General features: G+C 27.8%; 1 protein-coding gene and 1 long non-coding RNA gene across 2 annotated transcripts; both read left to right on the forward strand.

Annotated features, from left to right (window-relative positions):
* The first annotated feature begins 1,147 nt into the window (after window positions 1-1,147).
* Window positions 1,148-45,824, forward strand: LOC100211840 (ADP-ribosyl cyclase/cyclic ADP-ribose hydrolase). Its single transcript, XM_065814106.1, has 8 exons — window positions 1,148-1,465; window positions 1,569-1,657; window positions 4,761-4,887; window positions 4,963-5,045; window positions 5,197-5,292; window positions 25,781-25,870; window positions 29,744-29,821; window positions 45,492-45,824. Exons 1-8 carry the CDS (start codon window positions 1,163-1,165, stop codon window positions 45,553-45,555), a joined length of 930 nt encoding a protein of 309 aa, XP_065670178.1. The 5' UTR covers window positions 1,148-1,162; the 3' UTR covers window positions 45,556-45,824.
* Window positions 45,825-46,677: 853 nt separating this feature from the next.
* On the forward strand, window positions 46,678-53,259 carry LOC136088419 (uncharacterized). The gene is made up of 2 exons (XR_010642167.1): window positions 46,678-46,872; window positions 53,010-53,259. It is a non-coding gene; the product is annotated as an uncharacterized LOC136088419 (long non-coding RNA).
* Window positions 53,260-72,089: the final 18,830 nt, after the last annotated feature.

Consider the following 72,089-nt stretch of genomic DNA (forward strand, 5'->3'; position numbering starts at 1 on the left):
AACTTCATATTAAATGAATGGATGATTAAATGGAGTATTACAAACGAGAATTGGAATATGATATACAACTAACAAAACTTTAGGCTTTCCTTATTTAGAAAAATGTTTTTTTAATTTTTTTAAAAATGTTTCAGTTGCCTTTTTAATCAAATGTCGTGTTCGAAGCAAGAAAAGAAGTTTTAACTAACATATGCTTTTAAAATTAAGTAGTTCTATTTAATTATCGAGTTTCAGTAAACATTTTTTCGGATAATTAAAGTAAGTAATGGTTAAAACTATGTTGTTTTTTTTTACTTTTTTTTAATGTTTATTAACCTTCCTAAGTCCAAGAAAGATATTACATTCGAGCAGACTACTATAATTGTGGTTATAACTCTCTCTAAAATCTATAACTCCAAAATACGAACCAAGATGAACGAGGCCGTTGCGCGGAGAAGCAAGTTGAGCTCGGTACTAACAGGAATGTGTTAAAGATGAACTTGGAACTACTTACTAATGAGGCAAGCGCTTTACCAATACACCTTTACAGTTATATCTGTATGCTAGATATACAGCTATATAAGTAGCGTATCCTTTAAATAACTTTTTTTATAATATTCTAATAAAAATCATTTCAGTGAACTTTTGCTGTATTTTGTCCAGTAAAACTCGTTTTTTTTTTATTGTCGACTATAGGCCTACTCCTGAGACAACTTGAAATTTCTTTGATGGTTGCGGCTTGATGAACTTTCATCTGTTTTATACTTCCATGCCAGGATGTTTACACCTTATTTCCTTATCGGTGCTGCAAAATTGGCCAGAGCGACATCGAATCTAGGACCGTTATTATGCCATATCTATTTAGTTTTTATTCATCATAATTATCAACGATAATAAAAAGGTGATAGTTAAAATAGTTTTCAAAAGTAAAGATTGTTAAGAATGTTATCATTAAAAAACGACCTGTAAAGAGATGAAACAAAAAACAAAACAATAAACTCAAAATATCCTGTAAATAGAATTTATTAAAAATTGTTTGCGTGATTTTTAAAAATATCAGTATACTCTGAATTTATTGAAATAATATTTATAACGGTGCGTAACTATAACGAGTAATTATTGTGACACGCGCTAGATAGGAAGTTTTAAACTTTTTTCACCTTTTAGTGATATAAATATAAACATGCAGCCGTTACAGAGCTTTGCGTTGTTGTTAACATTATCAATTGTATGCGGAATGAAACCTTATGACTTTAAAGGCACCACTCCTGGTATTAAAGAAATCATTTTGGGGCGCTGTGCTCAATTTCAGCAAATAAATCCTCTAAATCGTGTTCCAGAATTGTATATGGACGTCGATTGCATGAAAGTTTGGAAACTGTTTTCTAATAGCTTTGCTTTTAAAAGTACCTGTAATGGTGAACTTAAAGAAAAAGATTATGCACCATTCTTTAATTTAATGAGCAGAAAACCATTGGTTGATCGGGTAAGTTAATAAGCTTTTGTTCTTAAAACCGTTTTCAAAATTTTGTCAAAATTTATTTTTGTTTCTAGATTCAAATTAAAAGGGTTTTTTTAAATATTATTAGACTTTATTTTGGTCAAAAACTTACGAGATTGCACATCATTACACAACCGTTCAAAATAATCTTTACACACTAGAAGACACATTTCAAGGGTAATTTTTTAAATATATTATTAACAATAAAGACAAAATCCTAGCTGTCTTTAGCTTAAAATAAAAGAATTCCAAAAGAGTTTATTTTAAAAAACTTATTAAATTTACATTTATAATATGGAAAAAATTATATTTTTTTAACCATGAGCGAGAATAGGTTTTTTCAAACCGAGACGAGACCGAGACGAGAAGTTAGTACTTCTCGTGAGACCGAGAACGAGACGAGAAATTTAACAATTTTTGAAAACAAATTTATTAAAATCCAAGTAAAAAAAAAAATGTAAACATGGTTTTGACAAATAAACACAAATGACATTTGTCAAATGTAAACAACTTTTTCAAATATTAATTCAGGATTTTTTTGCCAAACTTTTCCAACAAGACAATGTTTTCTCTGATTAAAATGATTTGCTCAACTTTTTCTGGGTGTAAGTTGTGTCTGGATGATCGGACGACATTTCCACCTAAGCTAAAAACTCTCTCTGATTTAGTTTAACTTGCTGGAATAGCTAAAATTTGTCTAGCTAATGAAGAGAGCTCTGGCAATGTATTTGGATTCAATTTCCACCAATCAAGAATCGGAAAGTCTTTTTTGGCATCAGGGAGATATTCATACTGGCACATTTCGCTCAAAACAGGATTCAGTTCACATGTTGGCTCTTGTGTTTCAAGTCTGACGTTTAACTTGCGCTTCAATTTTGAATTAGGGGACAAATCTGCTGAAAGGACTCTGGCAACACGTTGGCACTCAACATTATCCTTAACCTGAGAGGCAAACCATTCTTTTGCTGTTTGAAATTTTTTAAAGAGCCTTAAGTGAAGTCCCTTCAAAGCAGGATTTAAGTAGTTTGCTGCAGCACTCAATAAGTTTCCAGTGTGACAAAGAGGAAATCTTTTCTCATTGCAGCTTTTCATGTTTTTTGCATACAAGACACCGTAGCCAATTTTTCCATCCGTCTCAATAAATTGATCAATTTTGTCATAGATTAAATAAAGAGAATCAGCGAGTGTTAAATGTTAGAATAGACTCAGCCGACCACGTTTCTGTAGCTTCTTTAAGTGGTGCCAAAATTTCTACTGCTCCCTCGATTGATTTCCACTGTAATGCACTGATGGTCTTTGAAGAAAAAATATCTTCATTTGCACATAAACTAATAATCGCACTCTTTAGATGTAAGACAGAAGCCATGCAATCCAGTACACTATTCCATCTTGTGTCAACAGATTGGCGTAACTGTCTAAAATTAATTCCTTGAGCGTCTGATTCTGATTTAAGCAACTCAGCTGCAACTGTTGACTGGTGAGTTAAAGAAGCCAAATCTTTGCATTTTTGCAACGCATCATCCATTCCAGCAGTCATTCCAAATGAACTCGAACTGCACATTGCAAAATATGATTGTTGCACAAGTATTGGTCAAGGCGCTTTGACAATTTGATTGCAAGTTTTATGTTTCTTATCAGGTCGTTCACGCAGTACATAGGCAAATCAGCAGTAAAATTTAGTTCTTCTAAGAAAGAATCCAGCTTTCCTTCAATTAAGATACCTGTGTGTCTGCCTGGGATCTGTTGGACATGGGGTGTCCAGTGATGTAGTCTCCAATTTTCGTCAATAGCATGAAAAGTCCAAGAGATGTAGCTGTCCTGAACTCTAGAAGTCCAAAGGTCAGAAGTAAATGTAGCACTTTTTAGATTTGGCGTAATCTCCGTTATTATGCTCTTCATTCCAGCTTGAACTTCTCTTGACCGAATTGAAAGCTTTCTTGAATATGTTGTTCTGTGATGAAGGCTCAGTATAGGGTTTGCAATGTCAAACAATTTCTTGAAACCTCTTCCTTCGACTGCTGAAAAGGATGCCAGATCAGTGCAAAAGTAATCCAGCATTGCAGAGTCAAACTGTTTTTGAATGGAATTGTCTTTGTCATATTTGGACTTAGTTTCAAGCATTTTGACCATGGTTCGTTGTTTCGTCTTAGGAGGAGGAAGAAGAGAGTCGTCAGTTTTTTCAGAATACTCAACATAATCTTGGCTGTGTTTTTATTCGAGGTGACGATGAAGTCCGCTTGTGTTTCCATCTTTTGTTTTCAAAGACTTTTTGCACGTCTTGCATTCAGCACCGTCACTTGTTTTTTAAAAGTATCTCCAGATTTTGTTTTTTCTTGGTGACATTTTTGATCGTTGAAATGAGACAAGAATATTTTTTTTCAATATGAACAATATGTGTCAAGTTGAATTCCACTGGTAAACTAATGAAATTAACTCGAAAGTGCACCACTTTATACAAAAAGTTTTTGTATTTAAAATCTAATTAAAAATAATTAATATCTAATTAAAATTTTTAATTAGATTTTTATAAAAAATTTAATTAAAAAACCTAATTAAGAATATAATTAAAAACTTAATTTGTTTTTGTCAAAAACAAATTAAATTTTTAATTAGATTTATTAACATCATGGAGTCAAAATATTAATTAATTAAAAAAAAAAACTATTAGGCATTTTGTAAATTTTAACAATTTTTAATTTGGAAAATAATATAATATTTAAGTCTCGTTCTACTTCTCGCGAGAATTTTCTATTTCTCGTTTCTCACGAGAAGTCCCATTTCTCACGAGAAACGAGAACGAGACGAGATCTCGCTCATGGTTATATTTTTTGATTTTTTTTTTATCAAAAAAATGTGCTTTTTACTCTTTTATATTTGCATTAGATAATAAAAAATTTATTTTATTACTGAATGATAAATAAAACAATCAAAACTTTATCTTTTTATAACTGACAGTGAGACAATGACGTAGAAAGATTCTTTTCAATAACACGCACTTAATAAACTAAATGAAAGTGCTTAATGGTTTATAAAAAGATTTTTCAACATCGATTAACTAAACCTCAATATTTTAGATTCCTAAAAAGATAAATAAAATTTTGAAATTTTCTAAAATCTAAAGTATGAGAAAGTAAACACTAAAAAATCTAAATTACTATGACGTATTATTCGTCAACTATATGAAGCTACACGTGACGTATTATTCGTCAACTGTATGAAGCAACACTTTTTTTTTGCAAATGCGTTTTATGATTTTGCTAAGTTTTTTTTTTTTTTTTAGTTACCTGGTAAACGGTCTAAAATGGTGTGGTTGTAAAAACTGTAAAGACGGGATCGACTTTAACAACTGCGATAATAACTGCTCGTTTAATACCTCAGGTCCGTTTTGGAGAACTGCATCGAGATTAGTAAGCATTTTACCTCTTTTTTATAGTTTTTTTGATAGCATTAATTTTTCTTATTTACTTATTTTAACTGTACAGCTTGCTGAAAATGCTAAAGGAACGGCTTATGTCATGGTAAATGGAACCACAAGTTCTGATAGTGTTGCATATAGCCAAACGAGGTGTGCAATATGATATTTATTTATTTGATAACTGTTTTGCATAACTATGGTTATCTATTTATAATATATTTTTATTTATATTATAATAAAATTATACTTATTATAAAATTTGATAAAAAATACATTAATTAGTATTTCTTGTTATTTCAAGCTTTTTTGGAAGCATAGAGTTACCAACTATGGGTAAAATGAAAAAAGTAAAGCAATTAGTAGTGGTTGTGGTTAATGACCTTGGTAAAACGCCAAAGTAAGATTTTTTTTTTTACAATTATTTGTTTATAAAATAAAAAAAGTAAATGAAATTAAAAATACCTTTACATAAAGTTAAAAAATTTCTACTCTACTTTTTGATTATTAAAAATTAAAATCATTTTTGAGGTAGGATGTGCCAGCTTTTCCGCTAACACCAATTACAATAAATAATTTAAGAATGAAAATCACTATTTACAACTTTTTTATGTCATTTGATGTCTATTTAAATATAAATAAATAATAAAAAAAAATGTATTCAAGAAGTTGAACCACTAATAACTAATCCCTTTAAAAAATAACTTGAAAATCAAGGCGGTTTTAAATAAGGTATAAAAAATGAAACTACATAAAAATTTTTGTTTTAGCTGAATACGACCCAGTGGGCGCAGTAATTTTTAAACGTCCTTTGAACGTTTTTATTAGGTTTAAAACTAATAAAATGTCCAAAGGACGTTTGAAAAAACGTACCGTGCTAACTTGGTAATTTGATATAACAAGTAAAGAATCAAAAAAATAAGAGGACTTTTAGAAACAACCTTTTAGAAATAGGTTTTATTTAAAAAGTGTTTTTCTTTCTTTAAACAATTATTTTGCTTAAAACTTTGATTTATATTGCAAGTGACTGTAATTTAGAATCAACATTTATTATTTTTTAAGTTCTTATTTTTTAAGATCACAGAGGTAGCAGCTACTTTTAGACTTAAGAAGTATTTTAGCAAAAAAAGGTAGATACGCTCAAACTTTTGGATGTGATAGAAGTAGGGATGGCTCTTTTACTTACTTCTTTTTTACTTACACCAGTAAATTAATTTTTATCAAAAAGTAAATTACATAAGTATTTTTAAACATTTAATGTAAATTTTTTTTTTTTTTTTTTTTTTTTGCTGTTTAAAAATATACATTCCGTAATTTACTAACAAAATATAAATATAGCAGGGGCGAGAAGAAGACTAATATTTATTATCACCAAGCCCCTTTATAAATTCCGTAAATATAAAGTTTAATTTTAAAATAAGAAACTTAAATTTATAAAATAAACAAATGTACAAAAGTAGTAAAATAATAAATAAAACATCTATTAATAAAAAAATAAAAAAAAAAAAAAAAAAAAAAGTGATAAACTAGCTAGAAGCGCTATAGGCTTAGCAAAAAACAAAAACAATAAAAATATATATATTAGGATATAAATAAATTTAACTCAGTCTTTTTCTAAAATTAATATACTTTTCATGTATTTGATAGATAAATCATAATGTAATTTCAGAAATAGTTTTGTGGTAAATCATTCTTTATTAATAGCTGTCTTGGTTTTGTCTTAAACTCATTAAGCATTGTTAGGGTTTTAAGTTCAGTTGAAAGTATTTTATTCCATGCCTTTGGTCCTTTTATTGAAATTGAAAAATCAGTTGCTGCATAATAACTTTTGGGCTGTATATATCTGTTATTTGAATATCTAGTTAGATATTTGTTTTTCTTTATTTTGAATAACGGGTTAAATATTTTTGGAATGATACTTTTATTAATTTTGAACATAAAAATTAGGATATGATAAATATTTATTTGGTAGATATTTAGTATATTTAAGTTAATAAATAAGGGTCGAGAGAGTGTATAGCGGCTTTTATTGGATATGATTCTAATAGCATGTTTTTGCATATTAAAGAGTTTTTTCAATTTATTTTTATTGGTACTACACCATGCAATGCTAGCGTAATTAAGATAGGAATGAATAAAGGAGAAATATAAGAGTTTTAAACAACTTAGATTTAAAAATGGTTTTGCCCGATATAGCATGCCGATGTTCCTTGATATTTTACCTTCAATATATTTTATCTGACATCTCCAAGTTACATTTTCGTCCAGGAGTACGCCTAGAAATTTTAATGATACCTCTCTTTTTATTTCATAATTGTTAATACAAAGATTTGGAAGTTTTAATGGAATTTTGTCTCTTTCATGATAGCGATGGAAAAAAGTATATTTTGTTTTTATTACATTTTGAGATAATTTGTTTGCTCTAAACCATTTAGAAAGATATTGAAGTTCTATGTTTACAGTTTTAAATAAGATTTTTATGTCATTGTGAGCATAAAATAGATTAGTATCATCTGCAAACAAGATTGAGTCTAATATATTACAAGATTTACTTAAGTCGTTGATATATATTAGAAATAAGAGCGGTCCTAATATAGAGCCTTGAGGTACTCCACAAGTTATATTCATATTGTTAGTTTTACTGCAATTATGAGAAATGTATTGCTGTCTATTTGACAGGTAGCTTTTAAACCATTTAAAGTTCGAGTGTTTAATACCATAGTTTTATAGTTTGGTTAATAAAATATTATGATTTACAGTGTCAAAAGCCTTACTGAGATCAATAAACACGCCTAAAGTATATTTATTTTCATCAAAAGATTTCAGAATATCGTGAACAAGATAGGCAATTGCCTGATCAGTGGAGTGACCGTTTTTGAATCCGAATTGTTTATTATAAAGGATGTTATTAATATCTAAGAAATGATACAATCTTTTATACATAATATGTTCTAGTATTTTTGAAAAACATGGTAGTATTGAAATAGGTCTGTAATTTGCGACACAAGTTGCATCTCCAGATTTTAGAACTGGTATCACCCTGGCCACTTTTAGTTTGTCAGGAAAGATACCTTGTTCTAAAGAAAGACTGAAAATGTGCAAAAGCGGAGTTTTTAAATAAAATATTGATTTAATTATTATATTGCTACTTACATCATCAACTCCATTACCTTTATTTGATTTTAGTAAATTTACAGCATCAAGTAGTTCTTGTTCAGATAACTTATTATTTTCCATGAGATCATTATTAGAGGTCAAATATGACTCGAAGCTAGTTTTGCTGTTTTTTACTTTGGAAGCCAAACTCGGGCCTGTATTAACAAACTCATGATTGAAAGAATTAGAAATTAACATTTCATTAGTAATTTCACAATTATTTATAATGAGTTTTTTGGGAAGTTCATTAGCGCTAATGTTTTTTTTTCCTATCACCTCTTTCATTATGCGCCACATTTTTTGTGCATCATTTTTGCAGTTATGTAATTAGTTGGTATAATACTGTTTTTTCGAATACTTTATAACTGTCTCAAAAAGACGTTTCTAATTTTTATATTTTGTCTCATTTTTATAAGTTCTTTTTTTTATAAATTTTTCGTACAAACGTTGTTTTTTTTGTGATGACTTTATTATTCCCGCCGTTATCCAGGGATTCTGATGGGATTTGGTTTTGATTAATTTACTAATAATTGGGAAAGCTTCATTATAGTAGTCTTGAAATATGCAATGAAAAATATTATAAGCTTCCTGAGCATTTTTAGCTTTTAAAATAGTTTCCCAGTTTGTTGTGGATAACAGATTCATAAAAGTCATAGTGGATGTATCATTAATTATTCGCTTTTTAATTTCTTTTTTTTCTGATATTTTATTGATGCTTTTTTGTGAAATTATAAAAACCGGAAAGTGGTCTGATATATCTGTGACAAAAATTCCAGTCTTAACTTTTATGTTTTTGAAATTGTTTATTATGATTTGATTGATCAGTGTAGCACTATTTTTTGTTATGCGAGTTGGTTTATTAATTGTTGGAATAAAACCATTTTGAAATATAATATTAGTAAGATTTCTGACGTTTTTACTATTTTCATAATCGAGAAAATCTAAATTGAGATCGCCTACACAATAAATTAGCTTGCCATAAGTATCTTTTTTTGTAATTAAACCTTTAAAGTGTTTGCTAAATGCTTTTATATTACCTGAAGGCGGTCTATACATGACGTGGAGAATAGACATTTCTCTAATTCGATTGCGCAACTAATTTCTCAGCTTGAAAAAGAGGCCAGTAAGGACAAAAATGTAAACAAATAGTGGCAAACAATTTAAAGGATAATTCTTAATAGATTACTTGTCTAATAAAAAATGAATGGATTTAATAGTGACTGCTTTAAAGATAAAAAAATTCAAAATCTAATATTAGACGATATAAATAGAGATCTGAAGATAGAATTAAATACAAAAAAAGATGTATCGTTAAAAGAAGATATGTGCTGGGGAAAATCTCTTGAGTTTCTCCCAGTGTTCACCAGACGTGAAATTGATAATCATATGAACAAATGCGGTAAATTAAAAGGAAAAACTATTAAAAAAACGTTAGAAAGAGGACTGAAATTTAAGCAAGAACGTTACATTTCTACAGACAGCTTATTTACAACACGAACACTCAAACACTTCATTGCAAAATGTACCTGTCGAGCAAGTATGAAAAAAATGATTCGTAAAATGCAAATATATATAAATCGCAAAAATAGTCAAGTTGATAAGGCTTCTTGCAGTTGCCCAGCTGGATTAAGTGGTTATTGCAATCACATTATGGCTTTACTGTTAGAGTTGGCAGATTACTCATTAAATTCTTTTAAAGTTGTTCCTTCTGAAATCGCTTGCACAAGTACTTTAAGAAAATGGGGAGTGCCTGGTGAGAAACAGAAAAAAATATATCCTGTAATGAAAAACGTACTTCATGCTAATTTTACAAAAAAAAGGGATTAACCCAACAGTATATGAGGCAAGACGTAACTTCAATTTTATAGATAACTTAAATGCTGTAATGAAGCTACAGAATAATTTAAAAAAAATTAACCCAAATATTGGCTATGCTCATATTATACCAAATAAAATTCTCATTGATTCAGAAATCACAAAATTTGGCATGCAGTGTTTAGGATCCCCACTTTCATATCAACTTTTACCAGTTGAACGAAATTTTATTGTTTTATCACACTTATGTCAAAATGTTGAATGCGAGTCTATTATAACTTCTAACCTTACCTTACCTAGTAAATTTTTAGATATACCTGATACATGGAATTATTCCCCAAAAGAAATGGAGTTTATGAAAAAAATAATTGTCTCACAAGAAGAAAGTATATCATTACAAAAAAAAACTGTAAAACAAAGGCAATGTGCACAATGGTTTAAGGAGAGAAAATATAGAATAACATCATCAAATGCACATAAGATTTATATTAGGAAAAGTAACTTTGAATTTTTGATAAAACAACTTACAGAAGACATTAAAAAATCCAACAATGTTAAAGAAATGCTAAATCACGGTAATATTAATGAAGACATTGCAAAAGAAAAATTTAAAAATGTAATGATTTATCGATTAAACCAAAATATCAAAATACTTGAGACTGGATTATTAGTTCAACCATGCATCCCTTGGCTTGGTGCAAGTCCAGATGGACTTGTTTTAATTGATTCAAAGCCATGTTTAATTGAAATTAAGTGTCCTTACACAAAAAGAAATCAAAATCCTAATGATTTAGTTAAAGAAGAAACATTTTATATTGGTTCATTACCTACAGGAGAATTATTTCTAAAGAAGGATCACTTATTTGGCTATTATACACAAGTCCAAATGGCCATGGGTTTATCTGGACTAACTCATTGTTTGTTCATAGTTTATGTTTATAAAGGAATTATTATTGTAAATGTTGATTTTGATGAATTTTATTTTTTAGATGTTATCGATAAGTTAAGCGATTTTTATAAAAAATATATTTTATCATTCTACGTTTCTCAGTAATAAATATTACATATCTTATATTTTTACTGTTTTATAAGAGGATCCATAAAGTTACACAATAAACAGCTTACAGTCCAGATTTGATTAATTGATCCATATAAAACAAGAGGTATTTCATTTCGTATTTATTTATTTTTCTTAATTCGTTGTATGGCACGTTCTACATGAATTCTTAAAGCTGCTATTGTTTGACTTTCTATAACCTCTTCATGTGATAGCTGATCTCTCCCATTTAAAAAGGCTGGAATATTCAGTGTTACACCTAAAGGCTTAAGCAGATCATTAATTAAAAAACCCCTATCAGCCATTATAGAATCACCACTCTCCCATAGCTCTTTTTGCAAAAGTCCTGATTGCTTAACTATTTCAATATCAGAAATAGAGCCAACAAATAGTTCACTAACAAATGTTACTGCACCAGAAGGAGCAATGCCAACTAATCCTTTATAGGTTACGTGATGCTTATAATGTGAAAACAGACTTCTTTGAATCGTTAGGCTGGAAGGTCTTTGACAAAGCAACTCAGTACAATCAATAATAACCTTCGTTTGAGGATATGTCTCTTTAAAGCATTTTGGCATATTATGTTTAAGTTGGTCTAAATTTGGCCAAATTGGTATAGCACCAAGTTTAAGATATATAAAATTTGACCATGTAATAAGGTATCTTGAAACAGTAGATTTTGGTGTTTTAAATAACCAGGAAGTAAAACTTAAAGAAAAACCAAGTCTTAGCCATGTTAAAAACATAAATAGTTGATCAACCGATTTCATTTTTGACTTACGACCAGGTTTGGATTCCGGTGTAGAATATGAAGGAGATGAAAATAATTCTTCAGGTAACTTTTCCTCAGAGTTATGCTCAGGATAATAATATTTCATGTTTTCACATTCATTTCCAGGATTTAAATATTCAAATAAAATGTCAAATTTTTCTTTTTTCATGCCAGTAAATGAGTTGAAATACTTATCATCTTTTTCAAAATTTTCAAAGCTAAAAATATTATTTTTCAACTGGTCGTTTATTATTTTTAAAGTTTTATATTCTTCAAGCAAGCTTCTGTAACTTTCATGACATACTTCTATTTTTTTTTCTATGATTGTTTTTTCGGATAATAAAAGTTTACAATTTTCACAATCTACGTTTTTGGTCGAATCGATTATTGTATGAGTTTCAGTATCAATATCAGTTGTAAACACTGGATATTTCGACTTTTTGCATGGAGATTTTCTAGGTAACTTATCTTGTGGTGTCTTGAATGAAAAAATGCTAGGAACTTCATTCCCTGATTTTAAAGTTTTTTTACCGCATCCTGAACTAACTTTTATTTCCTCAGGCCTAAAGTGAAATTCACACACTTTCGTGTGTTTCATAATTTCAAATTTATCAGCACCTCCTTTACGTCTATATTTAAATATTTCCTTACACCAAGCTCTGTAAACATCAAGTTTTTTTTCTTTGTTAGGGAAAGAAAATAGAGCAATGTTAGTCTTTTCCATATTGTTGTTATAAAACGAACTTCCGCACAATGGAATACAGCAATACATCCCTCTTCCACCTTTTTTCACTTCATTTGGTCTGAAAATGCTTGAGTTGGAATAAGACATCTTTTGGAGCGAAATTATGTTTTTAATTTTATCATTTCGAGAAAGAGTTTGAATCTGTTTACATTTTTGTCCTTACTGGCCTCTTTTTCAAGCTGAGAAATTAGTTGCGCAATCGAATTAGAGAAATGTCTATTACGTTTTTGCTGGCATCGTTTAAGACCTCAACGGTTAGTAACTCAAAATCCTTTGTTATTGAGCACATTTCTTTACGCAGATTAAAATCTAAAGAGTTATGTATGAAAATGCACACTCCATCTCCTATTTTTTCAGATCGTCTTATTTGATGAATAACTTTATAATTATTAAGTTGAAAGTTAGAGTTATTTTCGATTTCTTTATTCCTGCACCATGTTTCTGTTAGACATATAATTTGAAATTTTATTTTAACGCTAAACAAAAATTCTTTAAATTTATCAAAGTTTTTTTGTATACTCCTTATATTTAGATGCAGTGCATTAACATCAATGTTGCCAATGAGCGTTGAAATGTTCGAGCTGTAATAATAAGGGCTTATATTTTTTCTCTCCATCCCCATCCTTAAAAAAACTAATGTTTAATTCAGGGTTATTTTCGAAAAGTATATTTTTGTTTCTTAGGAAAAATTTAAGTTTATTTATGTCATTATTATTGCCATTATTATTGGATGTGTAATTTTTTGCATTAAAATTAGATAATAAATTAGTTTCCATTTTAAAATAAGAATTTAAACAATAAATTAACAAATAAAAAACATTTACTTTTCTTTGGGAGTCCATTCGCGAATGATTAGTTTATCGTACGATATAACCGCATATTTTCCGCCTTCTCGTTCTTTTTTCAGTTGTTCTCGAAGCTCGTTTCTTATAATTGTAGTTTCGGCGCAGTAGTCTTCGTTTATGTAAATATTTTTTCCTTTTAAATTTTTCGCCTGTTTTAAAATTTCTACTTTGTCTTTATAGTTTAGTAACTATTGGGCGAGTTTTGTGTGTGTTTCTAAATCCTGTCCTGGGAGCCCTCTCGATTTGTATACTTTTTAAACCAAGTGTATCTTCAAACATCTTTTGTACCTTAGATTCGCTTACACTCCAATTTTCGTTTTCGCTTTCTTTCAGGCCTTCTTTTCTGAGGTTGTTCCTTCGTGAACGATCTTCGATTTCTCTAAGCTTATTCTTTATTTTCATTTCGCTTTTGTCTTTAATTTTATTGCTTAACTCTTTTGTTTTTTTCTTTACAACTTCAAATTTATTCGAAATAATCTCATCGTTAGTTTGGATAGATTTCATAATATCACTGCAATCAGATACAAGTGATATAACTTTTTTATTCGTTTCATCTAAATCCATTGCAACGTTATTAATTTTATATGAGTTTTCGCTTACGACTTTTTCATTCATATCTAGCCGCTCAGTAAGAATTTTCATATTTGCTGCAGTTGTAGATGCGAATACTTTTTCGTGATCTTTCAAAAGCTTCCTCGTTTCTTCTAAAATATCTTTTTTTGTTTCTCTAGTAAATCTGAAATCATCTTAATATCCATTTTAATTTAATTTTTATTTTTTATTTTTGAAGCAATAAAAACACGTCTGTTCACCACGATGCGCAATTAAAATTTCCGCGTAAGTAATTAATGTTTTTGAAACGACTAACTTTATAATTTAAGTTTTTTTACTTTTAAAAGTAAGTTATGTAAAAGAAGATTACATCAAAAAGTAATTTACTTTTACATGTGAAAGTAAGTCACATGAAAAAGCTGTTTACTTTTGCATTCAAAATTTAATTACTTATGAAAATTACATTACATAATATAAAAGTTCCTCAAACTGTAACTTCATTTACCTATGAAAGTAACTAATTTAAAAAAAATTATATTAAAAAAAAACTTGCATACGAAAGTAAATTACATAAATTTATGTAATTTATAAAAGTAATATGCTACTAAATGTAAAACTTTTATAAAAGTAATATGCTACTAAATGTAAATAAAATTTTCAAATAAAATAATATATTTTAAATAGGAATTTTTATATTTTAAAAGTAAAAGCAAATCTTTATTAAAAACAAATTATATAAAATAAAATTTCAATTACATAAGCTTACATTTTATATAACTTGTAAAGTAATTTAAAAGTAAATTATATAAAGTAAGTATATTTACTTATATTCTACAATAACTTTGACAGGATCTTGTACAATAGTAATGCAAAAAAGTAGAGTCTTGGATTTAGACAAATCTGAAACATGGCAGTGAGAAGGTGTAGATATTCATTGGAGACTCAAAAAAGGTAGACTATTTGAAGGGTAGACTATTTGAAGGGTAAACTATTTGAAAGGCATAATTGGCATAACTGTTTGTTCTATTTACAGATTTTTTGCGTAAAAGTTTTTATTATTAAAAAACTAAGGAGGGAAAGTTTAAACGAGTCCTATATTATGATGGCTACAACGTCATGTTCCGCAGATTTAGGAGCTCCGAAATTTTTAAGAGGATGCTTTATTTTTGTAAGGTTTTTTCGCCACTTTAATAAGAAAAAAGGCCACCTGCTCAAAAGTGTCCCAAGACCTTGCAAGTCTTAATCCGGTATTGGTTTTAAGATCTACGGTATTTTATGGGCGTGAATAATTTAGAACAATTTATGTAAATATCTTTATCTGCGTGTAGTATCAGTAATCTAACTACAGCAAGGCCAGTGAAAGCAACACTTACTTTCCCTCAAGCAACTGGGCCCAAGGCCGCGAGGTTTAGGAACCTCAAGATGTATTTAAAGAGATTTTTGTTGTTATTTTTTTAAGTAAAAGCTATTGTTCCAGAGAAACAGATTTTGGGCACCTGGACCAGTATACCTACCTGGCCAAAAAAATTTTGCTAAGTTACTGCGTAATATACAAATAACCCGAGCAGTAGTAAAGCAATGATTTATATGTAGAATAAGAAATAAAACTTCTGGTGATGGGAGCCTGGAAAAAAAAACCCTTAAACATTTTCCATTCTTACCCCAAATGTGAAGGCAACAAATTTGTAACTTTTAATTTTATTTTCTTACACTAAATTTAAGTCGACAGGTTTAAAAATTCAAAATTCAAAGGTTATGATTATATTAAGTTTACACCAAAACCGAATAAGGTGCTTGTTCCTAAACATTCAAATATGATATAAATGAAAACATTCTTAAGTTTGGCACTTATGTTGGCAATATGTTTTATTTACCAAAAGTATACTTATTTACCAAAATCATTGGTTTTTCATAATTATATTAGTATTATATCTAAAAACTTACGCAAGTAGACATCATTACATTATTGGTTACCATCAAGTCTTTAAATGAGTTTAATATGGTTTTTAACAACACAATAAAAGACCTCATTTGTACGTAACTATTAACAATACTATTAGTTAAAGATACTGCTGATTAAGTAATTCTAATGGGTTTGGTGAAAAAGGAAACCGCCGCATTTTCAAATTATAAAACCTTTTTACATTGCTTTTGACGTGGTATAGTATCACGTCATTGCTTTTGACGTGGTATAATACCATTTATATTTTCATGGACAATATTTTTTAAACCATTTTATTTCTATGTTAGAAAAATAAAATTATTCAAAATTTCTGTTATTTATGCAATATTTCCCCTGTTTTAGAATGTTCTTTTAGAAAAAAGTTTCTCTTATTCTAAAACAACATACTAAAACATGTTTCAGCTACATATATATTTATTTTTTTGGTATACTCTCAAAAAATACAAAACTATAATTGTCAACTAAAATAAAATTATGCAAATAAACTTAACTCAAACTTTGGTAAAGCACATGATAATCAATTTTTGATGTTAAGTTTTTAATGACTTTATTATGTACGGATATTTAGGGGCTTGGCTGTAAGACTATTTTCGTCTTCTTCTCGCCCCGCCATTTGTATACTTTGCAAAAGAAAAGTAATTATTTGTATCAGCAAATTTAGAAAAATTTAAAATTACAAAAATTAAAAATTAACCACTGCGTTAAAGAACGTCTTTAAGTAATAAAAAAAAAAATCAATGACCAAATTAAGTTTGAAAAAAAAATTAATTTGATAATATTGTTTGAAAAATACAAATGATCCTGTAGACTAAAGTCACATAATAACACTTAAATTTCTTCGTTATTCTTCAACAAATTTTAACGATGAGGTCCGTGTCATTTAATTACTTATTCACAAAAAAAGAGTTAAATTAACTTTCGTTCCGAACTTTTGAATGAGGAACAGAATGTGATTGTCAGACAAACTTATAACTTAATTAAAGATAATATTTTAAATCCCCTAAATAATTGGAGAGGTTGCTCAAAACTTATACGCTCATAATTGTTGAACACTAGGAGATTATTGCACGGCATTAGAGACTTGTTAATGAACTTATTATTAGTTTAAAATGTTTAAAAAAATGTATATATAAATGCCACGAACTCGTCGCTCTCACACTAATGATATGAATGGGAGATAAACGTTTTAGGGGATTATTGTTAACAGACTCCGATTTTCGCAATACTTTTGAAAAGCTTTGCATAAATATAAATATATAAATGTTTGGAGTTTGCTTCAGGTCGTGACATAAAGTTAAATTCTCAATCAAAAACAAAAAGCTTGCTACAAGCCTGATTTTAAATACGTGATTGGAATCTGGTTGTTTAAATATTGCGATAACTTTAAATTTTTGAAAATTTGAAGTAAAAAAGTAACAAAAATTTACTGACAAAAAAAAAGAACTTGATATTACTTCATCTGTTTGATGAAAAAACATCAAGACCCTTTCCTTCACAATCGACCATATAAATTTAAATTTAAAAGTGTGCTTTTCTGAACCGCCCTATTAAATTCGCTATATTATATAAATCAAAATAAGCGAATATTGTGGTTATGAAAAGTTTGAAACTTTTTTTTAAGTTAATTACTTTTAATTTTTTAACTATTCTTGATGTTACTTAAATCAGTTATTTAAAAGTTTTGTAATTTGGCTTCTTTTATTCAGCGTGGTTGTTGTTAAAAACCAATCTAACCAAAATGAAAGTTATTTCTGGAAATGAGTAATTAAAATAATTGCTGTCTGGAATAGACTAATTGAAATTAGTTCATTCCAGACATTAATAGCTATTAATAATAAACAAAACAAATCAAATAAAACATTTTATTTCTGTTAGAGTGGTTGTTACGAAAAGGGCCGACAAGAGCTATCCCAAACGGAGGGTGCAGGGGGTTTTTTTCCCCCCAAGCTTTTATATATGCATTTGAGTTAGCACATTTGTATATTTAGCATTTCAGTTGGCAAGTTTTGAAGTATAGTTGGCAAATGTCAAATATAGAGAAACACCAAATATTAATTTTTGAAAAAAAGCTTTGAAAAAGCATTTAAATGCCTTTTCAAAGCTTTTTTGCAAAGAATCTTTCTTTTTAAAAAGTTATAAACCCTAACTTCAAAGATAAACATAATATTAAAGAAAAAAAAAAGGGTACATCCCTCCTTGCCTAGGAGATAAATTCAACATGCATGTTCATCGTGACTACGCAAATGCTGTCAAGACAAAGTAAAGTCTGAAAGATAAAGTAAAATCAAAACAAAAAAAGAGATTCAAAAAAGTGGAGTTCTTCAGTTGGCTCTGAAGACAATTTTAAGATGTACTTTTATTAAATTTACTCCAATGCAGGAAGTTTCAGAGCCCTAGCTAGTCTGTAAGGTAGTGAAAAATCAATCAGATGATTCCGGGACAACTGATAGCCTTCAATCAACTTGTGAAATCAAACTAACGTTTGAAAAAAAAGTTACAAGTTTTTTCTAAAGCTCTATTTAATTGAATAAGGTTTTACTTTTCTAATCATCCTTATGCGGGTTGGACACTAACGCAATAAAAAGAAGGTTATTAAGGTGCACACAATCTATATTACAAAATTGAACAGCTTTCCTTACCATCTTTTTCCAAGTAGATTATATATGATAAAGCACAATAAAAGATTATATCTGATAAACACTCCTTTAATCATATAAATTATATCAGATAGTTTAAATGACTTATAATTTTTTGAAAAGTGTTTTAGCAGTTGATGTCCTGGTGGATACCAAAAATGTTACACTGCGTCATATAATCATAACAAAATACTTGATTGCAAATACAAAGAAAAAAACTAGAGAAATAGCGCGCTCTAACGAACAGTGACTTAGTTAAGGTTTACAAATGTATTTTCTTTTTTCTTTATTACTAACCTATTTCTGCTCAACAAAAAAAAAATCATTTATTATTTAATCAATGCCCCTGATAGCACTCATGCGGCAGGAAGCTCTTCTCTACACTACTGATATTTCCGCAAGTTGACTATATTTGCCCCTAATTATAATAGAACATAAAATTTCAAATACAAAATTTACTTTTATTTGTTATTGGAAATAATTATTTTTTTCAAATTACTTTTATGTAAGCTGTTTTTTCTAATTAGTTACTTTTACACGTAAAAGCAATTTGTTGTTATGTAGTAGTTTTACTTTACTTTGTAAAGTAAGTGTCTTATTTACCAAATATTATATTTTGTATTTTAAATATTATGATTTATATTTACGTAAGTTTATTTCATAAATAACTTTTTTTACATATAAAAAGTATATTATATTTCGATGTAATTTTTTTACATAATTATAACCAAAATTACTTTTCAAAGTAAATTACTTTACACGGCTTACCATTAAAAGTAAGTTACTTTCACAAGTAAAAGTAAAAATGCAAATAACTTTTATTTTTAAAAGTAACTTACTTTTTCAAGTAACAGTTACTCATTTAAAAACTTAGTTTAAGTAATTAAGTTTTACATGTTATACATGTTTTACATGTAATTTATGCAACAACAAAAAAACGAATTACTTTTATATGTAAGTAAATTATATATTTTTATATGAGTTAATATATATATATAATTAGAGTTTTTACATCAAAATGAGTAAAAGTGCAATCCCTAGATAGAAGCAAGTGAAAAAATTAAGTATAATAACTAAATACAGAGTTTATTATGTCTACCAGCAGCATGGTAACATTCTGTTGAAATGCCAATACACGGTTTTCGGAACTCAACTTTTGTTGTGCAAGATAAATGAATCGGTGAATGTTAATAGGGCGGAATTCCAATCATGTAAACTTTCGGGAAACTAAAAAAAACTGCATTTTTCAACGAAGTAAATTTTTGTTAATGGTTCAATAATTTTTTTTTGAAAGTGACATTATCCTCATCAAAAAAAAATTATTAAACCATTAACAAAAATTTACTACGGGGAAAATGCAGTTTTTTTTAGTTTCCCGAAAGTTTACATTATTGGACTTCCACCCTTTCATTCGATTCACCGATTCATGTACACAAGAATATACAGAACAAAAAATTTCGAGTTACCGATTACCGCTGTAAGGCACATGCAAAACAACTGATTTAAAATGAGTAATAATAATGATTTTAGTTCTCTAAACACAATCTATTGATGACTTTAAACTATTTAGTGTAATAGGATTAAAGTCTTTTCTACCGGTACGTAAAAATCTACATTTTAAGATAATTTGGATAGCATTTAACAAGAAAGTGCAGGCCTCGTTGCCTTTTTTTTATTTTTTTTATTTTGCTGTTTATATAAACTATTACTCCCTTTCACAAAAAATAAAATATAATTACAAGTGTATAAATAACAAACAGACAGGGGTTCAAAGAAGGTATGGATGGCAAAGTACCAACCTAATCTTTTCAAAGAGCCTCTACAGATCATAACAATAATAGTAAAATATAGTCAATAAATCAAGTAGAAAACTTGAATATTGAAAACCGTGTAAAGGAAGACGGAAGCCATTGGCGGTGATCTCCTAAATTATTTTTAGAAGCAAAATGTTCTGGCGTGCGCCTTCCGCCATGAGAAGTGGCTTCCGCTTCTTAAATGGCGGGAAAAAAATTTTAATTGAAAAAAGATTAAATTTTTTTTTTAATGTAGTTTTTGACAAACTACATTAAAAAAAAAATTTAATCTTTAAAACGTTTAAAAGTATAAAATGTTTAAAAGTTTAATAATTTAAAAAAAGTTTAAATTGAGTTTAAAAAGTTTGAAAAGGTTTACATCGAGTATTTAAACGTTTTAATCGTTTAAAACGACGTTTATTTTTGTACGTTTCCAACCTATAAAATGTCTACAGGCATTATTTGTTTATGGGCAATTCCATTTTTAACTTACGTTACACACTTCATCAAATTTTTGCCTATTTAAACTGTAAATTAAACTTTTAGCTACTTTTTATATATCTTTTAAATTGGTATGGAATTCTCAACATCTTGTGAAAGTTTCTAATACAATTTAAAAAATATATAAAAATTTATTAGAGGTGACCGGCTCACAGTGGGACAAAATTGAGTTTTTTGTGTCAAAGTTATTTTCGTAGTTTTATTTATTAGAATAGCTATATTTATTTATAAAATGCATAAATAAAGTAATAAACAAGTATTTATACAATATAAAAAGAAATATTAAAAAAATTAAAATTGGTGAAAAATACGAAGTATTTTTAATGGACAAAAGTTGTCTTTTAAAAATACTTCGTATTTTTTAAAAGACAACTTTTATCAGTGTAAACATTAAAAATATTGCTTTTCAATGCATCTATTTATCATAAAATAATTTTTTAGATTTTTATTTACAGAACTTATATACAAGTTCTGTAAATATAAATCTAAAAAATTATTTTATTTTGTCATAAAAAAATTATTTTATTTTGTCATAAAATAATTTTTTAGATTTATATTTACAGAACTTATATACAAGTTCTGTAAATATAAATCTAAAAAATTATTTTATGGCAAATAGATGCATTGAAAAGCAATATTTATAACAGTAATGAAAAATTTTTGATTTTTATCACAACATGATTTTTATAGCAACGTTAATTTTACTTGCTTTATCACTTGCTTTTTGGAATTAGTGTCTAGTGAATGTTCTCTTAACTTTTCTAATACAATTCTTCTTATTTCCATTTATTTATTTTTTACTAGCTAAAATGAATTAGTTAAAATCTATAAATATCTTTATTGATAAATTTAAATATACATAAAAAGTTTTATCATTAGTTCAACTGTAGAGATAAATAAGTGCTCTGTAAAAGCTCTTATATAACACTGAAAGTAAATGTAGTTTGTTTGTTTTATTTCAATCTACTGTATAGAGCAGACTTGACCATCATACTAAAATTCAATTATACAAGTATACAAAAATCAGTCCAAAACAAGAAAATAAAGTGTGTCGCTAGGTTGCTATGCAAAATATGTTTAACCGACTTGCTTGAATCTTAAAATGAACCTTTTGTGTTTGCTTTACTAAAAGACAGATTTTAGAAATGAATTCAGAGATAATTAATTATCTTAAAATAATCTAAACTAAAAATTTTAAAAACTTCAACTTTATTTCCTGGAAAATCACCGTAAACTTATTGCTGCCATTTTTATTGCTGACAACGAAAAAAAAGTAGCGCAAAGAAAGTAAGAGGAAATCAAATCGGCGTTTCGTCATAGCGATAAAATTCGCTTCGCGCAAATATTTCGTCTTGTGTAAAACGGCCTTTACGTTACTGAGCGATTATTATCGTGGATTTTATTTATATCTATTATTAAGAGTTACGTAATAAATTGTAGATTTTTTCAGAGCTGGAAAAAACCCACTTTTTATTATTTCAGAAAGTGGATTTTTGAGGTTTTTGGGTTTTTAAGGGCTTTTCGGGTTTTATTTTTAAATGCTAGATATCATTATCAAAATGAAACAATCAAATATTAATGACTACATGACAATCATAATATGTAGATAGAAAATTCAAAGAATATCATAACGAAATTATTTATAAGATGTTAAAACTTTAGAAAAAATTGACATATTAATAGGTTTCAAAACATAAATTGTAAAACAAAAAACCCAAGAAACCCTTTTTTTATTTCTATTATTAAGAATTTCGTAACAAAAGAATCGCAAAAATGAACTCATTCATTACAAATAATTAACCAAGAAAATTTTAAAAAACTGATGGGACTCTTCCTGAGTGATTTTTCATCACATTTATAAAAATTATCAAACCGAAAAATGTTTTTCCTCAAGACCAAGAGCAACTTTAAAAAATTATTATAGTATTACAACTTTATTATTACATATTTGGGTCGTTTAAATTAGAAAATCTTTGTCGAAGTTTTTTTTTACACCTCTAACGTTTATGCGTATTGCCTTACTTTCATTAGGTTGAATTTTTAAAATGCTGCAAAGTATTTACATTAAAATCTTTTAAAATATTTTTAACGTAAAAACGCTATAACAGTTTAGGAGGGAGATGGTTTCAGCTATATGTGATCGTTTGTGACAGGAGGATTGACAAATATAGGATGACGTGCTTTATGGATGACCCCATTTAATTGCATTTACAAACTATTTGTTTTACTAAAACAAAAATAAAAAAAGTTCTAACTGATTTTTTTATATCAGGAGAATAGCAAGTTCACCTTTTTTTTTTTTTTTTCATGTCTAAATAAAAATATTTATACAAATTTTATTTTTATTTATTTATGTATATTTAAATGTCAACTAAAAAAAGAATACGTAAAGAAATAAAAAACAATAATATAATTAATTTTAATTAATATTAAAAAAAAAATAACAATAATTTTCTAAATTTTTCGAGTATAAATAGTTTCAGTTAGAAACTTGCCAAACCAACGCGACAAATAAGAATTACTTAATGACATAGTTCATTTTGTTACACAAATTTAAAATAAAAATGTGCTCTAACTAAGCATCGTTATTCAAAATTTTAAATGTAAAAACGTAACATTTAATATATATTAAACGTAAATTTGGCATATATTATTAAAAAAACATATGTTTTTTAACCAAATTTTTGAAAAAACAAAACTTAATCATGTTTTTGTAAACTCACTTTGCATGAAAATTGCAAAGGTTCTTTCGTTATTTTCTTGAAATATATATATTTTATCAAGTATAAAATCTGACCAACAAAAATTTGAATATGTTTGTTCCATTTTCACATAATTGCAGGCAATTATTTTTAGCAGTATTGTCAGGAAATGAAGGAAAATATTTATTGTTTATATTTTGATAGTGAAAACTCTAACCTGGGAGAAATGAGAACTTTCAATATGTCGCTGTTTAGAAACTTTTCTGAAAATAGATCTTAAAAAAGTATTTTGCAAATATACAAAAATGCTATACATCCATGTCTACGTATGGGAGATAAAAATGCACTTGATATAATTCCTTGCCCAGAACCTCACATGCTGGTAAAGATTGTGATTATGAATATGTTATGTAAGGAACTTGTTATTGGCTTCAGGCTAATAGTCAATAGATAAATTCGCATGAATATAACGAAGTTGGGTTGGATGGTAGAAATGCTAACAAAATACAGAAGCTTCTGCTTCCCAATCAAAAATTATTGCTTAATATAACTTGTATGAAATCATTACATAATGCAAACTTTAAAGTTTTTTTTAGTTAATAAGTGCTTTGGGATTGAGTTTTGTAAAGTTTATAAAAATGCAATTTATTAACCTTTATTAGTAAATAAGTGCTTTGAGATTAAACTTCTTGAAGGTTACAAAAATACCATTGTAAAGTATGTTGAAAAAATGAAGACGAATTTGAGTTAGAAAAATTTTAAGGAAAAGAATTATTGAATATATAGTTGATTTACACATAAAAGCATTTCTTTTTTATAAACTTTTTATGTAATTGACATACTAGCTAATTTATTTTTAACTTTTCAGTTTGATTTTTTGAAATGGAAACTTATGTAAAAATGAATATCAACCACAACCTTTATTTGGGGTAAAAAAGCCATATCGTAAATACCATCACGTTGTTTTCTTAAACAAAAATATGATACCATTAGGAGTGTTTGCTAATCAATGCTACGAATCCGTTTGTTAGAACATGTTAAAAACTCTGAATAGATTCTCAACTTCTGAATCTAAATTGAATCATGGATAGTTTCTGAGAAGAGTAGTATTAGAATACTCAACGGTTGGAGTTTAAATGATATTAATTCTTATAAATTAGTAATAAAAAAATCTCAAAATTTGTGAAAGCTTGCTCCATAAGTTTATAAGAATTTTCTTGTTGTAATATATTCTTTTCATATTATATTACGTCTTGTATATTATTCTTTGTGTATTATATTACATTTATTAGTTATTTTAACACCCTACAAATCTATTCACAAATTGTAGTTATTGGAATGCGAACTTTACTTAATATGTTAATATGTAAACACCTAAATATTTTTTTAAGAGATATTATAATATTACAACATTCTCCAAAGAGTTTAGAAAAATTTAGGGGAGGGGGACATTTTTCTTCCATTTTCATAAAAAATTGATTTTCTCGTCGGGATGTACGCCAAACGATTCGTTCATCTGATCAGTCTGTTTATTAGTCCTTAACATTATGTTATAAAATATTTTGAAGTATAAAAACTTTCAACCTATACTTACTACATTTGATTAGTGAAGGTAGACTTTGTCATATCCAAGGAGCTACATCATCTTTAATTCATAACAGTTTTTTTTTTTTTTTAATTTAATATTAATTTCATTTCCTTCAGCCATTTAAAATGTTAAGAAAGCTTTTTATTGTTCACTTTTTTCAAAACCCCGACCCTCTCATTAATAAAAATCTCCTCCTCCCAATTATTTGGAAGGTGAGAGTTTTTATTATTTTGTTACATTTCAAAATGAACAGTACTAGACCTAAAGTAATGTTTATAGAAAAACTGTTTCAACATAACCCTATTAGCACGAGACGTAAAAAAATGTAAATGATTTTGAACTATTTGAACTTTTTAAACGTCGTTTGAGCATTCAATAGACTTATATTTTAGGTTGCGTTCCCACTGAAAAATCATTTTAAAAACTTTTAAATAACAATCTAAAGAAGACATCAATAAAAATGATTCTATTATTTGTATTTTTAATGAAAGTGATCTCCAAAAGTTGTCTAATATTTTATACCATTATCTTGTTTAAAAGTACCTTTTTTCTATTTTAAAATTCAATCATAGCTTGAATTTTTAGAAACATGATGAAATAGGGCATTTTTAATAAAGTTATGCTAAATGCGTATTTAAACTTTATTAAAACTGTTGTTTAAATTAAACCTTATAAACAATTTTAATTATTAAATTAAGTTTTGAAAAATTGTTATTTTACTAAAGATTAGAAACATTTTAAATTCATTTTTTAATTCTTTTAGAGAAAAATGTGGTAAAGGCACAGTGAACGAATTAGTTTCAGATGCTATATCAGCTGGAATTACCGATGTTAAATGCATTGATCAACCAAGGTAAGAAAAAATAAACAAAAGAACTCCAATTTTTTGTTTCAATTTATTTAAAGTAGATTGAATGGATTTTTTAAAAATGGTAATGATGTGTTTGTACAATTGAACTTTACAGCAAATATTGCAAGTTTTCGTCTGAAAACATTTTTAAGGGTCAAAAGAAACGTTCTAAACGATATATTTTTACTATTTTAAAAGTATCTTTACTTTGAATAAAATGAACATTATTTACTCTACTCGAAATTATTTAGGTTTAACTATTGCATATAATAAAAAAATAAAAAAACTTTTTAACGTTGCTTAAAGATATATTTTTTTTCAAAAAGTGATTTATAACCATGTTATAAGGCTTAAGAAAAAAAAAATTGTGTAAGCCATTGTAGAGCGTTGAATATATTTAAACAGAGAGTTAATCGATTGATTTATAATTATGATTTTGTCTTAAATGATAAAGCTACCATAATGAATATTGTAGCTTGCTAAGAATATTATTAGCTTGCCATAAAGCTTTTATAGCTAAAACTGTTTGATTTTGTTGACATTTTGTATTTTACAGCGTGTAGATACTTTTTAAAATAGAAGCTTAATTAAACAATTTTGAAATCTGTTTTGTGCTTACACAAAAATGATTTTTTTTTTGTTCTTTTTTACAATTTTTTAAAAACAGATTATCCTTCAAGATATGTAAAAAGTTTGTGTCTTAACTACGCTCTTAGTAACCATGTTAATTCGTTGTTTTTGCACGAAAAAACAGGAACTCCTAAATAAACAGGAACTTAAAATAAACAGGAACTTAAAATAGTGTAAACCAAGCTATAAAATTCACAGAATCTTTAAAATTTTAAACATGACTTAAACTATTATTTATGTTTTTTTTTCTGTAAAATATTTATTAATCTTGATTAGATAGTGTGCGGCCGTGGCGCAGTGGTTAGAGCGCTTGCTTTATAAGCAAGAGATCCAGTTTCGAAACGAGCCTTGGACATATTTTCGCGTCACGGTAAGGAAGGAGGCGTGAACTTTCTGGTTAAATGCACATCCGCTGTGCTCTGTGACAAGACCGTTAGGTCTTCTTGGGGCACCTAAATAACAGTATAAAAAAAAAAAAGTATAAAAAAGATAGAAAATAAAAATAATAAAAAAGTTAAAAAATGTAAAGTGGGAATTGACATTATAATAAAAAAAAAATTGAAGATGGAAGTGGAAATAGTTCAACAAGGGTCAAAAACAAGTCTTTGTTTTTTTTTCACAAAAAATCTTCTCTCACATCTAATGAAATTGAAAGTGAAATTATAAACTACGAACTTATCGAACTCTAAATTTTATAATTGTATTGAGATGCTTGATGTTTGTCCTAATTGCTCATCAATAATAACTTAAAACAATAAAACTAACTAAAAAAAACCTGCAAATAAAATGTGTTATGATAAACTTAATGGGACACATGAGTTTTTCATCACTTTTTCATGTTTTGTTTAAAAAAATTGCAGCAATCAATGTTATAGCTAATGTTTGATTAGTCTTTTGTGATGTCATGGTTTTGTAGTTACTAATAGGTTTCCATCTGTTATGGATATGCCTTCATTGATGTCAAAAAATACATCCAATATTTTTAACGTCACTTAATTTAATATAAACGGAAAGTGCTTATGAAAATATTAAATGCTGCTGAAGGAGCATAAACAAAAATAATAAACTAATTGTCTCTTAATTAATTCCTAACAATATATATACATACATATATATATATATATATATATATATATATATATATATATATATATATATATATATATATATATATATATATATATATATATATATATATATATATATATATATATATATATATATATATATATATATATATATATATATATATATATCAACCCTCAGAATTAGGGCAATGCCAACCTAACTTCTTTAAAAATGTTTGAGGTCGCCAAAAAGTTGCCGACTTCGTTTTTATGATTTATGGTAAGACCTTTGAATCAAATATTTTTTGCTGACCTGTTGCCGACCTCTAAAAAATTTATTTCCTAATTCCGAGGATTGATATATATATATATATATATATATATATATATATATATATATATATATATATATATATATATATATATATATATATATATATATATATATATATATATATATGTATACACACACACACACACACACACACACACACACACACACTCATGTTATGTGGTATTTAGGCGTTTAACAGTTTACTATAACATCGTACAAACTTAAATAACAGTTCTACAAATACAAAAAGTTAATGAATATATCGAAAAAATGGTGTCTAGTATTCAGCCTAATCAGAGCGAAGTATATGATTTTTAAGCTTTGTTAGAATAAAAAATTAATCTAAGCTGGAGGTTCTCTTTACTATTATTGATGTTAAAAAGATCTTGAAAACATTCGATTTCTCGTTCTGTGCACTGATTTGTTCTGGAAATTTCCAGTCTCTCCAGCCGGGATTTGGTCATAAAAAGACGTCTTTTAAACGTTGAAGAAACGTTTTTTTGGGACCAAAAAAACAACTTGTTCTTTGCTTTTAATCTGAAGATGATACAATCTTTTGTCCTTACTTCGTAGTTATTCACCATCTATTTTTTATGATGCTGATGTTTTATTATATAATCTAAAATTTGCTAATTCTTACTAATTATGTTAAATCAATATATTTATTATAATATCAGCTGAATATTAAGTATAAATATAACAGACATGCTAAATTACATGGTTCATATCTTTAAAAAATGAGCAAGTACATGGAAAAGTTTGAGAAGTTTTTGTAAAATCTTTAAAATCAGGGAATATTTCAAAATAACTTCCAACTGAATATTAGTTTATATTCAGTTTAAAGTTACTTTACAATATCCAAATTTTGGAACTTTATTATTATCGGAAGTTGCTCACAATAGTGATACTACTTTTTTAATATGTAACAACTATATGTTTAATAAATGTATAAATGTAATAATATAAAACACGACTTCAGAAAAAACCTATTCTTAAAAAGATTGCTAACAATACCCTAATTATGAATATAAGGTTGTTTCTGACACTCATGCAAAAACTAAAGCTCGTTGCAAATATATATGGCATAAAAATATTACGGGCATAAAAGCTGTTAAAAGTCACACAGCAGGTATTTATGTTAACTAATCAATTTTAATGTGTAAATATAATTAAGTTGGTTGAGTTATGAGACATGTTATCATCTTCAAAGCAACCAAGTCAAAAAGTTTTTTAAATGTATATTAAATAAAGCAAACTTATTCTTTTAAAATTTAAAGTTTCTTAGCTTTTTTGCCGGCATATTCGAACTATAGTTAATTAACAAACAAGCTTATGATTCCATTAATGTACATGGACTTGCAAAGATGTTACAAATCATGTTGAACTTGTTTATGAAGCAAGAAGTTATTGATAACTCTTCTACACCAGTCTAACTAAAAGAAGTTGACTTTATTATTAAAAAGACAACCTACTTACACAAAATTGAATCAATCAAGGATTTGCCGATTCGAAAAAGTACAATAATAAAGGCTGATATTCAAAGTTTTCACAATGATTGCACTAATATATTGGTATGTTTGATTAAAATAACCTCAGAACTTCTCACATATGAAGCGAACGCTCTACCACTACGCCACAACAGGGGCTTTTATATGCAAGTATTTGGAACATTATTAGTAGTAACAAAGTTATGTTCTTTAAAAATGTAATTTTGTAGAAAATCAGAATATTTTACTACAAAAACACTTAATTAAATTTTTTTGATACAAAAAAAATATTTATGAAAATAATATTTTTAAACAACTTTTAAATGTTATTAATAATATATATTCTTTTTTATAACAGAGACACGCTGTTTTTGTTATGTGCTAAGTACCCCAACGCTAGGGAATGTGCTTCAATGTCAACGGTAGAAACTATCAAGTAAGATTTTTATATAAATTTAAATCTTTTTATTTAAATCGTGGTGTAGTTAAATGAATGTTTTTTAATTTACTTAACAATGTTGTTAACGTAATATTGTTACACTAGCTAATCTGACCCGTAAAAATACGGATCTTTGTAAGTCTATTCCACACTAATCTTTTCTATACTTTTTTTGTATATGTATATCCTAGTTTTCCGGAGCCATAAAATACGGTTCTTTACTAAATATACCATTTTTATACTTATCTGTTCCTCATCGATTATTTCTATATCTATTATTTGTTTACTTCATTATTTTTACGTAAAATAATTCATTTTGAAAAATTGCTTTAAGAGCAAAAAAATTAACATTAGCACCTTTTCCACATAATTAGAGCTTACGAGATTTATAATTACGTTTGTTTTTCTCCTAAACGCATATAATTGATAGCTCGGTGGTTTAGTGCATCAGTGTCGTTTTGGGGGATTAAGACCTTCCTTAATATATTTTGAATATTTTTCAATCTTGCTGTATTTATGGCGATATTTATAGCAAAATTTTTATTATAGTATATATCTATAATAATTATAGGAATATTTATAGCAAAAAAATAATTTTATAGCAAAAAAGTGTAATAATTGTATAATACAAAATTCAAAAGTTTTCTCATTTTTACAGATTTATTATACACGATTGTTCTATATACTGCCTGCAAACTCAACATATCCTACAGACGTTTACACTTAGAGATGTTTGTACGCAGCGCTATTCAAATAGCAGAACTAAGTTGATCTTAGACCATTAAAAACTATTGACTATAAAACGCGAAAAGATTGTCAATAAATAACGCAACGAAAAATTTATTTTAAAAAAAGAAGAGCTTAAGTTCTTTTACGTGGCGGTTTTAATTTTAACATTAAACTTAATGAACTATTTTGATTTCTTATTTAACTTATGACTCTGTGAGGAAAAATTCTTATCTTTTTGTTGTGTTCATTATTGAAATATAGCGTTGCGTAATTTATGGACGTTCCCTCATCTAAAAGTTAAGCTTAAAATTATGGAGTATAGTATTTTGATGGTTATCTAAATTCTGTTGTTGCTGCGCACTCGGTTTAGAATGCTTAACGGGGAAATGGTAAAATAGCAGTAAAACTCTAAATTTCCTTACTATTTAAATATTAATAAGTTTTAACTTTTAAATATTTTTAAAAAATAATAATCTTAATAAAATGGTTTATTTTAAATATAGAATTGAAATTTTCAATTATTTTCTTATCAAAAACATACATTTTAAACCCCCTTATTGTTTTGAAAAGTTAAGATCGCCGCGTGGCAGATTTAAATCATTAGCTTGCTTATTTTTTAATTTTTGTCATTTAAAATGCTATAACAAAACAACTTTATAGTTCTATAGATTTTATATTCAATATATAAACATGTTGTATTCTCATTTTCTTTGCACGAACTCAACTTAGTTGGAACAAAACTTGAAATGAAAAAATAAAATAACATAGGTATCTCAATCATGACACATACGCAACAAATTTCCCCCCGTTTTTTGATTTTTTTTAAGAATTTTTAGCTTTTTTAAAAATCTTTTCGTTCGTTAAAGTGTATAATATCGTTGCATATGTTTGTATATAATCTCTATAAAACTTCACAAGTATATTGTATTTTAAAAAACTTTTAACCTTATCGTTGGCGGTAGTAGGTCTCGAACCGTGGCTATTTTCACTCGGCCACGCTAGCACATTGTCAATCTAACTTCTAAAACTATATAATAACTTTTTTCAACGGAAATAAATGCTATAGATTAAAGTTAAAGAGACGTTGACGCAATGTAGCTTTTAAGTGAAAGTAAAGCTATAAAGCTTAATATATAGTTTAGTATGTTTTAACATTACATAATTTGAAGTTTACGTACTTTAGATATTTCCATACATAAGAAAACGTGAACGAAAGTTCACGTTTTCTTATAAAACAAAGTTGCTGCAACTCTTTCTTGCCATTACCTCGGTTGCAATGACTGCCGAGAATACTGTGTCAAGGCTCGAAAGGGCACGACTACTACTACTACTACTACTACTACTACTACTACTACTACTACTACTACTACTACTACTACTACTACTACTACTACTACTACTACTACTACTACTAATACTACTACTACTACTACTACTACTACTACTACTACTACTACTACTACTACTACTACTACTACTACTACTACTACTACTACTACTACTACTACTATTAAGTTCAGCATTATTATATAAATAATCTAATATTATTACATAACGTGCTGTTATTACAAGACGTAATATTCTTTTCTTTTTTTTTTTGTAACGTGCCCCAAGAAGACCTTACGGTCTTATTACAGAGCAATAAATAGCTAATATTGAATTTGTTATTCACTCATAACGAGTATCGAGTTGGTTATTAACCATTAACTAATATTGAATTGAATATTCACTCTTAAATTTTACAATCATTTAGCTTTTTGTAGTACTCTTGCTCTTGATTACTCTAGTTTTGTTTGCAAGCGCTTGTTTTTTTTTTAACTAAATGAAATTTGCAAGAACTGATCATAAAAATTGCTAATTCTAATACTAAGACTTAATAATTAAATAATCAAACCAAGGATAAAGTGCATCTCTTTAATCTGAAATAAATCAAAATTTCTTGTATTACCAGAAATAACTAGGAATGTGAAATTTACACAGTTTTTTTTTACTTGCTGCCAATAGTCTAGATTTCAACAAGTTTCGAACAAATTTCTTTAAATAATCAAGTGTATTTCTGAATAAAGTTTATCTCTTAGTAAAAATGTTTCTGAATAAAGTTTATCGCTTAATAAAAGTGTTTCTAAATAAAGTTTATCTCTAATAGTGTAGTAATTGGTGACAACTTTATATGTTTTTGTACTATTTGGGGTAAAAGCATGAAATTTGGCCTAAATGTTGATTATATTGAAATAATCATTTCAAGAATCGGACCCACTTCCAAAATAGCTCTACCTGTCTCCATGGTAACCGGATGCATATTTTGAAATCCTATACTATATATATATAATCCTATACTATATATATATATATAATATATATACTATATATATATTGAAATCCTCAGAATAGGCAGAGATATGCGCAATCTGATTCGCTGATTTTGAAAGAGAGGCTTTTGCGCGTATGTTTAAATCAAAACAAATGTCAAAAAACGTATTGAATATATAAAAGTGAATTTGAGTAATTTCATAAAAAACCAAATAATAATTGCAAAAAAAATTATGATTTTTCTATCCAACTTTGTGCAATATAGTACAAATACTTATACAAACCCTCACAACAGATGGTAAAACTTGACTATGCTGTGATTCTCATACGATAGATTTTTTAAAACAGTTTAAATTAACTTACTAATATCAATAGACAATTATTAACTTGGTATAATTTTTTTCAAATTAAGTTCCCATTTATCCAATTATTTAGCAAGAAAAGTATTTTGAAAAAATAGCCTAATTTCTTTTTAGAACTTTACACTTATTACTTCCATATATAAATTATATACAACAATAAAAAAATTTGAGAATATTGCTTAATGTTTGTTATAGCTAGCCTAGATAATATGCAACATTCTTGAATTAAAAGCAATTGTAAGCAAGAGCGAATTTAGATATCCTTTGGTAATGTATAGTAATAAAAGATCACAAAGCATTGTAGCATAATAAGCTATTAGAAAAAATCAATAACCTGGTGTCCACAAGTGTGTTTTGATAAAGTAAACTGATTACCAAAAGCAATAACTCTCAACTTACCACACCTTTATGAAAAACTAAGTGTAAAAAGGTAGAAACAAGAAAGATTGCAAACATGCAAGTTCATATTTTTGTTTATTTCAATTTCAAAACTCAATACATGTTTTGTTGATATATAGCTTTTAACCTGAACAAAATACTCGTTGTTGTATTCTATAATTAATATAAAATGTGTATTCTTTAATAGCAACTGTAAATAATATTAAATAAAGCAGCAAACTTTGATAAATTTTATATATTTATAATGCTAATAATATATCTTAAATTATATACTCCAGAAGAAAAATAAAATATGTTCCCTCTAAAAAAATTAGAAAAAAAACCTTAAATAAAATGTACTCCATATTTACAAATTTTATGAATAGTTTCATTATCTAATTTTTGGTATAACCAATAAAAACAAGTGTTCTTTTTTTAAATTTTTGTGAATACCTCTTTTTTTATTAATATAAAAACAGAGATGCGTCATGTTTTATTTTGATGTAATATTAATAATTTTTTTGAAAACTTGCTTCTTTAAATGTAAAAGCTAATTTTGATGAAGTTATTTTTATTACAAAAGTTGCCATAATTCTTCTTTATTTGGTTAAATTTTTTGGCTTTAATACTCAGTAAAGTTTTAATGTTCAGTGAAAAAACAAATATCACTTTTTTTGTTAAATTTTCCATTAGATTAATATCCAATTTTCATCCTATTTAATATATATAAAGAAAAATATTGATGTACGCCTTATCAGCCTTCTCAAAATTTAGGTTGAACAGTAACTTCTTCAGGGTTTGTAGATTTATATGGAACATGTAAGCTAGTTTGGCAAAACATCTGTAAAAATTTTTCAAAAATTTTAAATGTTAAACTGTTTATAATTAACAAGTTGGTATAAAGATGCAGTAACGAGCTTAGAACAACTTCTGCCTCAGCCTAAAACTTATACTTTGCATATTTTAAGTACTTTACCTGTAGTCTGGTGCAATTGCATATAAACTTTGTATCGAGCATGCTTTATAGAACACGGACATTATATTTGATGAGAAACACATTTAGAAATCTTGCAAAATTGCACACATGCAAATTCAATATTTCTAAATGTGTTTCTCATCATTTTATAAAGCAAAAGTTTTAATAGCATGACAACTTATTTTGTTCTTATTTTTGATAATTTTTTTTATTTTTTTTTATTACTCTTTTTTCATTAGAACGTTTGATATTTTTCCATGCTTTATATAAGGTTACCTTCTATATTTATGTATATATATATATATATATATATATATATATATATATATATATATATATATATATATATATATATATATATATATATATATATATATATATATATATATATATATATATATATATATATATCTATATGTTTGTGTGCCACAAAATTTGAAATCAATTTTTGAAAGCTTTTTTCTCAACCAATTTTGCTCAAATTTTGCACACTTAATCATTTTTAATGACAATACAAGGAAATGGAAAAATTTGACCAAAAAAAGTTAATTAAGTTAACAAAAATTTAATTTGTATTTTCCCATACATTTTATTTATTTGATATGAATTGCGTATTACGTCACAAAAATCATTGATTTGCAAATTATTTGCAGTTTCGAAGACATTAAAGTGCAGCGATTCAAAACCTATTGTTTTTTAAGTCTTAAGTTATTAAGTTATAAAACAAAAATTTAGTAAAAACAGTAATTTTTAAATTTAAAAAAAAAAAAAACAGTAATTTTTCCTTCTACAAAAGATAACAAAAAAAGAATTTCTAGGCCCAATAGAATTCTGCTTGCTTAAAGTATGGATTTGAAAAAAAAATTTTTTTTCGATTTACTAGTTGTATTGTATTTATTGAAAAAAAAAAGATTTAAAAAACTAAACTAAGTGGTTATACACTTAGTTTAGTTTTTTAATTCTTTTTTTTTTCAATAAATACAATACAAAAATACCACAATCATTTGCCATAATCCACTTTTATTTATGCCATAATCCGCTTTTATTTGGTTAACTTATTTGACTTCAATACTTTTTCTTGCTTTTAATGTCAGTGTTTGAATGTAACTGTACAAAAATTACTGTTCTGTAGACAAACATAAATATCACTTCTTTTGTTAAATTTTTAAATATTTTATAACTTAATATAGCCTGCCAAAAAATTTTTTAATGGCTTAAAACGATGTTTTATTAAAGTTACGTAATAAAAAAATATATCAGCCTCCTCCAAACTATGGTTGAAAGAAAGCATGAAAACAAAATCTCCTCAAAGCTCATATATTGACATGGAACATGTAAGCTAGTTTTGAAATTAGTGCAAATTTTCTTTTTTAAAAAACTCTAATTTTCAACTATGAAAATTAGAGTTTTAGATAAACTATTAGATAAACATGTAAATCAGTTTATAAATAAAGTTCTTCACCAGTAGTCACGTAAATCTGCATATAAACTTTGAATGCAAAAGTGCTTCACTATTAGTCTCGTACAACATACTTATATAAACTATGTATTTGAGAATGCTTTAAGGCCAAGAGCATATTTTAAGAGAAACACATTTGGAGATTTTTTCAAATTTACTTCAACACATTTTTCTTTTCGTTTCTTAAAATTAACAATAGATAAAATCTTCATCACCAAGATAAACTTTATTAAAATTTTTACGAGTGAAAATTATCTTGTACAAATAGATTTTGATACATTTTAAATACTCTGAAGAGTACTCAAATAAAATGAATTTCCTATGTTGATAGTAACACATGACTTGTATTGATAAACTTAGTATATCATTGCTTTAAAATTTATTTCAAAAATCTGTTTGTTTTGATTTTAGTTATATTTTTCAACAAAATCGCACTTGCCTTTATTTCAAAATCAGCGAATCAGATTGCTCATTTTTCTGCCTATTCTGAGCCTGTTGCAAAATATGCTAACCGGATCAAGTCCGTAGCGAATAAAAAAATCTTAAAAAAAGGTCATTTATGCAACAATCGAAAGCTCATTAAAAACGCAGCAAAAAATATGAAAACACAATGTGTTAAAAAGAAATCAGTAACGAGGGGCAAGACTTTGAAAATCTAAAAGTTAGGTGGTAAATGCGTAATATTATTGTACGAAATCGTATTTTTCGATTACAATTAAATGTTCTTATGACACAAATAGTTTAACTTTATAAGCAGTATTTTTTGTTTTAATTTTCAGAAAAATCTCAATATTTTTTTAAAATAATAACTTTAAAACTTAACATTTAAGTTGGTCACCATTACGTTTATTTCTTAGTAAAAGTGTTATTAAATAAAGTTTCTAATCTCCTAAAGCGTTTAACCTTATTTATTCTCTTATTTAATTAAAAATATTTTTTAAATAATTTTAAAAAGATTTAAGAACTATTAATGGTAAAACAAACACTTCAGTTTTTGTTTTCGTCATTACTTTATCAAAATTTTCATCAAATTTTTTTACTACCACCCATTTCTCAACAGGCTTAACAATATTTTAAACAACTTATACATTTGTTATTACCTTCAAATCAAAATGATTGTTAAGTGCTATTGATCTATTAAATGCAAAGAAAGACATTACGACACATAAACAAAAAGTTCAAATTAAGACAGACACATTAAGACACATAAACAAAAAATTAAACACGCATTAACAGAATATCTAATACGCAAAAACAGAAATACGCCTAATTAATATAAATACGAGTTAGAAACAAAAATACTCGTAATGGAAGGTTGTAGAACAATGAGAAGAAAAGTAATGGAAGGTTGTAAAATAATGAGAAGAATGAGTAAGAAGTTAAAAATAATTGTCTTTAATGTCACTTTTTAACTTTTGACGAAAGATACTTATCCCCAGACAGCAAGGGTATAATCGCCCCGCACTAGTTGATCTTTTTTTTTTTAAATGCAGAAAATATTTCATTTATTTTATAAAACTAAGTAAATCTAGTCATAAGTAATAGTAGAAATAAAACAGTATTTAAAAAATACTATTCTATTTTTTTGAAAAAAAAACTTTTCCTTAACTTTAACACTGAAAGCAGAAATATTAATATTTGTGCCAACATGATGTTTATTTCCATAGCAATAGTTTTTATATATAATTTTAATAGTTTTAATAGTTACATAATGATAGTTAATTAATAGTTATATAATTTTAATAGTTTTAATAGTTAACAAATTTAATAATATTTTTTAATATTTTATAATAATTTTAACAGCATATTTGCTACAATTATGTTGCGGCACATTAATCAACACAAACAAACTCTAAAAACGAAACATCAATACTATTAAATCTAATTAATAAGATTATTTTCTTTAAAGTTTTCTCATATAAAATAACAAAATAAGAAAAGTCATCAAATCTATGAAATGGAGTTGTTATCGCAGTAGCAAAAAGTTAGAAATAAGCTTCATACTAATTAACGAATTCACTTATGCAGAAACATATTATTATAATTGAACAACTCCAAAATAGAACAATTCGTGTTAATGATCTAAAAGGTTTATCATGTAAAAACTTACTGATAAATCTTTCTCTCCACATTAGAGATTAGAAGATCAAGAGATGATGCGATACAACTATAGAGATTTATTGACTTGGATATAATAAATTGGTATAATGCTCCAATATTTATAAAAAATATAAATGATATATAAAAAACAATAAAAAAAAATCAAATGATCAATATAATTTTTTCATAAATATAATAGTCGCCAAAGGAAACCATTTATAACAAGAAGTTGTGAAAGCGAAACACTTCAATATATTGTTAACACTCTACGATAAATTTCTACAAAATGTGAAAAGTTGTCAAGGTCTGACATCTACTTTTGTTAGACTAAACACTAATAATGTGAATTACCACTCTGTTTGTTTATTTATATTTATATTAAATATATTTAAAAAATATATTTAAAAAAATGTATTAAATAATGATTAAACTGCAAGAGGAAATAAATACTAAAGTCAGCTACGAGTTTTTCAAATTATTTTGCTAAAAACACTTATATGTCTAAATCAAGATATATTGACCTTATACCTTTTTCTTTTGCCTTAAATGTTAATAATACATTATTAACATGCCTAGGTATTAATACTTAGGCATCCAATATTTTACTTTGCATGACACAATAACATAGTTATACTATATTTATAAAGAAGATATAGTTTAATAGGAATAATAAAAAGATAACTTTTTATTATTTTTAATAAACTATGAGATCATATAAAAGAAAAATGTGTGTATATAACACTCAAGCTATTAAAAAAAAGTTATGATTATGACAACAGAAAGGTAATAAAAAATTGTTCAAATAATCTACACAATAATAATATGCATATATTTTATATATTTCCTTTTCTATCAAATCTACATTTCTATCAATTTTTTTTCTATCTATTTCAATCATTCTGCAGTTGCCATTGTTTTAATAATTTAGGTTTTAAATTTCTTTAACCAGTTTAGCTCGGTGATAAGTATTTAAATTAAACATTAAACCAATTTAATGGTTAATGTATGATATAAATAGTTACGTTTGAGATAAAATGACTTGTAAGCAATGTTGATATAACATAATCATTTTGTTATTTGTAGTCTAACAACACATCCCATACGAAACCTTATTTATTTAACAAAGGAATTAACATGCAATAATTTATTTAGAAGTTAATTAAAAAACATAAATTTCCTTTAATAAAATATTAACTTTTAAAATTTATCTAGAATATTATGTACGCAAAATAGAATATAAAAAAAAAGAATAGATTCTTACCTGAAAGTATTTTTTTAAACAAAAAAGAACAAAGCTCTTAGACATATTTGTACGAAGAGTGAAAAATACGACTTTCAATAGGGCTGCGAAAACATGCGCTTTAAACCAGGCAGCAAATTCACGAAGAAATGCTAACTTCCTTCTTTTTCAAACAACTAAACCCCTCAAAGCACAAAATCCGTTGAGAAGACATTATTTCTTTAATATTAAAATTTTTGAAATAAAAAGAACTCGATGGAAAAGATGTAGTATCTATTGCTACGTATGGTGCAAAGAATCTGATTGGTAAAGGAAGACTTTGGGTTTAAAGCCTTCAAATACTGAAGTTGAACAATCATAAATGATTACAAAAGTTCTGTTTAGATTCTGATTTGAGAACTTTCTCAATAATTGTAATTGAACATCATCAAATAATAATTTCCGGTAATGATTTATAGATTTATTTACACCATTTTTTATGGGCCTCTTGGTAAGATTTGTTTAAATTTTTTAAGGAAAAAAGGCTCTCAACTTTAAATAGGTTGCCGGCCCCTGACCTAAACAGAAGAAAAAAATAATTTGATAATTATTTAAGCAGTCAAAGTTGTATTATTTGTCACTCAAGCTGTTTGAACAATACAAAGTTTTAACTTTAAAAATGATTCCATAACATTTTTTTAAAGTTTAATTTCTTTTTATCTTCTAAATATATCGATGTTTTTTGTTTTGTGACCATTCCGACAATATTTGTTTATTATGGATACAGATGACCGATAACAGGAATCTTTATTCAGTAACTTGTATCTTTCAGCTGTAGTTTATTTTGAGCATTCTTTTAGCATCTTATGAGGTTTTATCTTAGTAAATAGTATTAAAGTTTAACATAAATCGAATTTGTAAGATGCTGCTTTATATTGAAAAAATAAATATTTGTTTGAATGATACAATATAACAAACAATATTATAAACAGTAAAATACTCCTTAATTGTTATCTGATTCTTTTTAAAAAAAGTTAAATCTTTATAAAAACCAGAAACCTATATTTTGCTAAAAAAAATTTATTTCTAATTCTATTTAAACTATAATAGTTCATAAAATTGTTCAAAAATATTTTTGTATTTCATATAAAAACTGTTAATCTTATGCTAATATCCCCCTGGAAATACATTCTAACTGGGATAAAAAAGCTGTTTTTAAATATTTTTAATAGAAAGTTTGTTTTAAAAGGTTTTATTAATAAAGAATATAAAAAAGATTTGTTTTTTAATAAGATATTCAATATCAAAGGTGAAAAGTTGGATCGTTGATCCCAGTGTGACACAAGATCCCAAGCAATTTGGTGCAAAAATAGTGATACTTTACTACTGTTCTGTTAGCACCTTAGGGTAGTGGCCTTATTGTTTACTTTTTTTGAAAAATGATTTCTATTTCAGAAAACACCTAACATTTTAATAAAGATTATTCTATTTTGTAATTAAAACTTTATTTTACGCGTCGGGAGGTAGATGATTACAACTTTAGCATCTGCATATTTCTCTTGTGCAATATCTGTCGGGAGGTTGTCATTTATGTCTAGTATACAGATTAAAAATAGGATTGAGTCAAGATCGTTTTCTTGTACCACTTCTAATAACATATCTCTCCATTTAGTAGGCTTATTGTTGTTAATGGCTTGTAGTTTACTGTTTAAAAGTTAGTTTGCAATCCAGGATAAAAACCATGGCGGTAGTTTGATCTCTAGAACTTTGACTAGTTCAAGGTTTGCAGCATAAAGTAATTTGCCAGATACGCTGTCACGGCCGGGTGATGTCATTTTGATGTGTCTGAGTTATTTACTGACATTACAGAAGGAAAAGATGGGGATTTTTGGTGGAGAGAAGATTGGCTTAAAAAAAGATTATAAACCTGGCTTAAATTACAAACAAAAAAAATGTTTTTTTAATTTTTGTAATAATATTTTTTTCCAGAAATATAAGAATAACATCTTTGTCGTCTTTTGTTTATTGACATTTCAACCGCATTTTATGATAATATTGATTTGCCGAAATAATTTGCGTTTTTTAAATAGTTTTTATATCTAATTTAAAATAATATGTAAAGATTACCTAATTTTTTACTTCTATGTTTAAGGTCTTTAAAATCATTTTCTGTTGCATTATCCTCTAATGTAAGATATTTAAAAACATTTTGCAATTACTTAAAATATCATATTACTGTGGTAACTTGTTTATTTTTTAAAGCTATCTTATAAAAGAAACATAAACGTTGGTACCAAACCTAAGAAACGAAGGATTCGTGGATGCCTCAGAAACAAGGAACCATGGTTCAAACCCCACCTCTGGAAAAGTTTTGCAACATTGGTTAGGAATGAGGCGTGAACTTCCTATTAAATGCTCATCCGCATTGCTCTGTGATAAGACTGTTAGGACTTCTTGGGGCATATAAATGAAAAAATAAAAAAAACACTCGAGTGCTAACGTTTATGTTTTTATACGATAAAGTATTTAGTTTTATAGTAAAAGGTTTTCAAACTTATTAAAAAAATATTAATTTTCAAACTTAATAAAACAAACACATTACATCTAAAGCCGTTTTTCGAAACGCCTTAAATTGCTTTTCACGTATTTCAAGAAAAACACTATTAGATATATATTTAAATTTTGCAGTTTTACAAGAGATTTGTAGTTAAAATGTCATATTTTATATATATAAGCTTTAACTTAATTATATTATGGATTGGAAAAAAAAGATTAATTAAAAAAAAATAAGTATTTGTGTTGAGTTTTTTGTCGGAAAAAAACGTAGACAGGCTTTTTATAAATTGAAGCGTTATTTAAAACGCCTTATGAAACAATAACAAGTAAATTTACTTTAACTTTTCCCAATTAATTTTTCCAAAAATTTGGCTACGTATCCAAACCGTAATATTATACATTTAAAAAATATATATATTGATGCATGTAAATTTTTTTCTCTATGAAAATCAATACTTTGACTTTTATTAAAAATACTTTTGTATCGTTATTTTTTAGAAGACCACGCAACATTTGGAGCAATTACTACAACTAGCTCCAGATGTTTTGCGACCTTTTTATAAACTTTTACACAAAAATCATCTATTTAAAATGCGCATCCAAAAATTTTATTATCGGTACTTTTAACATACTCATTAATTTAAAAATTTTATTGAACCTCTGGCGCAGTGTTAACTCACTCGCGAAATGCTTCCAGAGTAGTACATTAACTAGGTAATCTAATTAATAGTATTAATTGCATATTCTTACATCAATGCAATATCTGTCCGCTCTCTCTATGCTGTCTTTCTAACTCGACTTCTTCTGACTTTCACTCTATAAGTCTTCTTGACTTTCACTCTATTATCCTTCGTTCTTCCTAAACTCACTTACTCTTGGTCTGCAAAGCGGGTTATGATGCTCCTTGTTAAGCTGAAGTTGTCTTCGCTGGACCGGGTATCTGGCTCTCTATATGCCAATTAGCCGGAGGAAGTTAAACCACAATAGCCAACTTAAAAACTTTTTTTAAATATAAATAAAAATCTGTTCAAAATGAACCTAATTTGTCAGAACTACAACAATTTAAGTGATAAGAATTCAAAAAATGAGAATAAAAAGGAATCCGCAGTGTTAAACGACCATCGCAAGAAATTTTACGAAAAACAGAAAAGAAAAGATTCTGAGATTAAAAGAAAATCGATACATAAAGTTATAGCGGAAGATTGCAATTGCAAACATCAATGTGCCAAAAATATCGCTAACGATAGAAGACATGAAATTAATGATGATTTCTGGAGTGAATCGCAGAAAAACCGCTACAATTGGATCACTAAAAACGTTCAAAATGCAAATTTTACCAAAAAAATGAATAATAGCAAATCCAAAAAATTCAACTTTTGCTATTTTTTGGTTAGTGACAATTATGTCAACTGCATACCTAAAATTTTAACACTTTAGGATTGAAAAATAAAAATAATAAAATGATTAGCTTTTGAACAAACAATTCAATAAAAAAAGACAACAGCTAAATATAGAAAATATAAGGCAAAAGAATTAGTTGCACACGTAATGAGCTGCTCACCAGTCCAGTCACATTACAAACATTTGAACTACCGTAATCAGCTATATCTTTCTTCCAACTTTAGTGTAAAAAATAATGTTGGGGGAATTCAACAAGTACAATAATGTTGTTAGCTCTGAATCAACGTACAGAAAAACTATCAAAAAATTAAATATTTCATTCGCAAATCAAAAAAAAGAAGTAAGTTACACGTGCCTTCAGTTTTTTACACATTGTGGAGGAATTCAAAATAACTTTAATTCCAGACTGTACAGATTGCATGACATGGAATATTCACATGAAAAGGGTTTAAAACGCCAGAAACAAATATAGACTTGATGCTGATCGATCTGTTTATGCACAAGAAATAATAGTGGCGACAGACATGGGAAAGGTAATAATGCAACCAAGAATGGAAAAACTTAATGAAGCAATGTTTTGTCAGCAATTAACAACATACAATCAAACATTTGTGTTGAAGGAAAGTGTAGTTTCAATTGTTTGGCATGAAGAAATTGATGGTCAGTGCAAAGTAGAGCTAATTTCTACAAATTATTTGTTTTTTCAAGAATATCGGGACAAATCTAAAAACGCTATTTGGTGCGACGATTGCTCCGCTCAAAACAAAAATTGGAGTTTAGGGATGCTTAGGGATGGTAACACATTTATGAGTTGTGACTCATTTCATCATTTATTAGAGAACCAACTGAAACTAAGTCACGTGTACAATTTCAATGATTTTATTCAAAGAATGGAGGCAGCGAAATGAAATACAAAACTTAAAATTTTGCAAGTAAGTTTGATTATAGTTCTATAAAATTAATAAAAATTGTGGCTGTAACTAAGTGAGCTTTTATTCTTTTAAGGCCACAAACATTTTTATGCTAAAGGAAAAAATCACTCAATATATGTTGAATAAATTTTTTCATCGTCCATATGAAAAACATCGCCGAAATCGAGTTCAAACGTGGTTCTTATAGCATGTTTTATAGTTGTGACTATGATGGCCCTGTGATTTAAGCACAAGTTTTATCCAAAAAGCAGAAAGAAAAAATGTCAACTTTATTATATACTATGAGAGATTAAAAAGCCGGAATCAGTCCAATCCAAAAATTGAAACTTGTTTCAAAACTTTGTCCTCTAATGTCCCCTAATAGAAGAAAGTTTTGGGGAAATTTGTTGGCCAGAGAATAAGAGTTTTTCCGTTAAACAATTCTTCAATTTCAAAGTTATATATCATAAAAGTCTTGCGCGCTTAGAAACTTCCTTGTTATTTGTCTTTTTCCTTTTTGTATTATTACTTATTTCACTTTCTAAATACATTTATTTTACATTAAAATTTTTTAAATTTTAAACAGATGCAACTGTTTTGTAATATTAGTCAGTCGCGTAGGAAGGTCAAAAAAGTTGGGGGGCAGGGCGGAAATAAAAGCTAAGGTAAGCTAGGGCAGCAAAAAATAGAATTTGAATTTAAAAAAATGAAATATGGGTTAGGAGGAGGGGGGGGGAGTGGCAACCGCCAACTACCCTTTCCTTCCCTGTTTTTACGCGAGTGACATTAGTTACGCTCTATTTTGAAATTCCTAATAGTTAATTGTTGTTTTATTATAATAATAATTATTATTTTTATAATGAAATGGTTATTATTATAATATAATGTAACAATAATTGTCATAATGAAAGTATAACTAACAATTAAGAATTTCAAAACGTCGAATGATTTTTCCCAAATGATTGCTTAAGGCATTTTGAAAAATATTTTCAAAATTAAAGCAGATATTATTTTTAAGACGTTTTTGGAAATATGTAATCTTTACGAATTGTTTCGCAATTTTTAAAAAATAATTATTCGATAACGTTTGTTATCTTCTTTTATTAGCTTATTTCATAAAGAAGCGAATTTTGATTTTTTGATCCTAATTTTTTTGACCTTTTTGAAAAACAGAAATGTTTTTTTTAATTAATTAAACAATTATACATTTAAACATTTACATGTTTAAATGTATAATTATTAATACTTTTATATATTTATGTTTAGGAAAAATAAAGCCCAAAAACAGAAAAAAGTTGGCAAAGTGAAGAAATTTGAAAAAACTGGTTAATAAATAACGTTCTTAAAGTTTAAAGAAATTTCTGTATTGAAGAATACATACTTTTCGTTACACCTATATATGCAATTTTTTTTACAAAGCAAAAAAAATACAGTTTGTTTCAAAACACTGAAAATCAAAATGCTGAGCAAAAACTTATTTGCAACAACTACAAACAAAATATACTTTAATGCAATTTTATGTAACGTAATATATGTTTTAAGGTATATTGTATTTGTATTAAAAGAAAACAAAAATTTTAAAAAAATTTATCAAAAGTATATTGTTTAATTTTCAAAATATTGTTAAATTTTATGATTTTTGAATAAGATTTTTATGTATATAAAAGATATTATATGGGGAAAACTAGTGCGAAATGGGTACTTAGGCAAAATGGCTTTTTGCTTTCATCTGAGTGTGGAATAACTAAATATTGATTCATTTTGAATTATTATGTGACAAAATGCTACCATCAGTAGCATTTAAATATTAAAAAATTTAGCAAATTTTTCTAAATTAAGTATTAATATCTAAGCAAATTTTTCTTGACTAAGTAAAGACAAATGAACTTCAATGTAATTTAATCGTGTCATATTATTTAATGCAGAACTTTATTATTTCATATGATATGCTGAAGCTCGTATAGCATTTAACTAATATAGTACTGGGTATTGTATAAACTTTTCTTAGATGTGGCACTGTTTATAGCAATATGCCACCATAGGGACATAATGGGGTATGAAAAATAGGGCAAAATTGGGTATTCCCCATTTTACCCTGAGTTTTTTTTATAAAAATGTAGACTATATATGATATTTTTAATAAAATGAAATAATTTTTATCTTGAATAGATTTGTGTTCCTCACAACATATATCATTTGTTTATATTTTGAGTTCGTATTTATATGAATGTGCGTGTCTGAGTGTGTATATACATATATATATATATATATATATATATATATATATATATATATATATATATATATATATATATATATATATACATATGAAAAAAATATATATGTGTGTGTGTTTTTAGTAATTTATTACTAATATTGGTTGATTAGATAATTGTAAGAATTTATACTAGAATACTTTTTGTTCTAACATACTTTATGGTACTTTAGTACTTTTTAGTTAAAAGGTTCCAGACAAATAATAATTGCTTTTAAAGATAAATAATATGAGAAATTAAAAACGAACATCAAATCAACAGGCCTGGAGTGAAAGTGTCATGCAGCAAGCAATTCTCTTCGTGATAAAATGATGATCAAGGATATAAAAGCTGCTCAAGTATTTAGTGTACCACAAAATTCGTTTGAAAAAGTAAGTTTAAATGATTAATTATTTATTTACAGCAAAAAAAAAATCTTTTTAAATATATGGATATTATTACTCTATGACAACTTATTTTTATTATAGCCCGACACAAAATCATCAAATGCGTAAAATATGCTATAAATGTTTTCTTATTAAGTTTGAAGTGGCTAAAATAATTACTTTTGTATTTCAGCTCTTTTTTTTTTTTCTTTTTTTTTTCTTTTGTTCCTTATTACATTTAAACTTTTATACAAATATATCGAAAGTTAAAAAGTTTACAATTGAAGATTATGTTAAAATGATAGTAATTAAATAAAAATAAAGAACGGGGATACTCAAAGAAGACTTAGAGGTCTTGTCAAGAGAACTGCTAAAGTTTGACGCGTCAATAAAAGTTTAGGTAAACTCATACAAATAGTTTCTTGGTAATAAAAATATTGTTTGAAGTTTTCTTTATATCAACTTGAAATAAGTTAGGCTTCACTAGAATTATTATTCTTTGGATTTTTTTTTTTTAATTTTCTTTTTCTGCATCTTCTTTTCAGTTCACAAATTTCTTGACTAATTTTCATTTTTCTTCGAAACTGATATTTCCTTCAACCATTGTAAAACACTTCTGGAAACACATTATTGCATAAATTAAGTCTATCATTTTCTTTTAAGTATATCATGGTTGTCTTTGTTGAATATTGTTTAGTATATCACGATTGTCTTGTCGAATTTTTAGTTAAAAGATTTATTTTGTCATATGATGAATATTTTCCACTTGGTGATATTGTAAAAGTTCTCCTTTGACCCACGTGTAGCAACTTTGAACAAATTCATTCGTTTTTAGGCAAGTAGGTTAGTTTTGAAGGTCATACTAGTCACTTACGTGTATGTACATACATAACATCATATGTGCATATAAAAAATTTGTATGAACACAAATAAACACATGGGCTTACACAAATAAAACACATACATTCATATTACATACATACACACATACGTACATAAATACAATACATACATACATACATACATACATACATACATACATACATACATACATACATACATACATACATACATACATACATACATACATACATACATACATACATACATACATACATACATACATACATACATACATACATACATACATACATACATACATACATACATACATACATACATACATACATACATACATACATACATACATACATACATACATACATACATACATACATACATACATACATACATACATACATACATACATACATACATACATACATACATACATACATACATACATACATACATACATACATACATAGGGGCATTTAACTGAGTAGGTTTTGTCAATGTTTCTGCTTTACGTTTTACAGCCATTTGAAGATTAGTATTTTGTGACAACTCTAAAGTTTTACATCACAAATATTGCCAGATTTTATTAATAAAAAATACAGAATTGACCTATTAAATTCACTCTCAAATGTAGTGATTGATACAACACTTGGATTGTACAATTTTGTAAGAATATGTTTTTTAAAACAGCTTGAGTCAGATGCAACACCCTGACACAAAGAGTATGCTGATAAAAGAGCAGTCATACTTGATAAAGTAATGTTTTTAACTGATTGCTTATAACTCAAATATATATTATGCTTATCAGGTAAGTTCCAAGCAATAGATCGTATTGTAAATATAGAGGCAAATACAACCCTAATATGAACATATACTTCATATTAGGGTTGTAGGTGAATGTTGTCTACTTTTAAAACTTTCACTAAATCTTTCGATATAACTAGTTCCCATGATTCCAATTTAAGTATGCTGACACAATCTACAAACTCTTGAAATAATTTATAGAAGAATGTACATGATTTTGATCATTGTCAAATTCATTGCTATCTTTTTTTGATGTTTTATTTAGTGTCGAAAGCCTTGTCTTTTTTAATGAACTAAAATAAAAAAATACATAAGGAGAAAAATTGCATAATGAGAAAAATTAAAGCTTATATACTGTTTTTGAAATTGTGACCTGGATGTTTAAACACTCTTCATCGATAAATTTTGTGAAGGTAGAGATCCTGGTATAAGTCTTGCTCTAGTTGAATCTACAAACACACACAAATACACACAAATACACACAAATACACACACACACACACACACACACACACACACACACATATATATATATATGTTTATATATATATATATATATACATAGCATATGTATATATATATATATATATATATATATATATATATATATATATATATATATATATAGACACACACACACTGAATAGTTTAGCTTACTTTTATTCACTTCGTGTTCTTTAAAGTGTCTCTCGCAAACATGCAAAGACATGCAAAGATTCACTGGCAATTTTTTTCCTTAAAGCTGAATCATCAATTAAACAATCATCAATTAAATCATCAATTAAACAAAAATTAAACTGAATCATCAATTAAACAATTTGTTATAACTTCTATCAATTTTTTTCTCCATTGAACGTTATATTTGTCCTGGCCTTTTGGAAGATTAAATATAGCTATCACATGTGAATAACGAGCGGTATAACCATACACTGAACATTTTGCTCCAGGAATGGTACTTTTACTTATTATCTCTGAGGAAATTTTTTTTATTTTGTTCTTTAAAGTAGACTGGGTACTAACGCGGACAAGAACCTAACATAAACGGCACAACCTATTGTTTCCAGGCCGTATTTCTAGATTATTCATTCTTAAGACTATGCTTTGTCTTTATAATTTAGAAAACAAACAACGATAGATCTTTTTTTGCGATTTTTTCTTTAAGTACCCGTCTAACTTTTTCCTCGCTTTCCTCCAAGTTTTATTTTTGCTCTCTTCGATTCCAACAAGCCTCAAGTTATTTCTTCGACTTCTGTCCTCTAGCTCCGCTATTTGTTCTTTTATGTTATTTTCAATTTTAATACTTGTACTTATATTTGTAGATTTTTTAGACTATTTTTTAAATCGGTTCAACGTAAATCTTATCGTAGTTTTTACTTACAAAAATCGACATCTTTGTTTAACTCTGATAGTCTTTATGGCTTTATCACGGAGCACCGCGGATGAGCATTTAATTGGAAGCTCACGCCTTCTTCCTAACCGATGCTGCAAAACTTGCCCAGAGGTGGGGTTTGAACAACGGATCCTTTGTTTCTGAGGCAAGCGCACTACCACTGCGCCACGGCTGCTCATTTAAGCTCAGAAAGTTAGCGTATGAACAGGTAGTTAAATAAAATAAGAAACACAGTTTTAATAATGACCTTGGCGTTGCCAGTTATGACAAGTATAAAGGTTTTACAGAGACATATTCCAAACACTTATCACACGTAAACCAACGGCAACATCAATCGTTCTTGCCATAGACTTTAACCAAGTGGCTGTTGATTCTATTTTTTTTTCTTTACTGGAAGAACTTGTGGATACAACTTGTATGTTGAGAATATCTGGAATTGTGACGAAATAAGTATTTTTACTACTCAAATATGTCTTCCTAAAATCGTTTCAATCAAATTGATAAGACAAGTTGGTTCTCTCACTTCAGCTGATAGGGGTCAGTTTGTCACAGTTTTTGACGTTTCAGCAAAAGGAAGGTACATGCCGCTGATGATGATTTTCGTAAACGAATCAAGCCAGAATTAATGAATGGAGGACCACCAGGGGCCTGAGCTGAATGCCACTCAAGCGGGTGGATACAAAAAGAGTTATTTATTGTTTGATTAAAAAAGTTTATTAAATATTCAGGGGACAAAATAATACCCTCAGCTCTACTTATTTTAGACATATCTTAAACCAAAATATTGAATTGATTAATATGCGATGCGATGCAATGGAGAAAGGTGTAAATCTTCTGTGTTTGCCACCTCATTGCATTCATTGAATACAGCCCTTGAATTTAGCTTTTATGAAGCCACTAAACAATTACTATAACAACACTATAATAGGGAATGGTTGAAAACAAATCCTGGGCGCGTGATCACTTAATTTCAAATAGCTGCACTTTTGGGCTTTGCCTACCTGAAAGCTGCCAAAATGACAAATGCCAAAAACGGCTTTCCAAAAGCAGGCAAATGGTCAGTTAATAATAATGTTTTTCTAAAGTAGACTTTTTGACAGCAGAAACTAATGATATTAATTTTACTGAAACAAACCCTGTTGCATATACATGTGACATTGTTATTACTAGCCACCTCTGTGCTTCTGTCAGTCATCCATCTATTAGTACCAGTAATCCAATATTACTTATAACCCAAATAGCTGGTTTTAGCAGTTTGTTTTAACAGTAAATGTTTCTAATTTCTATACAATTACTTCTACAAGCTAATCATCTGATTTTACCAGCATAATGTCCATTTCTTTCAGCATTAAAGCAACTTCTACAACCAATGTTAATACCATATCATTTCAAAATGTGTTTTAAAGGTTTATCATTCCCATACCAAAACAGTTACTGCATTCGCTCTGATGCACTCTCCATATAGAGTCTTGCTATTAGACATCCTGAGTAAAAATAAGCAAAATCTATCAAAAGAAGGAAATTGGGCAAACAAAAGTGATAATGCATCAAATAAATAAAAACAAAATGCTAAAGTAGATGGACAAAACTCTGCATATAAAAAGTGGAAAACGGTTCAAAATTCAGAGGAAAACTCTTCCTTCTCTACTGTTCAGAAAATTACTTAACTAGTGTTGAAAGTTGGGTTTCTAGTAGTGATTTCCAAATTTGGGCACTTCACTCGTGCCCAAGAAAATGATAAAAAGCCAAGTTCTACTTCTTGCATCTGGCATGCGGCAAAACAATTTTTTTCAAAGATTTTCAAATGTTAAACAATTTTTATTTAATTTAATGCTATTGACTTTTTCTTTTGTCAGATAGTAGTTTGTGTTGTATTTTGTCATTAAAAAAAATTGTTTTCGCTTTAATTATTTTTGCCAGTTTTTTGATGACTTTGCCTTAAGTACCCCATTATACCCTAGTTTTTTAGGGCTGATCCATAGGGGAGGGAGGGGGTTAGGGGGAGGTGATTGTAAAAGAGGTAACACCCCCTTCCTTCCCTAGAGTTTTTTATAATACTTTTTTTATTTCTATATATTTAACTCACATTGAAAAGGAAGGAAGTAAATTAAGTCTAAAAGACAGACTGTTTAAAAATATGAAATCATATAAAAATTTACGCCCTAACTTGCCTACAAATCCTATATCTAAAGTCTCCCACTTTCTAGATGGTCAGGATCCACCTAATCAAAAAAAATTAAATTGCCCCCTTCCATCTTTACGGGATGGTTTGAATCCGCCCTTGCAGCTTTCCCTATTATGAATATTAAATTACCTAATGCCTCATTTTTTAATGCAAAATATTTCATGTTATTTACAGAGATTTTTTTTAATTGATTGATATTTTTCAGAAAAAAAAATACAAATGACATCAACACCGCTAGATGATTTGACTTTAGTCGTCTACCTGCTCCGGTCATATTTTAATCAAAAATTGTATTGTTAATAGTTATTATAAATATGATGAAAATATGATGAAAATTAACACATGGTCGATGATCCGATGTCTTGCTGATATCTTTTATATCAGCATAAGATCAGCATCGTTTTTCCATTATCGGGCTAATGTTGGCACGATAAACAAAATAAATTTTAAAATGTTCAATCGGCAAACAACTTTGGCTTGATGTCTACAAACACACCATAAAATAACTTACTCTTTAAATCTTTACGATGCGCATGCCTAACGATTAAAAAAAAAATATCCACACGTATTTACGGATAAAGGAGAGTGGTGTACCTTGGAGGTGAGTGTACCTTGGAGGCACGTCAATTGTGCTGCCATCTTGAGTGATGAATTCAAACTGAAGTTTTAGTTTCATGTATTTGCTCATAATAAGTTGTTTTACCACGGCTTCACACATTTGAGCTCTAAAGGCTCATAATAAGTTGTTTTACCACGGCCTAACACATTTGTTGTTGCAATAAAAATACAAGTATGTTTCCGGTACCAAAAAGTAATTTTTTTTAGAGTGCATTCTTTTTTTCTACGACTGTAGGTATAAACTTTGTTTTAAAACTGATTATCAAAAATTGTAAAACATATTTTCAGCTGCATTTATGCTTGAAACTGCTTAACTACTAACCTATATATATGCTAGCGGTTTTGGAAAAACTGTGGTAGCGGTGTACCTTGGAGGCAGCTAATGTTGTGTACCTTGGTGGTACCATCAAGGTACAAGCTTGCATGATTTTGTAAATACTATTATAGTTAATATTTGTTATGAAAGTATTTTTTTAATGTAATATATTGTTATAGTTTATTTTGATAATTTTTTTTATTAAGAATATCTTTAGTATAATATGATGTAATTATTTTTTTCAAATTGTTATTTTCTCTTTGATAATTTTAAAGATTTATTAAAGAGATTATAAAACTGTGTATGAGTTGGACAAATTAGACATGGTCTTTTAGTTGCCACATCCCTTTATTACAGGGCATTAACTTTGATTACCTGAATGTAGAGTAGAAAAATGCTAAATCAAAGTGAAATACTTATTATTACTAAACTTTACTGTAGATATTTGTTATTACTCTTTTCTTAATCAACATTGTTTTTTTTGTAAGTTTTTAATACTTCTAAGTATAAATTAGTTTAAATTTATAATAATATATAATTTCAACATAAGTATCATTTAATATATAGTTTATAAAAAATCTAACTAGATAGATTAATATTATCTCTGATGTGAAGTCCAATTATCCTATAAGTCAACATTATATCAAATTTCTACCATGTTGAGTACTTAATCTGTTAAGACAATAATACCTCCAAGGTACAAAATACATACCTCCAAAGTACACCACCGGTGGTGTACCTTGACTATAATATTAGCTGTTTTTTAAACCAAAAAAAAGGGATGAAAAAATATGTATGGATGTTTAATAAAAAATCCTAGAAAAACTAATATCATTAAGTTAATGAAAATAAATTATTACATAACATATTGCAAGTATTTTTTTTTTAATATTTGTAAAAGTTTGAAAATACCTCCGAGGTACACCACTCTCCCCTTTCATATATTTAAGGTTTTCTAAGCTAAGTTTTGTAAATTTTTAACTGAAGTATTTTAGACTTCAGCTCTCAAACTTTCAAATTCCAAACCTGAAAACTAATTGTTTATTATAAGTAAACAAACAAGTTTTTTTAATGATTATGTTCATTTTAAATATATATTTATAAATGAAAAAATATATTTTATGATATAAAAGCTTAAATAATGCAAAAAATGGCGCCAACGCGCTATTACACCACCTTTGAATTTACTAATTTTGATTGACGATTCTAAAAAATCTTCATTTAAAACAAAAGAAAATGGTATTCAATAATAATTTTCATCTAAGTAAAGTACTTTAAATCAATGCTGAGGTTTTAAAAGTATACCAAAAATTGTTAATATTTGCCATTTTCTTTTAAAGCTTACAATTCTGATTATAAAGTTTTGACAACCAGGTTTTTCTTGTTTTTGCACTAACATAACTTTTGTTAACTCAACAACAATGTTAAGCCATTAAAGCCATTAACTTCATTTTGGATAAAATAAGTAAATCGGGCAAATGGCGAGTCTTAATATCGCATTTCATTTATAAACACGAAAGTAAAAAAAATGTTATTAATCTAGGCTCTTAATTTTAATAAGAACTGTAATGAAAGAGTGAAATAAAAAATAAGCTTAAGAGATCCAGTTAAATGCTACCTTTTTAAAATAGAGTTTTAAGGTTATAAAAATTTTGGAAACGAAAGCCAGACGATAAATAATTATTTTACTTAGACGATGAACAATTATTTTGCAAAATAAGATGGCAAATATTAGCGTTTTTTGTTAATAAAACAAAAAAAGTTTTGTTAAGTCTTACTTAACAAATTTTTTTATTAAATACAGTTTTCTTTCATTTTAAACGACGATCTTTCAAAATCTGCAATTGAAATTAGTAAATTCAGAGGTGGTGCAAAAGTCTATAGGCGCCAAAAAAATACAAGTATAAAAAGTAATAAAGATTTTTTGATGTTTCAGATATAACTCTTTTACACATTGTTCTAACTCCAAACTTTAGTATGTTCATGTCTATGCCATATGAGGAAACTTCTCAAAAAATCACGATGATGAAAGCCTGGGAACAAAAATACTTTAAAATGTTTACCTCCTCCATCTGCTTGAACGTGAGGGCAGTGATGTATTAAAATTTTGAAGTTACTATTTTATACTTAATTTAGACTCATTGGCGGGTTTTAAACTTCATTCAAAAATGTTGTAAATTACAAAAGTTATTACAATGCAAAATTAACAACCCCATCATTTCCGAAATTTGGAAATGATGGGGTTCCCACTCGATCATGTAAGATTTCGATAAAATTTTGTCAGTATGTAATTAAACATGTTTCATGAGCATTGCCAAAGTTACAGATCAAAATGTTTGTTATTTCGGATTTTGTGGTACTTTTTGTAAGGCTTACTCATATTTCAACATCAGTCATTCACAGTCGTTCATACTCACTTCATAAACGACAAGTTATTGTACGCAAGCGCAGTTTGGTTATAAAACTTTTTAGACTTTCAAAATGACAAAAATGAAAAAGTGTTCCATTGGTATTATAATACCATAAACAATATTATTAAAAGACTGACATCGAAAACATTTTACTTAAGTGTGATTTCGAAACCTCATTATGATGAATGCTATTGTTGTCAGCAGGTATGAAAACTCAGTAAAAGTCTAAATTTTGCAAAATAACTTAAACAAAATAAAAGACCTAATGATTGTCCTGGTATTGGCGAAAAAGTCTAGTAATTTCCTACTCAGAAATAGATATTGAAGAATTAAAAAATGAATTTAATCCTCATTTACAACCTTGTCAGTGTAATTTATGTGGTAAAATACCAAAACAATCTGTAACTCTAAAAACTTGCAAACACTGAATTTGTTTTTTCTGCCTAGTAGAAAATTTAAAGGTATACAAACTCAATGAAACTTTATTTCCAAAATCTAAAGAGCATATATTACCTAAATGTTTGGTGACCAAAACAAACTCTTTTTTAAATATGTTAACTGTTGATTGTAAATGTAAAAAAAAGTTTAATGTAATGAAAGAATATGGTTTACATACTAATCTTTAATAAGTATCTGAATTAATAAATCATTATCACAAACAGCTTTATTGTTATCGTCAACAAATTTTCATTTGCTTATAATTTGGCTTCATCATCATCTTTATTGGCTTCAGTATCATTGCCAACATCAACAACATCATACTTATTTAATAAGAGATTCTGCAATTTTCATGTCGACAATGGATAATTCCAAAGAATATTGCAAGAATAATTGAAGATACTGCACTCTATGTTTTTAAGCAAAAGATAACTAAAGATGGTGGACAAGTTGTTGAGTTAAAAAGTGGAGGATATTCAGTAATATTATTTTTTAATTTCAATTTATAAATTTATTATATAGGTGCTATTTTTCATGGATCTTTTTTTTTTAACCAGTTTTGTTTTTTTTAACCAGTTTTGTTTTTTTTAACCAGTTTTGTTTTTTTTAACCAGTTTTGTTTTTTTTAACCAGTTTTGTTTTTTTTAACTAGTTTTGTTTTTTTTAACCAGTTTTGTTTTTTTTAACCAGTTTTGTTTTTTTTAACCAGTTTTGTTTTTTTTAACCAGTTTTGTTTTTTTTAACCAGTTTTGTTTTTTTTAACCAGTTTTGTTTTTTTTAACCAGTTTTGTTTTTTTTAACCAGTTTTGTTTTTACTTACTCCAAAAGGTTATGTAAGCAGTAACCAAGCATCAAATACAACTATAAAAGTCAGAAATGCTTTTATAAAAAGACACATAAAAGTTATGTCTGGTACATCCAACGATGCAATTTTCTGTCTATAATCAAGGCTGTTAAATTCATTTTAAGCAGAGACCAAAGGTTAATATTGGATATTCTAAATACTGGTAGAGTAGTAGTTTGTGCAACCAACATTGTAGCAATAAAAGCGAATCTGTGCATATTTTACTTGAATATCTATTATTTTATTCTATTGAGAAAGAAGTGTCAATTTGTCAATTAAAATATTTCTATTAAAATATTTTAATTTTGGTTTTATATAGTCATAAAATATATGGAACAAAGAGCTCTCCTCAAGAAAGAAATAAAAAACGGCAACTTTCATAGCCACAAACACTATAAAAACATGCTTGGTATAAAATAACTTTTGAGTAATGGGCGATACATAAATATCACCTCTGTTATTTCAATTGTTGTTATCTTTTTCTTAGACACACACAGATTAAAAATGGCTGTTTGTATACAACATTCAAAATGTTGTATATAAACAGTACTGTGTCCCAGCCCCTTTTTTTTGAAAATAACCTGTCATTAGAGCACTAATATCTTAAAAAATTTTTATTTTATTAAAAAACTCCTTAAATTCGCTCTTTGCCCCACCCTCCGATTGAGGTGTGTATAGCCTAGGCACGGTCTGTATATGTATCTATATGTATAAATACTTGAATAATTTAAAGAAAACGATTTTAAAAACTAAAAACGACAATTCCAAAGTATGAATATCTCACAGTTTAAATGTTAGCAAAAGCAAAAAACAATTTACATCTTCGTTTGTGCTTATCATTTGCAGGTAGGGTCTCCAAGTTTTTATATATTATATATATGCCTTACCCCTCGATTAGTAGTTTATTTTCTTATATATTTTTCCAACTATTAGATACTTAAGAGTCATGTTCATAGCCTATCTAGGGCTTTGAGCCAAAACAAAGTATATAAACTTTTTTATATTTTATTTAATCAATGCCTAACTAGAAACCGAGATAGATGTGGCAGAGGTGTAACTTAGGCGAGGGGTAAGTAGGGACACCCCCCTTTTTGAAGATATGGGCATGTTTTTGAGGAAGAAGTGGGTATTGATTTGAGCGTTTTTTATTAAGACTTTTTTTTAAGTCTAAATATATAGCGGCTTTTCAGATTAATGTTATTTATCTTCTTGACTTTGCCTGCTAAATTGTCTGCTTTCGGTAAGCTAAGCTTCCGCTAAGCAAAAAAATGGCAGACAATTTAGGGCATTAGATTAGGTCTTTTTTTCAATTTTAAATGCTTATAAATAAATATAGGATATGTTGATGTAATGTTATTCTTAAGGTCCTTTAAAACAAAAGTCCCTGGCCCCCGGCGTTGTCGGCTTTACTTAACTAGAATCCTGTATGTGTGCACATATGACCCCAAATTTGCCAATCAATGTATGCATGTTTAATTTTCTACAATAAAATATACCAGTCAGTTGATGTACAGGATTGGACAAAACATTTGCAATCAAATCAAACAATGCTAAAAAGTGTTCCTAATTTTACATGTCTTAAAAACGAAACGAACTATACTACCACAGCAAACAGTTCAGGAGTCTGGAGTCATAGCATGCCATGACATGAGCAATCAGCTGACAGGTGACAGCACACAGACAGAATGTCGTTGACAAGTGCCATTTTGCAGCGGACAAAGCAAGTGAAACTTTTTTGGTTTGTTTCATTTTCTTAAGTCCTGTCCGTGTCAACGTCACGGAAGTTTTTTAATAATTAAAGGAAGTATCCAGAAGTTTCCAGAAGTTTCCAGAAGTATGCAGAAGCTTCCAGAAGTTTCCAGAAGAAGCATCTGGAAGCATCCAGTAGCATCCAGAAATATCCAGAAACATTCAGAAGCATCCAGACGCATCCAGAAGTTTCCAGAAGCATCGAAAACAAGCATCTAGAATCTTCCAGAACAGGTTCACACAGGTTCATTTTACTATATAAGAGACATGTAAATCGACATGTAATTCAGTCAGTATATGGAAGTCAATCAGTCAGTATTATCAAGACAGTTTATCGAAGTGAGTTTTATCAAAGTGTTTTATCGAAGAACATCAATACAAGAAGTGAAATACAACAAGTGTTTCATTACATCAATACAGTCCACATCCAACCAAGACGTTGTGTTCCACAGAGCATTATTGTATCATCACAAGGTAAATGTACCACGGTAAGCCTTGAGAAGCTTGATTCTTTATTTTTATTATTTGTATGACTTCAAGTGCAAAAATGGCTCCCGACAGTCTTTGATTGGAACTAAGAAAGAAAATTATCGGCGATTACATAAGTGGAATGTCACAAAAAAGTATTTGTGATTAATATCGCGTGAAAAATGGACCGTATCAAGAATATGTTCCAAATATCGTTCTACGGGGAAGTTGGCAGCAGATAACAAAGCTGGATGACCGCGTTCCACCACTTCTAGAGAGGATTCTATGATCGTCAGATCTGTCAAGAAGGATCCCTGGATATCATCAGTCGAGATACAAAATCAACTAGAGCTGCCTGTATTGGACCGAACAATCAGACGACGTGCTGTTAAAGCCGGATTGTTTTCTCGACGCCCTGCAAAGAAACCGCTGATTTCACTAAAAAACCAGAAGAAAAGACTCCTGTTTGCTACATCTCATATTGACTGGAATGTGCAGAAATGGCGAACTGTCCTGTTCAGTGATGAATCGAAGCTCAACATCATTGGGAGCGATTGCATTTGCCGTGTACGTCAACCGGCCAGAAAATTTACGTTACTGCCATATGACCGTGAAGCATGGTGGAGGCAATGTAATGGTCTTGGGGTGTTTTTCTGCTAACGTTCTAGGTCCAATACATCGAAACGATGGAATAATGGACCGTTTTATGTATAAAAATATCCTGAAAGATGTTATGTTACCTCATGCTGAATGGAATATGCCAATAAAATGGGTTTTTCAGCAAGACAACGATCCGAAACACACTGCAAAAGTAGTCAAGCAGTGGTTTCAAGACAACCACCTATCGGTGATGGATTGGCCGCCTCAATCTCCGGATCTCAGCCCTATCTAGAACCTGTGAGAGATCATCAGCCGCAGAATTAATCGTGAAGGTGTTCTTAATAAGGATCAACTGTTTGAACAAATCCAAAAGGCCTGGGCAGCGATTCCACAAAGTTTCATTGATCACCTGATCGAATCTATGCCTTGAAGATGCAAGGCTGTGATCGACAAGAAAGGATTCGCCACGAAATATTGATAGCGGAATACAGCTTGGTCAACATTTTGTCGAGTTGCACTTGTTTTGTCCAGAAGGAAATCAACTTTTTTAAATACTTTTGATTAATTTATTAATTTTCGTGTACAAATAATGAACTTTGTGATGAATAAAACTTGAAGAACTTTGTCTCCAAACAGTTACATAGTTATTTCTCTAAATTGAAAAAATGCAGCACTTTTATGTAAAGAAACTAAATTAGCATTATTTGGTTGCACTCGTTTTGTCCGATACTGTATGTACAGAGAGATAAAATTATTTAAAGAAATCTCTGTATAAAAAAGAAAGCAAAAGCTTGGAGTGAAAAACAGTTTAATGTAACGGTTTTAAAACGTCTCTTCACAATTTAGCAATCCTTATTTTGTTAACTCTGATATTTTTCAATGTAAAGAAGTTTAAAAAATTGAGAACTTTATAGGTTGTAAGGAAGTAAAGGAACAGCATCTTTATTTGAGTAAGAATTTTAGTTTTTTTTCTATGATAAAAATGGGTACAAGTTATGCTTAAGAATTTTAAAACAAATTTTGATATTGTAACGTAGACCAATATTAGCATTGTTTATTTTAAAAGTTTTTTGGATGAACATTTTGATGAGATATGTTATGTATGTAATTGTGAGGTGTACATATGTATGTAACGGGTGATGCGGAAGTTATCGGACAAATCCTAATTTCATTATTTGAGCATAATAATTAGTCTTTGGGGTTTATCTTTGATTTTATCACAAAAACTGATTATTATTTGAGCATAATAATCAGTTTTGTGGTAAAATGAAGTTAAATGCAGCTGAACGAAAATCTTTTCGAAAGCGACTAAAAATGTTTTTTGTAAATAAACCTGATATAAAAAAAAAAACCCTAAATCATCTTGAAAAGGAAGGATTTGCTCGAAGTACAATATATGATAACCTAAAAAGACTTGAAACTGTTCAATCGTTTTCTGATAGAAAGCATCCTGGTCGTCCGACATTCTGGACTAGAGAAAAGAAAGCCGAATTAACCAGACTTGTCAACAATCGAAAAGGGGTCAGTCAGAGAAAAATAGGTATTAAATTCGGTGTAAATCAATCGACAATTGGTCGTCAGTTAAAAAAAATGAATATTAAATATAGAAAACGTGAAAAGACTCCAAAATACACTATAGAACAACAAATAAAGGCGATTAAAAGAAGCAGGAAACTAGTTAACCAACTCTATAACACAAAATCGCTTCTAGTCATCGATGACGAAAAATACTTTTGTTTTGCAGGGGACAACATGCCTGGAAATTCTGGATACTACACAAACAACAAAAAAGACATGCCCAGAAAGTGTTCGTTTTATAGGAAAAGAGAAATTTCCAAAAAAATTATTAATGTGGATAGCCATATCTTACCGTGGTATGTCCGAGCCATTGCTTCGCACTTTCAAGGCTGTAGCGATCAATTCATCAATCTATATTAATGAATGTTTAGAAAAAGGACTTCTTCCATTTATTCACAAGTATCATGGAGACTATAACTATTTATTTTGGCCAGATTTAGCAAGTTCTCATTATTCTAAAGATTCTCTAAATTGGATGGACCAATATGTCTATTACGTTGATAAAGAATCCAATCCCCCAAATGTGCCTCAAGCACGACCAATTGAAAATTTTTGGGGGCATTTGGCACAGAAGGTTTACGAGGGAGATTGGCAAGCTTCAACAGAGCAAGTTTTGATTGATCGCATTAAACTAAAACTACAAGAAATTGATTTAAACTTTTTACAGTCGCATATGAAAGGCGTCAGAGCAAAATTGAGATCAATTGCAGATGGTGGTGTTTTTAATATGAAAAATAATATATTTTTATTAAAAGATAAATGCTTTATTAAAAAAAAAAATAATAGTAGTTTGTTTTTTTATTTATAAATAAGTTATTGACGTTTTTATTTTTTCCGATAACTTCCGCATCACCCGTTATATGTAATGGTATATGTATATACATATATATATATATATATATATATATATATATATATATATATATATATATATATATATATATATATATATATATATATATATATACATATATACATATATATATACATATATACACACATTCATAATATATATATATATATATACATATGTGTATATAAAATATATATATATATATATATATATATATATATATATATATATGCTGCATAGAGAGTTTGTATAATTTATATATACATACCTACATACATACATACCAACATACATGCATAAATACATAAATATATACATAGATACATACTTACATACATATATACATACATACATACATACATACATACATACATACATACATACATACATACATACATACATACATACATACATACATACATACATACATACAAACAAACATAAATACAAACAAACAAACATAAATAAATACATACATACATACATACATACATACATACATACATACATACATACATACATACATACATACATACATACATACATACATACATACATACATACATACATACATACATACATACATACATACATACATATGAGTACATACATAAATATATGAGATTATTATAGTCTCATATATTCATCATATAAAATCATTATATATGATATCAAATATATGAGAGTGCATATAAAAAAAACTGGTGAATAAAAATTGAGAGCCAAGATCTGTAGCAGGTATTAAATACAGATAAAAGTTATCTATATTTTTTAAAAAGATAAATAAATTTTTACCCCCAGATAATTAGATAATGTGTTTTCAAAAGTATAAACAAATCACGCTCAGCTTTTAATGTTAAATTTCTTGGAAAAGCACAACTTTAAGCTTTTGAATATACTTTTAATCTTATTTGAGGTACTTTCTTCTGTAACCAAGCTAAACCAAGCGTATTTTTAGTCATAAAAAGAGTTAAAAGTGGTGATTTATATAGAAATATATATATATATATATATATATATATATATATATATATATATATATACATATATATATATATATATATATATATATATATATATATATATATATATATATATATATATATATATAGCTTTTATTATTTCGATCAAATTTTCTAATGTTTAAAAACCCTCCATTAATGAGAGCGCAACAAGCGAAAAAGATTATTTTGGATTTTTAAACTGTAGTTTTACCTAAAATTATATTGTATTTGTGAAGATTTTTAAATGTTTTACCGTGATTTCCCCATAGTTATTGCCCTGTAGGACAATGACTTTTTAACTTAAAAAGATTGTTGTCCTATGCCAAATCCTCAGTCAATGTAGCAGAACTTCTTTCTAGCAGCAGGCTATAAGATAGCCGATGTAGCAACACTCCCTTGTAACAGCAGGCTATAAGATAGACGACGTATGTACTAAAGCTAATAAATTTACTTTTTATTTTTATTAAACAGCTTTGTCTAATCTCATTTGCAGTAATCACTAAAGTAAGGATTTCTAAAAGTTTAGGAATTTAGGGGTGCAAAAAGAGTTGTTATTCAGTTTGGGGCAACAAACAAGCTCTTTTTTCATCAAAAATGTTACCTGCCGCTGAGAATAGTCTCATTTTTAATGTTTCTTAACTTTTAAATAATTAAAATTATAAGGAGCCTAATACAGTAAATATTTCAATTTTAAATGTGAAAATAGAAAACAAAAAAATAATATATATATATATATATATATATATATATATATATATATATATACTATATATATATATATATATATATATATATATATATATATATATATATATATATATATATATATATATATATATATATATATATATATATATACGTATATTAATCTTGAAAGTAAACAAATACGACGTATTGGTCGTTACGGTTTTAGCTCGTCTTTATTAAATTTACGTTGTTGTATTGGATTATAATGAAAGTTTCTCTACTCGCTGGGTAGTCCTGTGCAAAAATATTAATAATCAAAAAAGTTGGTAAAACGTATTATAACAAATGTTAATGTGTGTAGGAATCCCTAAACTTTGTCTGAAAGATCCAATTTTTTGCATGTAACTCTAAATATTTAGTGGAACAAATTTTGGCTTGTTGAAGGAATCAAGGAACAGATTTCTAAATACTAGAAACACCCTAATGTATATATATATATATATGTATATATATATATATATATATATATATATATATATATATATATATATATATATATATATATATATATATATATTAAAATTTATTTATTTAGTAACGATTATAAGGATGCATTTTATTGTCAATAGTTTTTGAATGAATATGTCAAATTTCAGGAATTGTATTATAAGTTTCTCACTGCGTTGCAACAATAACAATGGAACCTGTCATTTCGAAAAGGGCACAAGTCCATTTACTAAAACTTTTCAAAATCAACAAAAATATGATTTTTATTAAACTAATGTCTAGGTTGCTAAAGAAATTAAACATAGAAGTAAATAAATAAAGAACGTATGTAATTTATTTATTTTTTATAAAAAAAATATAAATCATACAGAACTTTTTAATTCAAACTTAAAAACTAACTGCTAAAAGTTTTGGACTTATGTCCTTTTCGAAATGACAGGTTCAATGGGAAATTTTATTACTTACAAATTACCGCAGATGTAAATAAGCACATTTTTCACTAATGGGCAATGTCGGACTGACTTGAAAAAACGGCTCGGGAAATTTTGGTCATGGCGGCCCACTTTATTTTATTTTTTATATATTTAATATATATATATATATATATATATATATATATATATATATATATATATATATATATATATATATATATATATATATATATATATATATATATACATATATATATGTATATAGTGCTGTCTTCTTCTTACACAGAAGATATGTATATATATCTTCTGTCTTCTTTAGTATTTATTTTTATTTTGTGTATAAAAAAGATTTTGAATCTCAGCCTAAATATTGATAAAAAATAAATGTTTCTAAAACGCTGTTGTATGTTAGAGTCTGGAAATAGTAAACAAAATTGCTCTTCACTATTAAATATATTAACTTAGTTAATCGTTTAACTAGTCAATGCCAAAGCATCAATGATTGCATTGTAATTAAATCTTGGAAGAAGGTACTTTTCAGCAGATTTCAAAATGAATGATTGTAAACTTGACTGGCTCAATAAAATTTTTTAATCTGTTCAAAATATATTTCATTTTTATTAATAACCTTTCACAAGCAACTTGCGATGAAGATAATTTCAACACAAATTGGTAAGTCAGAAACAAATTTGAATATGCAAGACTATGCAAAACAATACACTTTTTGAATTTATTTCTGTGGCTGTCGCTGTTCTCTACTGCTGGCACAGTTTCTTAGGAGAAAGTTCTAAGGAGAAAGACAGATTCTTAGGTGATTGCCTTTTGGCTAAAAATTAGGATAATTGCCCATCCTTCTTTGGACGACTCGAAAGCCAAGAAGCGAATGAGTAAAAAAGAAATAAATACTTGATTTAATGATATTAGAGTCTGTTCATGTCTACGGTTGTGATGGTGTAGTGCATCATTATGTACCGTTGGGACGACTAGTATGGTCTAGTTATGTTTTCGTTATGTTTTTGTAGTTATGTCTTCCGCTTTCAAATTTGGTGTATAAATAGCTAAACACACTCACTTCTTGCGCTTATGGGCTAGCAAACGTAAGACCTACAAAATAGATTTCAATTGATTGAATTCACACACTAGTCAACGTAGACCAAAAGCCATCACTCTTAGCCAAAGAGCTACAACCCCGTACTGGTGTAAAATGATGTAATATGAAGTGAGATTCTAGATGAAGCACACAATCAGCGAGCGTTAATATAATATGCATTGTGGAACCTCCGAGTGAACGTGTGCGTGATTGTCAGCTTAGTCATTTGGGGAGAAACGCTCTTGAGACTCTGTGTTTAGATAATATGCAATAAAGAAAAAGTATATGATTTACTAATATTAAAGACTGTTGATGTCTACAAGTGTAGTAATGTAGCAAATTAGTATGTCCCGTTCGGTCGTCTGGTATGAGACAATAACAACAATCTATGGGTTGTCTGGTATTAGATAATCACATTTACAATCGAATGGAATTCCATTCGATTGTTCCTGTAAATTAAATACTCATTTAAACCGTTGTTCTTTTTATTATATTTTAATTTTAGGTGCCCCAAGAAGCCCTTACAGTCTTATCACAGAGCACCGTGGAAGAGCATTTAAAACGCCTTTTTTCTGACCGATGTTTCAAAAATTGCCCAGAGGTAAGGTTTGAACCACTGATAATTTTTTTCTGTGGCAAGCGCGCTACCACTGCGCATCACGGCTGCTTTACTGTTGTAAATAATGCCAACTTAGTGTAATGTGATGTGAAATGTAGGAGTCAAATTAGGAAATATTTCTCCAACTCTTAGATAAGTTACTTGCTAAAAAATAACTTAGTAATAAAAGTTTTTTTTAATTTTGAGGCTTCTAGTCCTAGTTTCCCATAAGCTGGTTTCTTATTTAAAAAAAAGGGTTTAGACGTCTTATAAAATGAAAACATAAAATTAAAACAATAGTTTAAGCTAACCCATAATAAGGTTATTTAAACTAAATTATGGAGAACTGTTAAACGTTACTTATTTACCGAATATTGATAATTAGTATTCGAATTTCTATTACTAAACATTTGCAAAATTGCGAGATGAATAAACTCGGTTAAATAATAAAGTCATAAGAAACTAAAGCTTTAGGTGACTTTACTCTTTCTTTCTACTTTTTTTTTTTCTTTTTTATTTCTTTTTTGTTATGGCGCCCATAGGCTGCATCCTATGTTAGCTTTTGCCTAAACCGCGGTTGAGTTCATATACGTAATGGTTGTCAACAAAAGTTTGATGCACAATCAACAAAATACATAGTAAAACAAACATAAATAGTAAATAATTTATAGCAACAAAATATTATCAATAATATCAACCTGTGACTTTTTTTTCAGTAAACAATATACAAACAACAACAAATTTAAAATCCACGTAGTTATAAGATAAGTAGTTTAATATTTGTTAACTAATTAGGTTTGTTTACATTAGTATAATTCTTTTTACGAGCCGTTCAAGATGGCCGTCAAAATTTATTTAATTAGCCGGTAGATGTGCTATGGCGCATCTATATCTTAGCACAGAGTATAATAACTTTTTTTCTAGCCTATAATAGGCTATAGCCTATAATAGGCTATAGCCTATAATAGGCTATGGCCTATAATAGGCTATGGCCTATAAGAGGCTATAGCCTATAATAGGCTATAGCCTATAATAGGCTATAGCCTATAATAGGCTATAGCCTATAATAGGCTATAGCCTATAATAGGCTATAGCCTATAATAGGCTATGGCCTATAATAGGCTATGGCCTATAATAGGCTATAGCCTATAATAGGCTATAGCCTATAATAGGCTATAGCCTATAATAGGCTATAGCCTATAATAGGCTATAGCCTATAATAGGCTATAGCCTATAATAGGCTATAGCCTATAATAGGCTATAGCCTATAATAGGCTATAGCCTATAATAGGCTATAGCCTATAATAGGCTATAGCCTATAATAGGCTATAGCCTATAATAGGCTATAGCCTATAATAGGCTATAGCCTATAATAGGCTATAGCCTATAATAGGCTCGAATAAAAGTTATTATACTTTTATTTACATTTTTATTTACCGTTGATTATAATAATCAATGGAAAATAAAATGTAATCTTAATGAAAATATGATATTTTATGGCAATCGGCCCATTGGGAATCTTCCGGTATCCCGGCGGCCCAGTCCAAGCCTGCAAATGGGTTGCAAGCAATGCAGCCGTATTCAAATTTCTCTGTTAAACTCTGCGATAAGCTATCGGCTTGTTAAAAGTAAAACGGAAGTTTTTAACGTCAGTGACAAAATAAAATCGTATTCTAATGTCTCCAGTTGGTTAACGTCAGGAGTATCGAAAGGTAATTAACGCCAAATTCTAGCCCTGCATTACCCTACAGTTAAAACCGCTATCGGACGAATTTTTTAATTTATTAAGATAAATAAAAAATGCTATCCAATTAAAACAAGAGTAAAAAATTAAGTCAACCAAAAAGAAGCTAGAATATGTACTATATTAAACTAATATAATTTATCCCTTAATTTTTAAAAAGTTTATGCATACTATTTATAGTATATACTAATAATATATATATATATATATATATATATATATATATATATATATATATATATATATATATATATATATATATATATATATATATATATATATATACATATTTATATATTATTAGTATATATTATATTAGCAGTATATATCATATTATATTAGAATAATAATAAAATACAATCAAATTTTAAACATTACTCAGAGTTTCACGCTTTATGGGATCATCAGACGTTACAAACAACCATAACAATAACAAAAGTTATATACAAAAATACAATTCAGTGTTTTGTAAAGTTCAAAACACACTCAGCAAACTAAATAAAGAAGGTAGATTTACGTTAAAAGAGTATATAGATCTTTACCCGAGTGGTGCTATACTACCTCGGGTAAAGAGCTATAAAAACTCTTAATAACTTGTTAACTTAGCTAAATCATGAAATATTGACAAATATGAAGTCCAAGTGTCTTTTGATGTCATTACTTTTTGTCTTTTAGTCCCAGTGAAGGAAGCAATAATTGTCTTTATTGAGAGATTAAAAAATCATCCTAGTTTTACATCAAAACTTACCTTCGATGAAATAAAAACACTTTTCGAGATATGCCTTTTGCCTTGTTATTTTTTATTTGAAGGCGACATTTATGAACTAGAGGATTCTGGACCTATTTGTTTATAATTTATGGTGTAGTTGCGGAGTGTTTTCTACAGTTTCACGAAAGTAATTCTATTGCACAAGCGATTTCAAATAATATTCATGTAAAGTCATTTAAAAGATATGTTAATGATTCCTATTTTCGTTTTAACTCGAGTGAAGATACAAAAAACTTTTGAGTATTACTTAATAACCAACATAAAAATATTCAATACACCATGGAAATCGAAAATGAATATAACACGCTAAACTTCCTTGACATAACTATTATTAACAATAAAACTGGTACGTACGATTTTAAAGTTTATTGTAAAGATACCATAACTAATGTCCAAATCAAACCTAACTCATGCTTTGATCCAAAAATTACAAACGGATTTTTCAAAGGATTTGTTCATAGGACATTATATTTATGCTCTGATAAAAATATTGAACAAGACTTATTATTTCTAATTAATGTTTTTGTAGAAAATGGTTATAAAAAAACAAGCCTTGAAAATATTATAAAAACGACTAAAGAAAATTTACATAATAAAAAGCAAAATATTGAAACTCAACACTTATCAATTTCATCAAAAAGTATTGCAACTTTACCGTTGATTCCAGGAATGAGCCCGAAGTTAAAAAGAAGTTTTCAAAAATGCGGGTTACACACAAGTCTTTAAATCACTAAAAAGTTTACAACATATACTTACCACAAAAAATAAACCTCTTCTTCCTAAAAATCCTTACTCAGGTGTGTACAAACTCGAATCCCCCTGCAAAAAATCTTATATCGGTGAAACAAAATTAAAAATCTCATCTCGCATTGGCAAACATCAGAAAAATACATACGAAGAATAATAGGGTTATTTAGCAATAGCGGAGAGCATTCAAAAAGTTGTCCTGGTAATTTTACATGGAACAATAAAAATACTTTAAAAGTAGAGGTCAACAATTAACATAAAAGTGAGGTGTATACTTAAAATACAACGCCATGAATGTGCATCTTCAGATGGTGGTCTGAATCAGGATGACGGAGGTTACGTCATGTTTCGATATTTGAATCTAAAGAAACTATTACTTGATTTATTTTTGTTTTGTTTTAACTGTTTTTATATATATATAAATTATTCTTGATAACGAGGGTATCTATACTCCCTTTAAAATATTGTATAAAAATATTCATAAAATAGTTACATCCATAATTAAAACATTATTAATACAGTTTTAGCTTAGATAACGTTAAAGGTGCAAATAAAAAAATTGTTTTCGTGGCGACATTTTGATGCTAATTCATTTCGATTATTCAATAGTTTCAAAGATGACGTAACGATATGGTATTTTTTGGTTAAACAAGGGTTACATAGTTTTCTTCTTGGTTTAAATGGTTCTGCCCTACCAATAATCTTGCATGTAAGAAAGGGATTTTTCATTTTCCAGATATATTTAGAAAGTTCTGTGGTATTAGCTTTACGTTCGTATTGAATAGAGCGATCTTTAAAGGTGTGCTCCGTTAAGCCAATATACTTTAAACAACTATCCTGTGGTGATGTTTTTACATTGCAGACGTAAATTATACTTTTACTAAGACACATACTTTGCAGAGGACATGTGAAGGGTGCCGGCAGATACACGTTGGAAAAATTGTGTTGTAAAACATTAGATAACTTTTTTATTGTGTGAATTAATAATTTTGGTGATGTTTGGAAGACCGCTATAACTGATTTTTAAATTATACCTATTTAAAATTTTGCGAAACTTATGTGTTTTCGGAAAATGCTTTTCAATTAGGTTTAGATAATTTTTTGCAATCATAGTATTAGTACGTGTATTTAAACTTATGTAAGTATTTACAATCAAATAAGTTATTAAGTCATTAAAAGTAAGATTTAGATTAGAGACTAGTGTATGGCTTTGTTTTGTTTTTAATGATTCAATGCACTATATAGTTATTTCATTTATATACTGAATTCATTGATTTTTTTTTTAAGTAGACATGTTATCGGATAATGGATTTTTTAAAATTATCGTTCCTGCTTAGATACGTTACTTGCGGAAGAGGTCGGACTCAAATATCAACAAGACCGTACTAAAAATATTGAGAAGTTTGGAAGAAGAAGGACAGCGTTCTTAGTTGCTATTCTAGTGATGGGAAACGCGATGAAAAAAGTTTCTCTTCAGGAAAAGGAAACTTTGTTTCCATTATTCAAGAAAAATGTTTTAAATAAATCAAAAAAAACAATAATTACTATATATAAATTATATATTACCCTATATATAAATTATATATTACCCTATAAAAATCATTTTATATATATATATATATATATATATGTATACAAATGGGCGTGGACAACCTTTTTTAGTGTTCGAGAAATCTAACTTCCATGCATTGAGGTTCAAACATTTACATGTTCATGTTTATGTCAAATAAGGATGTGTTTCAAAAATTTTGCGATAATTGGAGCCTGGGAACAAAAAAACCAAACGCTTACTCTTCCCCCTCCTCCCTTCCCCCAACCTCTAAAGTGAGAGCAACAAGTTTACAAAATATTTTTTTACTATTATTAAATAAATTTAAATTCAACGACTAATTTCAAATTTCATGCAATAATCTTTAAATATTCGAAAATTATGATCATATCAAGTTTAAACCCCCTTGAATTTTAGGAGGCATTAAACTTTGATTGGCTATAAATACTGAACACTAATAAATTATTTCATGAAGTTTGAAGTTTGTTGATGAATTTAAATTTGATTACCAATAGTAAAAAACATATTTTTGTAATATATAATTACATATTACAAAATATGTATTTTATAAATATATATATATATATATAACGTCTGTTCACAAAAAATCCGGACTGATTTCAAATGTACACAAATTGTTCTAAATTTCGAATTTTCGATTCAAAATTTTTAAATTTAATCGGTCAACAACAACAGTTTCATTTTGTGGCAAAATTGAGAGTTTAAATAATTATTTCAAATAAACATGAAGCATCTAAAATAGAACGATGTTAGAAATGTGATTGGAAATTTTTATAAACAAAACATAAACAGTGGAAAGAAATTTACAGTGGATCATTTTAAGAAAATGGGAATCGCTAAATCTACAATTTATGACATAATTAAAAGGTCTGAAAATAATTTGCCAATGAATAGAAAAATCGGTTGCGGCAGAAAACCTTTTAAAATTACACCAGAAAAGAGAGAGTCCATGATTGCAAGA

This window comes from Hydra vulgaris, chromosome 12, assembly GCF_038396675.1.
Source record: "Hydra vulgaris chromosome 12, alternate assembly HydraT2T_AEP".
Classification (NCBI taxonomy): Eukaryota; Metazoa; Cnidaria; class Hydrozoa; order Anthoathecata; family Hydridae; genus Hydra; species Hydra vulgaris.

Bases quoted from the DNA above. Each gene is read 5' to 3' on its own strand.
- LOC100211840 (XM_065814106.1), top strand. From the start codon at position 1,163: ATGCAGCCGTTACAGAGCTTTGCGTTGTTGTTAACATTATCAATTGTA. The intron at 4,888-4,962 runs GTAAGCATTTTA...TTAACTGTACAG, and splicing joins GGAGAACTGCATCGAGATTA to CTTGCTGAAAATGCTAAAGG. The intron at 29,822-45,491 runs GTAAGATTTTTA...ATTTATGTTTAG, and splicing joins TCAACGGTAGAAACTATCAA to GAAAAATAAAGCCCAAAAAC.